This window comes from Artemia sp. Qi Xiang Cuo, chromosome 6 (genome assembly GCF_049724085.1).
Source record: "Artemia sp. Qi Xiang Cuo chromosome 6, ASM4972408v1, whole genome shotgun sequence".
Taxonomy (NCBI): domain Eukaryota; kingdom Metazoa; phylum Arthropoda; class Branchiopoda; order Anostraca; family Artemiidae; genus Artemia; species Artemia sp. Qi Xiang Cuo.
The window spans coordinates 83,200,463-83,259,166 of NC_142799.1; the positions used below are offsets into that span (position 1 = coordinate 83,200,463).

At 36.3% G+C, this 58,704-nt stretch overlaps 1 protein-coding gene across 2 annotated transcripts; it reads left to right on the forward strand.

Moving 5' to 3' along the window:
- Positions 1–9,897: 9,897 nt before the first annotated feature.
- On the forward strand, positions 9,898–49,359 carry zetaCOP (COPI coat complex subunit zeta). 2 transcript variants are annotated; one of them, XM_089090423.1, is made up of 5 exons: positions 9,898–9,977; positions 31,689–31,934; positions 32,800–32,933; positions 44,384–44,474; positions 49,209–49,359. In XM_089090423.1, exons 1-5 carry the CDS (start codon positions 9,975–9,977, stop codon positions 49,254–49,256), a joined length of 522 nt encoding a protein of 173 aa, XP_088946549.1. In that variant the 5' UTR covers positions 9,898–9,974; the 3' UTR covers positions 49,257–49,359. The 2 variants fall into 2 exon arrangements, with proteins under 2 accessions (XP_088946549.1, XP_088946550.1); XM_089090424.1 differs by having other exon boundaries at positions 9,932–9,987.
- Positions 49,360–58,704: the final 9,345 nt, after the last annotated feature.

The following is a 58,704-nucleotide window of genomic DNA, read 5'->3' on the forward strand; positions in this document are numbered from 1 at the left end:
CCCTAAAACGAAGCTAAAGCAAATTTGTTTCCCAGATTTTCTTACCGAAATTCCAGTTCGTCGGTTTCCTCAAAAATGTTCGAAGTTTGAATACTTGTTCCCGAATTTTTAAAGTCGAGAATAGAACCGCTACAATGCCCTGTGTTGCCACTTATATTGCATTTTGCAGCATAATACCGCAATTTTGAGAGAAATGACGCACTTTTTCCTAATCATACAGTATACCACAACAATACGGCGAAATGAATTTGATCAGCGTATTTATTCCGCGAAATGACTCATCACTTAATTTATACTAAGTAATGTCACCGTAAGGGATCAGGGACAAATGTTTGCTCTCCACTTTCTAATGATATATGGCTGGACAGGTTACTGTGAAACTCGCGAGAATTCTAACAAGTAATTAACGTGCTTCCAAGAGCAAATATCTTACATATCAGTTAGGTGGCTGAATGAAAGTAATTTTCAACCATTAATATGGTAAAGGTGTACAGACACTGCAAAGCAGAGCGAATATTTTACTAGAATTGAGTAAATAAGTAGTCCTGGGCTATCCTATCTTGCTTCTTTTGGGCATTACCTTTCCACTTTTACCGCCGAATAGACTGAATAGTGTACAGTAAAAGAAGCTCATGTAAATATGTGTGAAATTCAGAAAGCAGAACAATGGTTAAGAAATAAAAATGCTATTTCGTTTAGAACTTAATACTGTGTTCACATATAGGCTAGCACTCATTTCCTGTAGAACATGCATTCCAAAATGTAGAAAATTATCTATTGTTTAATTTCTTCCTGATTTCTTATTACATATTGTTCATTCAAATCAAATGTGAATGCAAAGTTGCAGAGGTGCTGTCCAGAGGAAGCAGGTTATAAACCACTTATTATTCTTTTAGCCTAGGCTGTTTTATGGTTCCATTGGGCAGCCCATCTGTAACCTTTATTGTCAGAGGTTAATGAAAATACATGGATCGCTTCGTTTTCTCAGACTCTGCCACTTGTTCCTCGCTTTTTCCAACAACGAAAAGGAGACTATTATTGAAGCAAGGCACGTCTCATTTATTTTTTAACATGATATACACAGTATTGATCACAGTTCAAAGAGACAACACCTAGTTAGCTAAGAGGATTATACATTGAAATCTAGTTTGCTTTGAACTTGACCCAGTTTTCATCAGCATTCATTCCGCTAACATCTAAATACACAGGCAGTGAAATAACTTGAAAACTACTACTACTAACAACTCACCGCAGCACCAAGCCGCCTGAGGCCAACACAGCTACGCACGATCCTCCTCCACCCCAGTCTATTCAAAGACTCCATTTTTACACCCTCCCACAAAGTTTCCAGTTCCTTTAAATCTTTCTTTATGACGTCCTACCACCCCAGACGGGGATGACCTGCTTTCCTTTTAGCCCTAGATGGTTGGCCGAAAAGAACAATCTTCGGCAATCTGTCATCCTTCATCCGCACAACGTCCCCTAACCACCTCAACCTTTCTGTCATTATAGCCCTAGAGAGCGGTATTGAACCACATTTTTTGTATAGCCTATTGTTTGAAATACGGTCAGTTAGCCGAGTACTTTGAAGAATCCTTAAACAATTTCTCTGGAAAACATCAAGGAAATCTTCATCCACTTCTCAGAGCGTCCATGCTTCAGAGGCACATTTGACCACTGTCATCACTATAGCTTCTAATATTCTAATCTTGGTTTGTAGACTTATCTTCCGGATTAATTATGACTTCTGTTAATTTATCTGAAACTCTACAAGAAATTAATTGAAAACTGAGCGGAATAGAAATAGTTTCATCGCAGGTTCAAGAACTTAGAAACGACCTATCTGCTATTTTGTCGCGAATTGATTCGACAGTAGAGAAGTTCTTGGAGGATACGTCACAATTGAAGAAAGATTACCTAAGTTTGCAAGCTGAAATGTCGGCTACTAATGTAAAATTGCAAAGACTAGAAAATGAGTCTAAAAAGTGTAATTTGGTCCTGTATAATTTCGATCCTACAAACAGAGGTTCATTGTTACGAGAAGATGTAATGAAAGCACTCAACTTACATGTGCCAAATTTAGGGCTGAAAATGATGGACATTAGAGACATTTTTCGGCTAAACGCTAAACAAGACACGCGATCGGTGTTGGTTAAGTTTACAAGCGGTTACATTCGTGATACTATATTGCGTTGAAGTGTGCACCTGAAAAGGGTGATTCTTGGCGTTAGTCCCGATTATACAAAGCGTGAACTGTCTATCCATAACCGCCTAAAGCCTTTTCTTGAACGGGCTAGAGGAGAAAATCGAGAAGTAGGACTTAGAGGGATGAAGTTGTATATTGGTCAACAGTGTTTTACGTATAGCTTTGATAAGCAGTCTGTAGTTGAGGCTACGAATGCCCCTAATATAGAGTCATCAGCGAGTACCATGACCCATTTTAAGGAAAATTTTGTACAAAAGTTTCACCGTGAACCTGGGTCTTTATCAGTGCCACAAAAACGTTTAGTAAAGAGTTTGGCTTCTGAAAATAATTGGTTTAACCTGGAAGAACCTTGCAATTCAAGATCGCGTTCTTGATCTTCATCCTCAATTCAATCTTTCTTTAGTGTAGTGGAGGAGCTTAGTCGTGATAACGAAATAAATGGGGTGAACAGTGAAACTCCTGTTATTAAAAAAGGCTCCATATCAACTTTTGTCGGGCCTGTGGTGGCTCCCAAACGTAACAGCCAACAAATTATTAGCCCAGATGACCACCTAAGACAGAAGAGCAAGTCGGTTAGAGCTGACGACCCTAATAACATGGAGCCTAGGCGGCTATTTAATCCGTCACAATTCATTGGCTCATTAGTAGAAACGTGGCTGGAAAAACAGGAGAGAATAGAAGGTTTTTCTTATTTTGGATCACAAAGAAAGCGATCGCAGAATGGTAGAACTTATGGAGGAGTGGCATTATTGATAACGAATAGATGGCGAAATGTATCTCGGTTGAAAAGTGTTTCATGTAATCTAGTATGGGTGCGAGTATCTTTAGGTAGTAACTCGTTTATCTTTTGTTCAGTGTATTTACCACCGGAAACTAGCACTTTTAAGGATGAAGATACCTGGGAGATATCAGAAAATGATATGGATTGTTTTTCAGAACAGTTTCCGTCCGATTATTTTATTTTTCGAGGGGATTTTAACGGATGTACAGGGGAAAACGAAGGAGCCCGTGAGGAGGAGGTGAATCTCGAACTAAAAAAAATGAATGGATTTTATATGATTGAGCTGTCAGTTATGAGGAGGACGAGTAAGGACGGTCATCGGAGAAAGAATAATTGGGGTAAAAAATTATTGGATTATTGTGGTAAGCAGAATTTGGTTATTTTGAATGGGAGGACAGGGAAGGATAAAGGAGTTGGGTATTTTACATGTTTTTCGGGTGGATCTCCAAGTGTTATAGATCATGGGGTCGTTAGTCTGGGGCTTCTTTCTTGTTGTGTGGATTTTGAGGTAATGGCGCTTGCTGGGTCGGATCCCCTGCCTATTAGAGTTGAATTAGGAGGGGGAGGATGGGCTGAGAGCCGGAAAAGGAAGTTTGGGGTTAAGGGAAAGATGGGTAATGAGCTTGAATGGGGGGAAGGTTTAAGGTTTGATAATGATAGTGAGGAGAAGTTGAAAAAGGTACTAGTTGAAGTTAGAGGGCTGGATTCATTTATTCATAAGAGTGAGGATATGGCAAGGGAAGGGGATATAGCAGGTTCTGTTGATTTTTTGCCGAGGGTTTTGCACAAGATAGGAACTAAGGTGGCACGTAGGAGAAATAATGGTGGAATTACTGGTATGATGAGTTTTTTTATAAGGAATGTGAGGAAAAGAAGAAGGTGGTTTTAGTACCTTTTAGATTGCTTAAGGCTAGTAGTACAGTTGATCTGGAAAATAATTTGCAGGTTCTTAGGGACAAGCGAAGGGGATATAAAAGGCTACTTAAGTTGAAGAAGAGACGTTTTGAAGAGGAAGAGAGCCAAAAAAGACGGGAGAAATTTAGCGTGAATGATACAATGGAGTTCTGGAAGTTAACTAGTAAATCAACAGAAAATAGAAGGTTGACTGATTCAGTCCCTCACGCCGATACCTGGCCAGAATACTTAGAAAACAAAAACTAAAAGAGATATACACCGAAGAGGACGAAGAGAGAGCTGATGAGGAGATGAATAGCTAAGAAGAGACTGCCGATTTTGAGTTGGATTCAGAGGACGCTAAACTACTGGAGCCACTTGGACAGGAGGAAATATGGCACGCCTTGAAAAGCATGAGAGGGAACTCAGCACCGGGCATTGACGGAGTACCAACTAAGCTGTTGAAATGGTCAAGAGCATGGATACTGCCAGTGCTTGCATTGATATTCTCGGCAATTCTAAGTACACCTCTATGGCCGCAAAATTGGCAGATATCGATTATGATCCCATTATTTAAGAAAGGAGAAAGAAACCTGCACAAGAACTACAAGGGGATAAGTTTATGAAGTTCTATCACTAAGTTATTTTGTAGAGTTCTGTCTAATAGGATCGATAAATGGTTGCATTATAAAGGTATGTTAATTGAATGTCAGGCAGGGTTTAGGGAAAACTATAGTACAATTGATCAAATATTTTGTTTACAGGTTTAGTTAGTAAATATACGAGGCATAGAAAAAATAGGCTATATACTGCGTTTTTGGACATTAGGGGAGCATTTGATGAAGTTTCCAGGAGTATGTTGAAAGGGGTGTTGGTGAAATTAGGATTGTCAATTAGGTTAGTAGAAGTTATAATGAAAATGTATGAGGTGGTTAAAGTAGTAGTGAAGGTAGGTATTTCTTATTCTAGGCCAGTTTTCAGCAAGGTAGGCCTTAAACTGGGGTGCACTCTATCATAGCGTTTATTTTCTCTTTTTATTAATGATATTGAAGTGTATTTTAGAAATGGAAATGTCCCTATGTTGAAATTAATGTCGCTGGAGCTCTTTTGTTTATTATTTGCAAATGACATAGTATTGCTTGCGAAATCGGCTCCGGATTTGCAAAAGATGTTAGAGATTTTGGATAGTTATCTGGGGAGTAAAAATTAGTTTTAAATATCGATAAATCAGTTATATTAGTTTTTGGAAAAGAAAGAAGGGAAAAGAATAAGTTTTATTTTAAAGGGAAAGAGATGAAAGAAGTTAAGGATTTTATTTATTTGGAATGTAAATTCACATGTTCAGGGAGATGGAGTGATCAGGTTCAAATAGCTAGTTGGAAGGGTCAGAAGGCTTCATGGGCGTTATTGAAGAGTCCTCTTAGGCATCTAGGACCGGCAGATATTAAGCTACAGAAGAGAATTTTTGAGATAAAGGTAGGCCCAGTATTCAGTTACGGTGGGGAAGTTTAGGGGTTTGTAAAAGGGAACAAAACAGAAAGAATTTATTTAGGACATTTCAGGAAACTTTTAGGGATAAGTGGGAAATTTAATAATCTGGTGTTAAAGGGTGATCTAGGATTGTTTTCCTTGAGGGTAAAAAGATTGGTTAGAATGATAGGATACTGGGAAAAGGTGATTGGTTTACAGAATAAGAGGTTAGTAAATGCAGCGTATCTGGAGGTGTTGCATGATAGAGGGAAAAGTTCATGGGCTTCCCAGGTGAAATCAATCTTAAATAGTTGCGGGTTGTCAGGTGTTTGGAATGAAGGGAAGGGGATACGACTGGAAGTAGGAAATGTAGCAAAATTAGTAAAGAGTGTGCTTAAAGATCGGGAGATTCAGAAATGGCAGTGTGAAGTCGCAGCCTCGGTGTCCCCCGGCGTTTACCGGCAATGGAAGGAGGTCTGGGGATATGATATATATTTTAAAGTGAGTTTAAATAGTGAAGAAATTAAGTGGTATATATCAGGAAGTAGTAATTTTTCGGCACTAGGAGAAAGGAGAAAGTAATTAGGGAAGATAAGGGCAATTGATGGTCCTTGCTCATGCCCTCTGTATGGAGAAAATGTTGAGGATCTGCTTCACTTCATGGCACTTTGTCCCAAATTTCAGGATTCAAGGAAAAAAAATTATTTTTTGATAATGTGGGGACAAGTGAGTGGTTGGTTTCAGTAATAAGATCAAAAATTATGGAACAATAAGAATGATTGCAAAATATATAAAATTGGGTATGTCACATAGAGATAGGTTTTTGTAAAGGGGGTGGGGGGAGTGTTGAAATTATTGTTGTATGTGTGTAAGTTGTTTTCTTGTTTGTTATTTTTTGTAGTCATGGCCCTTGATAGATGTAACATACATCTATTTATGTATGTTAGTTTAATGGTATTGTGTGATTTATTATGTTGTGTATTTTTGCGTTGTTATATTTATGTAGGCTACTATGCTTTGCTATGAGTGTTATAATCATGTGCTATTATTTTGTGTGATTTTCCATTGTTTTGCCATGGCCCAAAGAGGCTTTTATTGCAATAAATATCTATCTATGTATGTTAGTTTAATGGTATTGTGTGATTTATTATGTTGTGCATTTTTGCGTTGTTATATTTATGTAGGCTACTATACTTTGCTATGAGTGTTATAATCATGTGCTATTATTTTGTGTGATTTTCCATTGTTTTGCCATGGCCCAAAGAGGCTTTTATTGCAATAAATATCTATCTATCTATCTATCTATACCTATTCGGCTACTGACAACTTGCTGAAGTCCGTGAAAATTATGGCATGGCCGGATTTACTGAGCGATGCTAGTCTGATTAGAATAAAAGCAACCGCCATTGCTAAACAGACTCAGGCATTTCGTTTTCAATCAAAGCTTCTTGTCAACCTAAAAACTAACTTTTTTTCAGTGGATATTGACTAGAAAATAAATAAGTCTATAGCCGAACAACTCTGTTTGTGTCAGTGTCTGTAAAATCATAATGTATTTACTGGTAAATTTACTCGCTCTGTTAGAGTTTAATCATGGATCAGTATCTGTTATTTTCAGTCAGCTAGTTGGAGGGACAGACTATGCTAAGAAGACGGGCGTTCCCATACAGAACTATAAAATAAAAGTTCAAAATAGGGATAAAATCCTTTGTAAAAGACAGTGTATAGAAAATTCACAAAAATACCAGATATTTCGGTCACATATACAGTGACCGATATGCATTTTAATAACTTAGCAGTTATTAAAATGCCCTGGCTGCAAGTCATGATTGTAAAAAACAAATCTAATAGTCCGGAAGATTTATGCAAAAAAACTTGCAATCACTTTTAACACAGTGCAAAATGACAAGATGTATATAGAAATGGATATATACGAGTTTTCACTCAGGTGGAACAATATATATTCCTTGCTTTGGCTCCCATCTGTTGGCTTTCCGTTGAAAACCCTACAAGGTGTATTCTCGGGTTGTTGGATAATCACACGTTGTATTGAGATTCTTTTGTTATTAAAGGTCCATCACATGTGAACATCAAACCAATTCTAGATCGTTTTCACTTCTCTGAAAAGATAAATGCCTTCCTCTATTTTTGTACCCGTCTAGTCACGAGCTAAGAGTTACTAGTCATCAGTAATTATTATTGTGCTATACCTTTGGCTTATGGAATAAGGCAAAGATGGACCAGCAATGGCAAATCATATCGAGTGTAACTTTGTCTAAAGGTTTGAATCTTGAAAATTTGAAAGACTCTGATATAGTAGTGTTTTGGTGCATATCCTTACGCTAAAATCTAACACTGGAGCAGCAATGTTACCAAACGTTTCAAAATTGATACAATACTTTTTTCATTGCCAGTATCAAATTTCATTGCTGAGCGCCTTTTTTGTTTTTTAGAGAAAGTCAAAACTGACATGCAAAGTCATCTTAGTTCAATAAAACATCAGGAAAATTATCTTAGTTCAATAAAACGTCAGCAAAATCATCTTAGCTCAATGAAACGTCAGCAGCTTCACTTGCTAACTCTTTCGTTGACTTTAAAAGCAGGACGTTGTCAGAACCGTCAGCAAAAAGGTAGGTCAAGCCATGACAACGGGGCGTTATAACTGGGACTTGTTAAACGTGTATTTCAAGTGAATGGTACAACAACCTCAAGTAACAAGTACTGCTGTGAATCAAAATGTTTTGTATAGTGTGGCCAATGTAGGTCTTGACAAGCATGACCATGCTATCTGATATCAAATAAGATTTGTCTTCCTATGTGAATGGTTCCTTTTATTGTTTTGCTATCCTTAATATGATAATTGGCGTTAAAATCTAGTCGTGATCATAGTAAAGCTATTTTCCCATCTCTATTTTCAGACAATGCCGCATCTCTGGGGTCATTATACATTATTTCTCCCATAAAATCTGCAAGAGTTACTTTTGGTATAAAGAATGACCTTGAAGTCACCACAAACCCATTAAGTGCACATGAAGCAAGATGCAATCTTTTCAAGCCTAGTTCTCATGTCTCCAAATACCTTAAACATTTGATTTCGATCAAACATTTTAACTAGGGCTTGTCCCGGTGATGGAGTCAAGCTTCAGTAAAAGAAGGAGGGGGGGGGTCAAGAATTAAATTTTCGAATATATGTCTTGGGTACTTATGTAAACAAGGGTTTCACTACCTTTTTTACTTTGAGACGAGGGAAAGAGTAAAAATATGTTGACAAATCAAAAGCCGAACCATGCTGAGGTTTTTTTTTAAGCAAGTAAATAATATGCTCTCACGAAAAGTTGAAAACTATAGAAAAGCATCTCTAAAAATTGTATTATTCTTTACATTATTTTTTTTAGATATATTTTAAGGAAGTAAGTTGTGTAATAACTGCTTTTGTAGCGCAAAGCATCTAAAATTAAAAGAGGAAAAAAATTAGCATTTGGTTCAAGAATGTCATTTTGCATATTTGCTGAGCCAGTAAAAACCTTTAAATCTAGAATTCTCTTCTTTTGGAGTGCGTCAAACTGTCTACTTTTTTTAACAAAAAAATGTGGCGGAGGACTCGAAGTGAAGACTGGCACACTTGTCTCTTTTTTTTCGTTTTCAAGGCCGGTATATCAGAGGGTCCAAAAATAGAAAATGAGACAAAATCACAGTATACACAGTATTTCTGGAGAAAGAGCCGAATATAAGACAAAAATTGACGAAACTTTTAACCTAGTTTCCTTCTTCTTCTTCTATTTGACAGCAGGCGGGCTTTTCAGTAATACTATTTAGCCCTTTTCCTTTTGCTTCACTCTGAGGGCTACAGAGCTACAGGCTTGATTGCTTCTTATGTTCTAGATATTTTCAGGTATCATTCAGTAGATCTTTCGACTCTAGGAGTTCAAATATAAGAGGATAGATGTCGATTTCTATGCTCTGTGTGCAGGTATAGTTGGCTAGGCTCTTGGCTGATAGTGAGATTTTGTGATGTTTGAAGCATTTTAACAGTTTACAAAGCAAGGTATGTTGTGCAGACGTTAGCATATTACATTCAAATAGGCAATAGTTTAAAACAGAAAACAATAGATTATCCTGCTTCCAATTTTCTAGAGCGGATGGTCTGGACGAGCTATTAGTGATGAAGAACGGTTGAGAGAGCTATAAAGTGGGGAAAAGATATGAATTTATCATTGGGGACTGTTTTTCACTTTTATGTATGGAGTGAGTATCTGGGGTATGCCTCTTTTCATTTTTATTCAATCTTTCTTATTCAAAGTTCATGGCAAAATCTACCAGTTAAAGAAATAATAAAGAATAGTATCTATTTGCTAGAAAAGTAGCAAGGAATTAATTGCTTCTAAAATGCAAATTTTTGTTGACAAAGTGGCAAAGTATTTGCAATACGGGTATCAAAATATACCATAAATAATGCCTTGTTTCGGTAGAGACGATACCGCAAAAACCCGCTTTTTTCGTCGACCGGCACTGATTTTTCGTATTCGTCGAGTGGCAACATTGTCATTGCCCCTCTGATCACATTTGCAAAAGAAACAAAAGCAGACTCAGGGATTTTAGGAATTTGCCCCATCAAAAATCTCAATGGTAATCTAGGGTAGGCTACTAACCGAACCTGCTTTCAATAGAGATAACAAAAACATTTCTTGTGCATTAGAAATCTCTGAGGATGAGCCAAAAATAAATTGGCTACAGTTGGGGCTATTGAAAAGGAAACATTTCTGAAAACAGCTCTAAAAAATCTTAAAATAGCCTATTTACTTACATCAGGTAAGGCTTAGGTAAAATTCTACTTTAGTTACTTTTGGCTATCTTGGAAAGGAGTTGGGTTAGGAAAATGAAACTTTCAGGGATGGATGTACATGCTAAGGTTTGTCCCGGGACGGTACTTTGAAGTACCTACCTCCACTCATCCCCCCCCTCTATATAATGGTAAATTACTGCACATTACTAGTTGTTTTTAAGTCATATTTCATCCTATATTACTATCATAAATATAAATCACTGCTTACCTCACACAACTTCTGCTTTTAACCTTGTTCATTAAAATATATTCCAAAATCCTATTTAAATCCTAAGCCATTTAATTTTCAAACCATGCGGACTTTCTTTATGGTATATGAAACCCAGTTAGTTGTGATGTCACACTTGCCTTATCAGACACCCTTACCCTTAAGGGTAGCAGGCACATGCCAAACAACTGTTGATAAGACCATTTAAACTGTATTAATTAGGGAAAGGATTTCACAAGAGAGATCAGTAAAAATAACCTAATCCTTTTTAGAGGACAAATTATGTCATAGGAAGATGTTTAGGAAGCATTAATAGATAGAGTGCTAAAAACATCAGAATCGACTTCAGAGGACACGTTATATCACGGTAAGAGGTTTTTAAAATCCCCCTTCCCCCCAAACTCAAAATTTACAAAATTTTACTTTAGAAGCTTTTAAATATTTCTAAAGCACTAATAGATAGAGCGCTACAAGTTTCAGAATTGACTTCAGAGGACACGTTATATCACGGGAAGAGGGTTTTAAAATCCCCCTTCCCCCCTAACTCAAAATTTTATTTTAAAAGCTTTTTAAATATTTCTAAAGCACTAATAGATAGAGTGCTAAAAACATCAGAATCGACTTCAGAGGACACGTTATATCACGGGAAGTGGGTTTGAAAATCCCCCTTCAACCCAAAATAAAAATTTTAAAAAATTATACTTAAGAAGCTTTTTAAATATTTCTAAAGCGCTAAGACATAGAGTGCTAAAATCATCAGAATCGACTTCAGAGGACACGTTATATCAAGGGAAGAGGTTTTGAAAATCCCCCTTCCTCCCAATCTCAAAATTTTCAAAAATTCTTATTTATTATGTTTTTTAAATATTTCTAAAGCACTAATAGATAGAGCGCTACAAGTTTCAGAATCAACTTCAGAGGACACGTTATATCACGGGAAGAGGGTTTTAAAATCCCCCTTCCCCCCAAACTCAAAATTTCCAAAATTTTAATTTAGAATCTTTTAAATATTTCTAAAGCACTAATAGATAGAGCACTAAAAGTTTCAGAATGGACTTCAGAGGACACGTTATATCAGGGGAAGAGGGTTTTAAAATCCCCCTTCCACCCTAACTCAAAATTTTCCAAAATTATACTTTATAAGCTTTTTAAATATTTCTAAAGCACTAATAGATAGAGAGCTAAAAACATCAGAATCGACTTCAGAGGACACGTTATATCACGGGAAGTTGTTTTGAAAATCCCCCTTCCTCCCAAACTCAAAATTTTCCAAAATTCTACTTTAGAAGCTTTTTAAATATTTCTAAAGATCTAAGACATTGATTGCTAAAAACATCAGAATTGACTTCAGAGGACACTTTATATCACGGGAAGAGGGTTTGAAAATCCCCCTTCCCCCCTAACTCAAAAATTTCAAAAATTATTCTTTATAAGCTTTTTTAATTATTTCTAAAGAACTATTCGATAGAGAGCTACAAGATTCAGAATCGACTTCAGAGGACACGTTATATCACGGGAAGAGGGTTTTAAAATCCCCCTTCCCCCCAAACTCAAAATTTTCAAAAATTCTATTTTATAATCTTTTTTAATTATGTATAAAGCTCTAATAGAGAGATCACTACAAAAATCAGAATCGACTTCAGAGGACACGGTCTCTCATAGGACAAGGTTTTTAAAACCCCCCTACGCCCCAAGCTCAAAATTTTCTAAAATTCTACTTTAGAAGCTTTTTATATATTTCTCCAGCGCTAAAACATAGAGTGCTACGGGAAGAGGGTTTGAACATCCTCCTTCAAGGAGGATTTTCAAAGCACTCTACGGGAAGAGGTTTTGAAAATCCTCCTTCCCCCCACACTCAAAATTTTCCAAAATTCTACTTTAGAAGGTTTTTTAAATATTTCTAAAGCGCTAAGACATAGAGCGCTAGAAATATCGGAATCGGCTTCAGAGGAAAAATTATGTTATGGGAAGATGTTTTTGAAATCCCCCTTCCCCCAAACTCAAAATTTTCCAAAACTTTACTTTCGAAGCTTTTTTCAATAGTTCTAAAGCGCTAAGACATAGAGTGCTAAAAACATCAGAATCGACTTCAGAGGACACGTTATATCACGGGAAGAGGGTTTGAAAATCCCCCTTCCACCCAATCTCAAAATTTTCCAAAATTCTACTTTAGAAGCTTTTTAAATATTTCTAAAGCGCTAAGACATAGAGTGCTAAAAACATCAGAATCGACTTCAGAGGACACGTTATATCACGGGAAGAGGTTTTTAAAATCCCCTTCCCCCCAAACTCAAAAATTTCCAAAATTTTACTTTAGAAGCATTTTTAAATATTTCTAAAGCACTAATAGATAGAGCGCTACAAGTTTCAGAATCAACTTCAGAGGACACGTTATATCACGGGAAGAGGTTTTTAAAATCCCCCTTCATCCCTAACTCAAAAATTTCAAAAATTATAATTTCTTAGCTTTTTAAATATTTATATAGCTCTAAGACATCTAGAGCTAAAAACATCAGACTCGACTTCAGAGGACACGTTATATCACGGGACGTGGTTTTTAAAAGCCCCCTTCCCCCCAAACTCAAAAATTTCCAAAATTTTACTTTAGAAGCTTTTTTAAATATTTCTAAAGCACTAATAGATAGAGCGCTACAAGTTTCAGAATCGACTTCAGAGGACACGTTATATCACGGGAAGAGGGTTTTAAAATCCCCCTTCCCCCAAACTCAAAATTTCAATAATTTTACTTTAGAAGCTTTTAAATTTTTCTAAAGCAATAATAGATAGAGCACTACAAGTTTCAGAATTGACTTCAGAGGACACGTTATATCACGGGAAGAGGGTTTTAAAATCCCCCTTCCCCCCTAACTCAAAATTTTCCAAAATTTTATTTTATAAGCTTTTTAAATATTTCTGAAGCATTAATAGATAGAGTGCTAAAAACATCAGAATCAACTTCAGAGGACACGTTATATCACAGGAAGTGGTTTTGAAAATCCCCTTCCCCCCGCCCTCAAAATTTTCTTCTCGACTACAGTAGAATATTTTAATACAATTCCAATTTGCTAAATGATAGTGGGCTAAACACATCGGTATTAACTTAAATGGACACGCTATATAACGGGAAATAGTTTTTAAAATACCACTTCACATCACACACAAAAATTTTTAAAATTATACTTTAGGAGCTTTTTAAATATTTCTAAAGCACTAAGACATTGAGTGCTAAAAACATCAGAATCGACTTCAGAGGACACGTTATATCACGGGAAGAGGTTTTGAAAATCCCCCTTCCCCCCTAACTCAAAATTTTCTAAAATTCTACTTTAGGAGCTTTTTAAATATTTCTAAAGCGCTAAGACATAGAGCGCTACAAACATCAGAATCAACTTTAGAGGACAATTTATGTTATGGGAAGATGTTTTTTATGTCATTGGAAGATGTTTTTGAAATACCCATTACCCATTGAAATTTTGACAAAACAACATTTTACCTTAATTTTCAGTTATCAGATATCTTTTTCTCTGGCTTTAGTTCTGAAAATACAATTTCAGTTATTTGAGTAGAATTTTAAGTCATATCAATGTTTTATTTCCAAAATTTAGGAAATGTATTTGCATATATTTAAAACCTTATAAGTTGGGATTGAGAAAAATTTTGAAGCTGAAAACAATTTTGTTGTACTTCATTTAAACAGAAGATCTATTTTGCAAGGTTCCGTTGCTATAACTCACAAACTTTTAAAGGTTACTCAAAGTTTTAGAAATCCCCCTTACCATTCATCCCATTACCCCTTCATACTCTAAAATCTGTTTGATAATTTGAAATTTGAAAAGCCTTATTTTCCACGGGGGTATTTTTTTGGGGGGAGGGGGATTTTCCGTGAGGGTATTTCTCGTGGGGAGGGGGGGTATTTTCTGCGGGGAGGTATTTTCCGGGGGGATTTTCTGGCGGGTATTCGCCAAGAACCACAAATTTGATGGTATGAGTTTTATTAGGGGTTGTTTCCCCTTTTACGAAACTCAGACAAATTTGTTACACAGGCAATTTATCAACCAGATTTTAGAGTATTATTCCGGTGCAACACGTTGCAACGAAATGGTCAGCTTAGATTAGTATAAGCAGGGGCACCGCGAGCAGGTCGCTGACCACCGCCCCCACCCACCCCCTCCCCCGCTATCAAATCTCCTTTCAACTAACCTTCGCACCCTCGAAAGAAAATTTTTATATAAGTTCCAACATTTTTTACATATTTTAAATCGCGGATGTAAAAAAAGAAAAGCAAAATTTTTCAACATTATAGGATTAAGCTATTTGAATATGTTTTATGTGGTTACCCAACTCAAAATGTTAAGGGGTTTCCAAAAAAAATAATAAAAACGAATATAGATTATTTGTTACTTGTGCATTATAAATAGCCCACCACTATAGACTGTACAAGGAAACCAGACAAACGGGTATTTGTTAGACAAATGGATCGCAAAGCGTGATTTCTTATTGCGTTTACAATATTTAAACTGTTGTTTTTTTGTGTTTAGGGAGGGAAAAGGGTACCTGTGTTAGGTTATATATTTAATATATGCTATGATTTACCCCCCACCCCCTAATGTGCACATAGAAATCACGAAGATGTGTCTAAACCATTATATTTTAATACTATTTTATTTTATTTCATTACAATTAACAAAAAATATATAAATTCGTGTATAGTTGAGGATTATTTATAATTAACATTTAACAAATAATCTATAGTCAAATATTTAATTCTGCCCCCTCTCCCTATTTACACTTTAATAATGTCTTTTAGCTTCAAGAATGAAGATTGCTACACTAAACTATTTGGACAAAAACATTTGAATTGCTTTAAGAACAAATGGGGTTAGATACTGTAAATTGCCAAATTTTCTGTTACAACGTTTTAAACATTAATTAGTAAATAATACCCATAAAAAACAAATTAGTTGGGGTTATAAAGCTCCGATACATATTTCATGAAATGGTGCATTCTCGAGGAGATTGAATATTTTTTTTGAAATAGTGCTCTGCCAGATATCCTTCCATATGTTCTTCTCTTCTGCTATATCTGGGTATATTGTCTCAAACGTCACGCCAGTGTCTTTCGATGTTTTGTGTGTGAGCACCTGTTGCAGGGTCAACAAAATTTATGCTGTGGTTGATACGTAAATGCTGATAGCCCTGGCTAGCCAGGCAATCGTAGGCCCTCCAACAGTCGCTGATAATTGTTGTCCCTGGCAGGATTCGGTTTTGGATAATTCCCAACAACGTGGCACTACTTCTATCCGCACAGAAACCATGAATGAATTACCAGTTCCTCGCTCTATTCCACCAAATACCCATTTACCCTTGACAATCCGACCACTATTATATTTACGCTTCCCAAAATGGGCTTCATCTATCTCAACAATGACTCCTTCTCCTCCCAAAGGAGCAAAGTTTGAATGACATATGTATATACAAACCTCTCTGCAGAACTGGCTCCAATCCACAAAGGTTTGTTTACAACAAGTAACATTGTTGATCATGAAATCCTTCCTTGGAGGCGGTATTTGAAGCCAAATCATCAAAAAACGGAAATTTTCTAGCTCAGAAACGTGTGAACGAGCCATCCATGTTTTGTCATAGATCGATTTTGAAAAATTACACTTTACCTGAGAATATTCACGGCCACCTCGGATAGGTATAATCCTAGACTTCTGGCAACGGAACAAATTTCTATATTTTACGCAAATCTGGCCACAAATATCGCAATTCCTGCTTCTCAATAACATGCCATGGTTATAATACAACTCTAAGACTGCCTCAATAGTAGAAAATTGAACGATACCACCACAGAAATTTATTTCACAAAAATTGCAAGACATATCTCAATAATTGTCATTTACAGACTGAAGCTGTAACTCATAATATCTATTGCGGCTTTAATTAATTCTTTCATTGTTAAACAGCGGGAATAGTTGAACAAAGATAACAGTGAATTGGGTTATGAATATATTGGAAAGATAGGTCAACTTAGTATGGGTTTTTCCTGCATTTGAAATAGTCGCTTCTTAACAGTTGTATATATCCTCGTCGATTCTGATGTTTTTAGCACTCTATCTATTAGTGCTTTAGAAATATTTAAAAAGCTTTTAAAATAAAATTTTGGAAAATTTTGAGTTAGGGGGGAAGGGGGATTTAAAAAACCTCTTCCCGTGATATAACGTGTCCTCTGAAGTCGATTCTGAACCTTGTAGCTCTCTATCTATTAGTGCTTGAGAAATATATAAAAGCTTCTAAAGTAAAATTTTGGAAATTTTTGAGTTTGGGTGGAAGGGGGATTTTAAAAACCTCTTCCCGTGATATAACGTGTCCTCTGAAGTCGATTCTGATGTTTTTAGCACTCTATGTCTTAGCGCTTTAGAACTATTTAAAAAAGCTTCGAAAGTAAATTTTTGGAAAATTTTGAGTTTGGGGGAAGGGGGATTTCATAAACAACTTCCCATAACAAAATTTTTCCTCTGAAGTCGATTCCGATATTTCTAGAGCTCTATGTCTTAGCGCTTTAGAAATATTTAAAAAACCTTCTAAAGTAGAATTTTGGAAAATTTTGAGTTTGGGGGGAAGGAGGATTTTCAAAACCTCTTTCTGTAGTGTGCTTTGAAAATCCTCCTTGATGGGGGATTTTCAAAACCCCTTCCCGTAGCACTCTATGTTTTAGCGCTTTAGAAATATTTAAAAAGCTCCTAAAGTAGAATTTTAGAAAATTTTGAGTTTGGGAAGAAGGGGGGTTTTAAAAACCTCTTCCCGTGATATAACGTGTCCTCTGAAGTCGATTCTGATGTTTTTAGTACTCTATGTCTTAGCGCTTTAGAAATATTTAAAAAAGCTTCTAAAGTAGAATTTTGGAAAATTTTGAGTTTGGGGGAAGGGGGATTTTAAAACCCTCTTCCCGTGATATAACGTGTCCTCTGAAGTCGATTCTGAAACTTGTAGCGCTCTATCTATTAGTGCTTTAGAAATATTTAAAAAGCGTCTAAAGTAGAATTTTGGAAAATTTTTAGTTTGGGGGGAAGGTGGATTTTAAAAACCTCTTCCCGTGATATAACGTGTCCTCTGAAGTCGATTCTGATGTTTTTAGCACTCTATGTCTTAGCGCTTTAGAAATATTTAAAAAGATTCTAAAGAATAATTTTGGAAAATTTTGAGTTTGGGAGGAAGGGGGATTTTCAAAACCACTTCCCGTGATATAACTTGTCCTCTGAAGTCTATTCTGATGTTTTTAGCACTCTATCTATTAGTGCTTTAGAAATATTTAAAAAGCTTTTAAAATAAAATTTTGGAAAATTTTGAGTTAGGGGGGAAGGGGGATTTTAAAACCCTCTTCCCCTGATATAATATGTCCTCTGAAGTCTATTCTGAAACTTGTAGTGCTCTATCTATTAGTGCTTTAGAAATATATAAAAGCTTCTAAAGTAAAATTTTGGAAATTTTGAGTTTGGGGGGAAGGGGGATTTTAAAAACCTCTTCCCGTGATATAACGTGTCCTCTGAAGTCGATTCTGATGTTTTTAGCACTCTATCTATTAATGCTTCCTAAGCATCTTCCTATGACATAATTTGTCCTCTAAAAAGGATTAGGTTATTTTTACTGATCTCTCTTGTGAAATCCTTTCCCTAATTAATACAGTTTAAATGGTCTTATCAACAGAGTCGTTTGGCATGTGCCTGCTACCCTTAAGGGTAAGGGTGTCTGATAAGGCAAGTGTGACATCACAACTAACTGGGTTTCATATACCATAAAGAAAGTCAGCATGGTTTGAAAATTAAATGGCTTAGGATTTAAATAGGATTTTGGAATATATTTTAATGAACAAGGTTAAAAGCAGAAGTTGTGTAAGGTAAGCAGTGATTTATATTTATGATAGTAATATAGGATGAAATATGAGTTAAAAACAACTAGTAATGTGCAGTAATTTACCATTATATAGAGGGGGGGGGATGAGTGGAGGTAGGTACTTCAAAGTACCTTCCCGGGACAAACCTTAGCATGTACATCCATCCCTGAGAGTTTCATTTTCCTAACCCAACTCCTTTCCAAGATAGCCAAAAGTAACTAAAGTAGAATTTTACCCCCCAAAATCTACTTTATTAGGGTAAAATTCTACTTTAGCTACTTTTGGCTATCTTGGAAAGGGGTTAGTTTAGGAAAATGAAACCTTCAGGGAGTACCTACCTCCACTCCTTCTTCCTACCTCCACTCCTTCAGGGAGTACCTTCAAGTACCTACCTCCACTCCTTCTTCCTTTAGAGGGTCCTGGCCTTTGATGACCTTTAAGAATCTGTGTGTTATAAAAGTGAAAACTTGCAAAATAGGTAAATTTTTGTTATTCAAATTATTGACTTATGAATAAAGTAAACATACCACTTGATACCTTATTTTGTGCTCTTTCCAAATATAATAATCATTTTTGTCAGAAATGAATCTTACCCCCACCCCCTGTCTATACCAATTCAGGGTATATATTTGCACATTAGGGGGTGGGGAGAAAGCTTAAACTTATATCTCATTTACATCAGAAATAAAATTTCTACTCAAATAACAGGAATTACATTTTCAGAGGAAAAGAAGCTGATAACTTAAAATTAAGTTAAAGGTTGTTTTGTGAAAATTTCAATAGATAGCCTATAGACCTTTCATGTAAGCAAATTTCAGGACCCTCTGGAGAGAGAAAGAGTGGAGGTAGGTACTTCAAAATACCTTCCCAGGACATACTTTAGCCTATAGACCCATCCCTGAAAGTTTCATTTTCCTAACCTAACCTGTTTAAGATAGCCAAAAGCAGCTAAAGTGGAATTTTACCCTTTACCCCACCCCTAGGCTCTAGGCTATATATACCAATTCAGGCTATATATTTGCACATTAGGGGCAAATATATAGCCTGACTTCTTTTTCTGTAGGGGTAAAGTTCAAACTTACTTCTATAGTCAGAATTACATCCTGAATCCAAATTTAACCTTCATTTGTAACAGAAATGAACTTCACTCCCACCTCCCAAATGTGCAAATATATAGGCTAGCTTACCCTCAATTGGTAGGCTATATATAGGGGTGGGATAAAGTTCATTTCTAACACAAATAAATGTTAAATTTAGATTCAGGATGCAATACTGACTATAGAGGTAAGTTTATTACTTAGCAACCTGAATAGTCTGTTAATACAAACCTTACCCTTTATATCATTTCTAAAAGTGCTTCATATTACCCCCCCCCCAATAAATTGTTATTGGGTCATATAACTTAACTAAGATGAAAGTGAAAACATCATTTGATATCTTTTTCATGCTCTTTTATAATTCAAGAATTGGTGGTGAATGTTTGTTTTATGAACCCAAGCTCTTGGTTTGCTTTAGAAACTTGAGCTTGTATGTGGCAGTAAAACTTTAACTCATTGTCACCAATGGCTCCCAGGTCCTTCTCCTCAGTGGCTGTTTCAAGCTGGCATATCCTATGTGATATACACATTTTAAATTGCTGCATCCAAGATAGGCATTGAATTGTAGACAACAGTAAAATGACCAAAGATGGTATCCTGTGGCACTCCACTTATGACACCTACTTACTTCATAATATGCAGAATAATTGTAGTTATCACATTTTGACTGCAATTCCACAATACTTATCCCCCCCCTAATGCACACATTTATTTCTAAGCCCAAACTTTATATTTCCTATGCATTTTGCAAAGGGTTACTCTTGTTTTAACCAGCATACCTGCAAATTGAATCAACTCTGAGAAAATCAAGACACTGAATAACACAGTGTAAATATGTAATTTGTGCTATATATTTGCACATTAGGTAGGGGCTTAGGGGTGAATTATAATGGAATGACAGTAAAAATGTGTTAACTAGGCTAGGCCTACAATTATTCTGCATCTTATGAAGCAAGAATTGTTTTATTAATATGTTTCATTCTCTACAGCCCCAGATCTAAACTTATACCATGATTCCTTCTCAATAGCCCAAAATATGTATTGATACCAAAAGTTTACTATTTATGAAGTTTTATTGGGTTGCAAGGCTAGGGTAATATCTCAAGGACTTGGATAGTGCCTAGTCATCTGCAGTTTTTTTGGTTAAACTGGATCTTATGCAATTTTTGATAGTAGACTCTTCAACTTTGGCCACCTATGATTTAGCTTTGACAATTTTTTATAGTTTTGTTTGGCTGAGGGTAGGCATTGAACTATTTAGGATTGGCTGATTACAGTCTAGAAAAACTGTTTTCTTAAACCTAAAAAGCAAAGCAATTATTCAGATCAAAGTTTGGGAATGGTAATTATTATTTTCCCTTAGTCTTAATAGTAAAATGCTATTTTGAAAAGAAATTTGTAGGAGTTTTCAAAAAGAGTCTGAAACCCCTTGAAAATGACATAACCTTAATGTGCATCTTCTAGCAACTAAGGTTAAAGAACCTGTAGATGTTGCCAGGTAACGCTGACTTTATAATCTTCATGTCAAAGTTCGTCGGTGGATCAATATTTACATATATACAGGACAGTTAACGCAGTTCATAACAACAGGACCGTTAACACAATTTCATATTGTAGTTCATAAGTGGATCATCATTATTTTCAAATATACAGGACAATTTGGTTTCTTTGTTGGGTGTCAACTAGGTGTATCTGGGGGCTAAATAAAGGCAGGCGGCACCTAATAGACCCTTCTCAATGATGCCAGTTCATCTCACTACATCTTAAATGACTTGCTGGTCCAATCAAAGTCAACACCAACCTGAACAATTTGAAAATAGTGCATCCATGGACATTTCCAGCAACCAGGACAACTTGGTTTCTTGTTGGGTGTCAACTAGGTGTATCTGGGGGCTAAATAAAGGCAGGCGGCACCTAATAGACCCTGCTCAATGATGCCAGTTCATCTCACTACATCTTAAATGACTTGCTGGTCCAATCAAAGTCAACACCAACCTGAACAATTTGAAAATAGTGCATCCATGGACATTTCCAGCAACCAGGACAATTTGGTTTCGTTGTTGGGTGTCAACTAGGTGTATCTGGGGGCTAAAGAAAGGCAGGCGGCACCTAATAGACCCTGCTCAATGATGCTGGTTCATCTCACTACATCTTAAATGACTTGCTGGTCCAATCAAAGTCAACACCAACCTGAACAATTTGAAAATAGTGCATCCATGGACATTTCCAGCAACCAGGACAGTTTGGTTTCTTTGTTGGGTGTCAATAGATTTATTGGCAGCCAGGTGTATTTGGGGGCTAAAGGGGGACAAGTGGCACCTAATAGACCCTGCTCAATGATGCTGGTTCATCTCACTACATCTTAAATGACTTGCTGCTCTGATCACAGTCAACACCAACCTTGAAGCTATCAACTAATCTGGCCAACATGGTAGATTTGCTGAGTGAATTCCGCAGTAGAACAACACAATTTGTGAAGAAGTTAAACTTCTCATGCTTTCTGCTAATTTTTTTATTCAGTTTTATAGGATTTCCTTGTGTTCTGGTATATTCACTGTGATCAAAAACAGGCTTGGTGGTGTCACTGGTCATCTTCTTAAAAGCAAGGATGATATCTCCTCTCTTTCTACAGTACAGTAGGGTAGGTAGGTCAAGCCTTTCTAGTTGTTGTTCATAGGAGATTTGATTTTTGGCAAAAAGGAGCTTGGTTGCTCTATGCTGGACCTTCTCATTTTGAGCCCATAGAAAAACTGATGTCATTTTTGAGGGATTTCTAGCTCATTTTAGAAGACTTCTGTAAACTTGTTTTCAAAATAACATTTTACTATTAAAACTAATGAAAATACTGTTTACTATTCCTAATAAGCTGAAAAAGACGTTTTCTTCCTGCTAACCAGTTTTTTTTTAATATGTTTTTAAACTTTTGTTTACTATGGGCTGTTTTGACCCCTTTAAGGGCTCAAAGGTAATTCCTGCCAGAAGCAATTATTGACTTATGGAAGAGCATGAAAAAGGCATCAAGTGATATATTCACTTTCAACCTAGCTAAATTATGTTGTAAATTGCATACCAGTTCTAGTTTAGGGGATTCTTGCCATCTTAAGAAGCAGTTGATTCAGGTGAATTAATAAAAAAAAAATGTTCAGAAAAAGAAGTTAACTGCACCAAAGTAGCCATTGATGTCAAGCCCCTTTGTACCTAATCCCTATGTCACTGTTCCAGCAGTAGCTCAACCTAGTAAAGAATAATTCCTGGAATATTTTCCAGGGTACAATTCCTGGGATAAATTTTAAAAATCATTTTTTAATAATTGGTTAAAAATACTGAACTATATGAAATCCAGGTGTGGTAGCTATTATTCATTTTTAGGTCAACAGTAATATGTTGTCTTCAAGTTTTTGTCTCAAAGTCCTTAAAACTTGAAATTTTAGTCTTGAAACAAACATAAATGATTGTTATTATACCCTTGCACTATACCAATGTTTAGTATTAACTATTAGCATTTTACTGAGCATAAACAAAAAAGCAAAAGCATAAATCTCCTTCTAGAAACTAGGATTTCAGCATGCACTGTGTAATTTTTTGTTTTGTTCTTCAGTTACATTTTATAGTTAAAGTTTTCATTTTAAGTGCAAGCTTTTTGTTCTGTTCTTTGTTGATTTTAATAAAAAGTAGTATAAAAGAATGGTGTAGAGCTGTTCCTGGTGATGACCATTTGTTTTACTAGTATTTGCTGTTCTTTGCTTGTTTATGAGATAGGCTTGTATGCTGTTTTAAAGCATGCCCAAACAGAGGAATGTTCAAACTGTATTGACCTGCTTAACTGACTTAAGGCTCCTGCTGAGGGTTTGGCATAGAGAACAGTGAGACCAGGCACCTCCAGGTTGACCTACTGCTTGCCAGGCTTGCAGCTTTTTCCACCAGGATGTGGGCTTGGGCAAGGAATTTATTGGCTTTGTCTTTCCACTTAGTGGGGGGGCATCCTCTGGGTTGCTTCCATCCATGTAGTGTGGGGTCGAAGTTGAATTTGACCCATGCTGGGGCGTCACATGACATGCAAAGGAGATGGCCGTACCACCAAACAGTATGCTGGGTAGGCTGCATCGAGAAAAGAGTTTGTGCTGTACATGGCAGGAGGGCCTGGTTGCTAACAAAGTCAGTCCAGTGAAGTCCCTTGATTCTTTGGAGATGTTTTGTCTGTGCAACATCAACAGTGCTGAGGATAGCTTTTGCAGCTGGCCATCCCTGCTCCATATAGAAGCACAGTGCTGACTGATTTTGATAAAGCTGCTAATGTTTGGCTTCTGCCAGATGCTGCTAAGCCTCCCAACAAGTGCTGATGCTTTGGCTATTCAAGATTTAAGCTCTTTTGTGGTCAAGCCATCCTTCAACAAAATGGATCCCAGGTAAGTGAGTTCTTCAACCACATCTACTTGGTTGCTTCTGATGTTGACTTCCTTTACAGTAGAATGGGATGTGGGGGGCTCAAGTAAACTGCAGCATCAAACCGCCTAAGGCCAACATAGCTACGCACGCTCCTCCTCCATCCTAATCTATTTAAGTCCTCCCTTTTTACACCCTCCCATGAAGTTCCCATTTCCTTTAAATCTTTCCTTATGACATCCTCCCTCCCCAGACAAAGACAACCTGCTTTCTGTTTAGTCCTAGATGGTTGGCCAAAAAGAACAATCTTTGGCAATCTGTCATCCTTCATCTGTGAAATGTGCCCTAGCCACCTCAACCTTTCTTTCATTATAGCCCTAGAGAGTTGTATTGAACCACATTTTTTGTACAGTCTATTGTTTGAAATAGGGTCAGTCAGCTGGGTACCAAGAACAATCCTTAAGCAGTTTCTCTGGAAAACATCTAGCAAATCTTCATCCGCTTTTTGAAACGCCCATGCTTCAGAGCCATATTTGACTACTGTCATCACTGTAGCTTCTAATATTAGAATCTTGGTTTGCAGATTTATCTTCCTATTCTTCCAAACTTTTTTTTTAACTGTGAAAAAGCACCCTGAGCCCTGGCTATTCTACTTTTAACAACTTCACTGCTCTCACCGTCTATACTAATAATACTACCAAGGTAAATGAAGCTGCCCACTTGATCAATCTTTCATTACCCAATGTCACCTTTTCATCTTCACTTCTTCCTAGCCTTAGTGACTTAGTCTTCTTAACATGAATTTTCAAACCTATTCTAGCACCCTGAACTTGCAAAACCTCTAAAAGTTCATTCATTTTGCTCACACTTTCATATGGGATGCTTAAATCATCAGCATAATCTAAGTCCAGGAGACTTTTCCCTCCCCATGTGATTCCATGGTCTCCTATTGCCTTTTCTGTGCTCCTTAAGACAAAGTCCATCCAAATAATCCGTATCAAATGGGATAGAACACAACCCTGCTTAACTCCTGATTTAATACAGAACCAGCTGCTAAACTCATTTCCTACCTTAACCGCAGCAGCATTATTTTCGTACATAGCCATAATCACTTTAATCTATTTGTCTGGTATACCATACAAGGATAAAACCTTTGCTAAAGCTCTTCTACCTTTTCTAAAACTGCATTGTTCTTCTCTTAAAACTTTGTCTATGGCATCTCTCAGTCTAAAAAGTATCATATTACTAAGTAATTCGCTACCTACAGAGACCAGACTAATGTCTCGATAATTACCACACTCACTTTTATCACCTTTCTTATAAAGTGGCTTAATTAAGGTTTTACTAAGATCCTTAGGTAGGGTGAATCAGGGAAAGTCCGACAGTGGGGTAAGTCCGATACCGACCTTCAATTTGTCTATGGTCCATTGTATCTATGGGAGGCTTTCATATTTTCTTCCATATTAGTAGTAGTAGGCAACAGTGCCATCAACTTCTGGCAGAGTTAGCACGTCTTCCAGTTCAGCGGTTTTTGAAGTTTTTTGGAGGGCGATTTTTTAGGAACACAGGTAACTAACTACTTTAACTTGTGCAGATTATAAAGTAAGAGAGATAGAGAATTGTTTTTTCATTTCTTAGAAACTAGAAGACCAGGAGCATCTTCCTGATTTTTTAAAACAAGCTAATGTTATTAGTTGAACAGATAAGAGGGGTGTCGGTCTTACCCCCGATAAAACCCATCTGGGGAAAGTCCGACATGTCGGTCTTACCCCCTACGGGGGAAGTTTGGCTGGGGTGTCGGACTTACCCCATGTTACCAAAGATGGATATTTTAAATGGTAGAACAGATTCTAAGCTTTAGATAATAAAGGTTGAAGCCAGTAACCATCCTTAGATGGCTTTACTAACTTAGTGGAATGTAGTGTTGTGTTGATCATTCATGTATTGCAGTTCTGTGCCTGCTTTCGTTTATCTTTCTCCCTTGTAATTTTTTTTCGTCTTAACCTTTACTTGTGACCTGCCGTGCAAAAAGTGTAGCAAAGTAGAAATTCTACTTGGCATGTATCAAATTTGTTGGCAGATTTTGTCTGAAAATACCCTTTTTACATATAAAATAATTTTTGCTCAAAGAAAAGGTGTCAAAACACAAGTCATGCTCCGCCGTGCAAAAAGTGGGATAGCATAGTAGCAATGCTAGTGGACAGTTTTCATGGCCTAGTAAAATTTGTTGGCATTTTTTTTTTCAAAAATACCAGTGCTTCCACTATCCCCAAATTTTTGGGGATTTCCCCCAAAATCTGTCTTCTCATAAACATTCTCAAAATCGGTTCCCCAAAAATCCCCTTTCTTTCAGGGTTGCCACCCCTAGTGATTTATCACTGACGACAATCCACCCCTAGTAACTATTACTTTCACTTGACTTGAAATAATTTTTTCACTATTTTCAAAAGTTTATGTCTCAATTATTTACTACACATCAAAACCAGACATAGATTACTGAATTCTTCCTATGCTAGTAAAAGTATACTGACCTTTTTATAGTTGTAGTACAGTGATCAATGAATATTAAGAATGCAGTTGGGTGTGTATTATTTTTATAATACCAATATCATTGGAGTGTACAACTCAATCCATAAACTACCAGCAGTAAGCTATATACTGCATACTTGAGACTTTGAATACTATACACCATTAGCAGTATTAGAGTAAATATGAGACAGTACTTTAATATGATTAAATATGATTAAGAAAACTATTGATATTTCTAACCGCAAGCTATACTAAGTTACATTTGTTACTTTTCTGAAAATTTTACCTATAGAAATACTTCTTGCTCAAAGAAAAGCTGTCAAATCACGGATTTTGCTGCTAAAGTGTTGGCAGCTTTTGGAATTCTGCTACTGGCTGTTTTGGATTTTTTTGCACACCTGCTTCTGACAGGTTTTCGAATACATTCATCAATTCATTCATAATTCCCCTTCGAATAAATTCATCCATTCATTCATAATTCCTTTGTCTTTTCTAGATGCCTAGAAATTATGTTCGGAAAACACAACGTGGGGTTGGAGGAACATATGATGCAACTCAGCTACAAAACGCGCTAGCAGAGATATCTTCAAAGAGAATGTCTATGCTACAGGGTTCGAAAGTATTTCAAATACCGCGCACTACCTTGCATGACCATCTTATGAAGAAGACAAAAGTAAAAAAGCAGTTTGTGGTGGAGGGAGGAGTCAAGAAAGTCCTGCTAAAATAGAAAAGGATATGGCTCAGGGTCTCTAAATACTTTGAAAAGTGGGGCATAGGTCTCAGCAAGCAGGAATTTTTTGACCAAGTCCAAGACTATCTCATCAAGAACAAAGTTCAAACAAGATTTAAGGACAACCGACCTGGTCATGACTGGTGGGTGGGGTTCAAGTGCCGAAACAAAATTTCACTAAAGAAACCAGAAAGGTTAGAAAACAAAAGACTTTTGCAGCAATCTGACCCCTTCATAATGTATGGTTTTTATGAGCTTTTATATGAAACTACCATAGCAATGGATATTCTTGACAAGCCTCAATGCTTGTTTAATTTGGATGGGATATCTTTCTGCAGGGATCCGAGCAGTACAAAAGTTGCTGGAGCCAAAGGCTCACCAGCCACTCATAGAACAGGTGGTAAAGGATGTGAAAATACAACTGCCTTGGTTTGTATCAGTACAAACGGAGAAAAATTCACACCTTTAATAGTTTTCTCTGCAAAGAATACCTGGACCTCATGGATACCTGTAGATGGAGCTTACCCTGGTGCATCTTACTCATCTACCAATAAAGGGTGCATGACGTCTGATCTCTTTATGAACTGGTTTGAATTCCAGTTTCTTCCTCATGTAAAGGGAAAAGCACTTCTAATCTTAGATGGACATGGCACACATGCTCTTGCAAAACTTGCAAAGCTTTCTCTTGCTCTTGCAAAACTTGCAAACGAAATTAACGTGACAATTCTAAAGCTACCTCCACATGCTTCAACCTCTCTATAAAGTGGTTTTCAAGGGAATGAAAGTGTCTTATGATCAGAATCTCTCGAAATGGCAGAGGGAGCACCCTGGTAACATTCTGTCAAAGAAGGATTTTGTATGTCTCTTATCAAAGGTATTTCACTCCTAGTCTGATTGAAAAGTCGTTCAAAGCAACTGGAATCTTTGATCTGAGTGTTCCAATGAGAGTAAACCCATCCGTAATTGACCAAACCAAGTTTGAACCTACCAAGTTAAGACGCTATGCACAAATGAAAATGGAGCAAGAGAAAAATTCAGGCACATCTAAAGTCACAACCACTGTCAACACTGAACTAGAAAAAATTACTTTTTCTGTTACCTTTAGTCCAAAGAAATTGCTTGGCAACCAATCAAAAACTTTTGAAAAGATTCTTTTTCACTCAATCAAGCAGCCCGACCTACCATCAGTTTCAGAACTAGAAAAACGGAAGAAACTTGCAAGAGAGGCAGAAGTGATAACATCAAAAGAACATCTAGAGGTGCTTAAGAGGGAAGAAAATCTGAAAGCAAAAGGCAAAGGGAAGAAGAAAAGTTCAGATGGGAAGGGTATAAAATCGAAAAAACAAATTTCCTAAGAGGGAAGCCAATAGAGATTCGGGTGATAGCGAATCAGACATCAGCCTTGAACTTGGCTCTGATGAGGATGATCAGAGTATTCAAGATACTATTCAAGAAAGTGACAGCGATGACAAGGAGACACCCAGTAAGCAAAAGATTGTTCCCAAGCTAAATGAGCACTATGCAGTTAGATACGATGCCAGGAATGATAAACAAGGTTACATAGGAAGGGTTCTAGACTTTCCTGATAATGGAAAAGTTAAGCTCAAGTTTCTTCATTGCTTGAGCCTTGCCACCTAATCCTTCAATTGGCCAAAGAAAGACAATATCGATACTGTGGATGACAAATACATTTTGCAGGACCAGTAAACTTAGTGGGAAAACCAGACCATTTGAAATACCCCAAATCCGTCAGGTTATTGTATCGTACAAGGCAGTTACTAGCAAGCGTCAGTAGATCTTTGTTTTATGCCCATACACGTGAGCTACAACATATATGAGTAACTTTTTGTATCTGGAGTCAAACCATATTTTGTGTGATATGTTTTTCTTTTTTAAAATACAAGCAATCATTTACATTCAGTGATTTGTGCACCTCGGCTATGATGCTTGTAATGTTTATCTGTTGGGTAAGTCCGACACTGTCGGAGTTACCCCACAGCAGCAGAAAAAAGTATGGTCTGGCCTTTTGATGCCAGTCAGTTTGACATAAAAATTGTTTGCTTATGGACTTATAGTGATTCCTTAATGCCCTTTAAGATGGTGAAGTCATATTATTTTTGATATATTGTTGAAAAAAGCTAGTAGGATATGTTGCACGTTCCCTAAAGCTGGTATAAGTCCAACATAGCAGGCTCCACCAACTTTCAGACCTGGTGATGGGCTACAATCACATTATATGGGAAAGTCAGACAGTGAATAATATGGGAAATTGTTGTAACAAATAGGTTGATAGAAGATGATATGATATACTCATAAAAAAAAAATCTTGAGAGTCAATTTAACAAAAAAAAACATGTTAAGGTGTCGGACTTTCCCCGATTCACCCTACTTCCCCTTTTTCAAAAATCATATTCATAATCTTCAGTAGGTTATTTCTAACCTCAGAGCCACAATATTTAAAAAACTCATTTACCACCCTATCAGTGCCTGGAGCCTTATTATTTTTTAATCCTTTTTGTACTGTTGCTTATTCTTCCTCACAGAACAAATCTTCCTTCACATCCAAGGTATCACAAACGTTTTCATTTTCCTCTATATCTTTTCCTGCAACTCTATCTTGGTTTAACAAAATCAAAAAGTTCTGCCCGTCTCTCTTTAACTCTTTCCTTATCGCTAATTGTGGCCCCATTCCTATCTTTAACTGGGCCAAGTCCGGATTGACTACTCCCTCTCAATTTATTAACATGCCAGTACAATATTTTATTATTATGCCGTCTAGCTGGATCTTCAGGATCCTCAGCAATTTTATCCATGACCTCCACTTCACACCTCCTTAGTTCATATTATAACACTCTATTTACTTTCTTTGCATTCATCTTGCTTTCATATGATCTATCACTAAGATAATTCTTGTAAAAGTCCTTTCTCCTTTCTATTAAACAAAAGCCGTTTCACTAATATTCTTATCTGTAGTCCTAGCTTTCTTCCCTATGACACTTTCAGCAACTTCACAAATTATTTTTCTAAATTTATTCCAACCATCTTCTACATTATCAAATTTTAAACTCTTAAGTTTAATATTCAACTGTTCCTGGAAAGTTTCTCTCAAATTCTCATCCTGGAGTCTACCAACATCTTAACTTCCCAGGAGGTAGTTACCCTTCCGAAATTTAAGCTTTAAATTTACCCTGACATTACTAGATGGTGATCTTTACTTTTAACATCAATAACAGTACTCCTATATACCCTAGTATCTTGCATTGATCCTGCCAGTCTTTGGTTTACTATAACAACCAATAAGGTTTGCTGTCTTACCATCTTGTGAATACCATGTTAACTTATGAGCCATTTTATGACCAAACACCATGGTGGTTATAACTAGATTGTTATATCTACAAAATTGCAAAAGTTTTTATCCATCACTGTTTTCTTTTCCTACACCAAATTTACCTAGGCTAGGATACCATCTATCCCTATTTCTACTGACTTGGGCGTTAAAATCTAGTAAAAATATCATATTTCTACCTGGGACCCTGTCTATTTGCTCCTGTAACTGTAAGTAAAATTTGTCTGAGTCACTAGTATCTCCGTCAGTTGGTTCTACAGGGGCATATACTACTATAACTGATACCCTGAACTTGAACTTTTCATTTATAAAATGAGCAATTAGTATTCTATTATTAATACCTTCCCAGCATAAACAAGACTTAGCATCTTCCTTATTCATCATGAGCCCTACTCCCTGGTTATGTACCCCATCCTTACTGCCTAAATAAATAAATTCTATAGCGCCTAATTGAGGTTACCTTCCCCTGGGATATGAATTTCTGAAACTCCTAATAAGTCCAGTTCGAATCGTCTGAATCCGTCAGTCAAAATGTCGATATGATGGTCATTTTTTAACGTTGTAACATTCCCAGTTCCAATTTTCGTGTTCTTTAAATCATTGAAATTATTTTTGCCTCAGGAAAAGCAATGATCCCGGATACCAGTGCAGGACGAAGATCACATACCTTCTCAAGTTTACACCGAAGTGCTTAAGCCGGCTTAGAACCAGACAGCAAGAAGTATTACTAATGTAAAGATTTAAGATATAGTGTAAAATATTTATAATTCATGTTTAAATGGTAGAAAACAAAAGAAGTTTTTTTATCTCTTGGTTTTGCTTATATGGCCTAATGATTTCAGGAGATTTTTTGGGAGCTTAGGATCTCTAAGATGATCTCTCACCCTTTTAGGTATAGATATTGTGACTTAGACAAAAAGCTAAGAAGTTGTTTTTTAATTTTTTAAAATTAATAGGCTTGAATTCATAAATAGTAATATGGATAAAAAATTTGCAAGGCGTACTAAGTATAAGAGTATTCAAAGGGTAAGACTCTAACTGTAGTATGCATAAAACCAAAAAGCTAGAGAGATCAAGGTCTTAAAGGCTGTACCAGACGGAGAGTGTGCTAAAATCGTGTTCAGGGGGAAGGGGTTCAATTTGGGTTCTTGTCTCTATGCAAGCTATTTTGGGCTTTTTCTTTTATCTTCAGGCCTCCATCCTCCCTCGCATGCTTTCAAAATCTTTTTGTTACTCTCGGTTTTGTGGAGGGGGGAGGGCGTCTCTTTTACTGGTATTATTTCCTATTCAGTCACTTTCCGTTTCAGGAGCCATCAATGTACACTGTCAAAGGAATAGCAATTCTTGATAATGATGGCAACCGACTACTCGCCAAGTACTATGATGCTGATGGACTCTCTACTTTTAAAGAACAAAAAAATTTTGAGAAGAAGTTATTTTCTAAAACAAGCAGAGCCAATTCGGAAATTATCATAATTGATGGATTTACTTGCTTGTACAAGAGCAATATTGATTTGTTTTTCTATGTACTAGGCAATGTAAACCAGAATGAGGTTAGTATTATTGTCTTTAAGTTACATTACGGTACGTAATTCTCAGTTCCTTGAGAGACACACAGAGAGTCAATTGAAGAGTCATCGGGTGTCATGGATGGTTGTTCTTGTTCATCATAGATGTATGCATGTTAGATATCTGTTTGTTCCTTCATCCTGTATTTCTCTACCTTCATTTTTTACATGACTGTCCTTTTTGCTTTTTAGGTAAATCGCCTTTTGTGGGTATCACTTGCGTCTTGCTTTTCTGTATGCGTTTTTTGGGTGTTTGAAGAAGAGTTCAAACAGTTCGTGTTAACTAACTGTAAGTAAGGAGCAACTCGGCCTAATAGTAACCAAAACTGTAAAAATAGGAATTTCGACATCAGTAGGTAGGCTACAACGAAAGAATTGGCTTTTTATCCTGATACTAAATATATAAGATTCATTAAGTTTAGTGCTACCTATCAAAAGCCACAAGCCTGAGAAAATTTGCCTAATTTTGGGAAAGAGGGAAACATCCCCAAAAAGTTATGGAATCTTAATGAAAATCACAGCATCATATTCGGCATATCACAGACCCCTTCTCTAAAGGTTTCAAGCTCCCATATTTTTTGCCCAAAGAAAAAAAATTGCATTAAATTTTGCAATTTTTGTAACAACCAACAAAATACAATCTTAGAAAATTGTTGTTTTCAGATATGAATAAAGCTAAGATGGCCTAAGATGGAGCACCAATGTTTTTATCTTGCTGTCCTTGGGGACTTTTTATGTTTTAATATTGTTCTGAATACAGTTGTGATTTTGAATTAGTATAATAAAGATATAGGCTACTTGATTCTTTCTATATTGTTTTGCCTTCCATTTGAAATTGCTTCTGTTTTAGCTTCTTCTGTCAAACGTTCTAAACTGTGTGTACGAATCCATCTGCCTAATTTTGCGCAAAAATGTGGAAAAGAGGAATCTCATAGACAACCTTGATGCTATTATGCTAGTTATAGACGAAATTGTTGATAAAGGGTGAGTCACGTCTTTTTTCTGTTTATATCGTTTGTTAAAGAGATAAGAAAAATATTTGTCTTATTTTATGCCCTTACTGTAAATGTTGAAGCTAAAATCCAAATTTTCTTGTCCAATGCAACTCTCAATCTAAGTCTCTCCTAGACCCCTGTGAGGCATCCCTTTGGTGCTTCATACAGTTATATAACTATAAAGTTTTTTTTATGCAAAAGGTAAATCAAAATTCCTTTAGGAGCAGCAATAAAAATGGATAAGAATGTAATATGGCCTTAGCAAATTGGCTGTATCTTTCCCAGGGTGTCCGCCTAATACCCCTCCCCCGAGGGGAAAGTCCCCCCCCCCCCCCGCAGACAATTGCCCCCTGGAAAATTTTCCCAAATCGAGCGGGCAAAGGGAAAATAAGACAAAAAAAGAATGAAGAAAAGAAGGGATTCCAGAATCTTCTACCTATATTCCAAAATACAGGCAGAATATATGCTGTAGAATCCATATATTAAATATCCTACAAAATATCCTGTAGGATTTAAATTTATGTTTTTATTTTATTTAATTCTGTTTTTTCGTGTTTTTTTTTGTGGGGGGGGGGTTGAGTTGTCAGCAGCGTAAGATAAAGGTTAAAGAAAATTATTTACTTGCTGATTTAAAGCAAGGAGTTCTGTCCGTCTTAAATTTTCTTGGCTCTGCTTGGAGTTGTACTTATATTATTAAAATTAAGCTTTTAAAAAATTCCCCTTAAAGGTACTTCAGGTGGGAAAACCTTCTGATGTATGCCTAGTGGACGCGTTCTTGATCGCAAGGAGTGGACTGGTATAACGTCCTATATTTGCCGTTAGCAGACCAAGTCCACGGGAAGTAATTACTCATAATTCTTAGTCCCAGCCTGTTGTTTCTGTATGCTTTCATCATGGGGTAACCCTTCTACAGTTGTCAATAATTTTATATTTTCAAATTATTTTCTTAAACGTTTATCTTACCCTGCTATGATAGCTCAACCCCAAAGGCACAAACAAAAACATTAAAAGAAATAAAATATAAATTGATCTTTAGTGAATAATTGTTGTGCCTAAATTACTCGTGCACCCTTTTTTGAAAGGATAAAAGACATTATCAAAGGTAATTGATGCCTATATTGAACCCCTTTGCTCTGAGTTCCATCTTAAATCTCAAGTTAACTGCCTCTAAGTACTGAGATTTCTATATCCTCTACTAGAGGTATCTGGAAGTACCATCTACTAGATGGCCATGAATATCTACTGCAATTTTGTGAGTTAATTATTATTTTTTACAATATTCTCTGCAATATGACCGAGAAGCTTGTTTCAAGACCAGTTTTAAGTTTTTTCAAGAGGCTCGATGACTGATGGTGTGAAAATTGAATTAATAGTAAAAACAGCGGTTACTTACTATAATCAAGACAATGCTGCAAGCTAAGTTTTTTAACTATTAAATAAATTAGCTACTAAATGCTCAACTGAATGTTTCAAGCCGCCTGATAACACACTTGATAGATAACACACGTTTTGCATTTACATCTGCAAAACTCTTTCCACAGCTGTGAAGCAAAATTTTCCTATACCTAAATTTCTTAGAGTGAGCCCATGCGAAGTTCCGACCAGAGGGAGGCAGTGCAGGCTACAGTTGTATCCAAAGTGAATGAACTGTCGCGAAAGCAGGACAGCTTTATTGAAAATTATATTTCTGCTCTTAAATGGCCTCAAGATGAACCGCAAGAATAGTCAAATCAATCGAATTCTGCCTCACAAGTCCCTTATGTGGTGAATTGAATTGAATTTATTGAAAAAAAACAAGAAATATATAATTGTTTAAGAAGTTCACCACGTTTTACATAAAACAGCAACATGAACAACAAACACTTCAACTTAGTCCCCCCCTGTAAGGCTCCATGGCTGCTCAGTTATACCTTTGGGGGTAAATTTCCGCAAGGGTTGGGGGAGGAGAGAATGAGCTTAGAACCTACATACAAGAAAGCTCTCCAGTGCTTTATTTATCTGCCTGTCAATGTATGACATACCAGTGACGACCCTTAACGTAAAATCAATCCAACTGTTAGTAGTTATTTTCCCTAGAACCTAACAATTGTTATTTGAGATGTACATTGGGAGGTTTACTTGAAAGTTATAAGATAAACTAGAATTCCTCTAGTAGCTGCAATCAAAATGCATCCTGAAAATAGTTTTTGGCCTTTATTTTTCCCTCAGTTTTTTGGAGCTGCGGGCGTGCTCGAGAACTTATTTTATAGGCTAAGTTCCATGGGTCCAGGGGCTTACGGTTGTAATTTTCAAACTGGTCTTGGACGAAAAATTTCTGATCGATTTCTACCACTAGCCAAAGACTCGGCTTCACCGGCTCTTTGCCTAGCATTTTCCTTTGCCTGTATGCACATACATGTACTTCTCTTTTTTTGCTGAGAGATTTCTGTTCAGCTCTGCTTTGAATCTTCGTTTTTCCTTAAAATATTTGTTTTTTCTATTTTTCGAAATAATAGTTTAAAATAAAGTATATTTATGCGAAAAAACTATTTTCAAAGTAGCTTATTTCGAAAATGAGTCAAAATTTCTAGTTTTACTTTTCGCAATTTATTCCTAAGTGACTTAGCTACGATTTTCACTTGCTCATGTTTATTGGCTTGCTCAAGTTCTTTTGATTTTTAAGAATTTGTCAATTCAAGTGTAGATTATGCAAAATTAATTTTTTGACGCCCCATGACGTCTGACCCATGATGAGGTCGTATATCTTTTTGTAGATTTGCCTCTCAATCACTCGAACTATCAGTCCTGTCTTTTTGAACTCGGACTTGGCTCGGTCAACGGTCTCGTTCGTTTTGAATTAAAATCAAGTATTTTGCAGGCATCAAGACATGGCTAATTGTTGAAAAAGCAAAGACAGATAGTCTGAGTGATTGAGAGTCAAATCTGGGATAAGCCCTTTTTAGGATTGTATAAAAATGATGTCATTTCATTTGTTGATAGATAAGTCTATCTATCATCCATCCATATCTCCTTCCTAGGGCAAAACTAAGGTAAGATAGTCATAGAAATAAGGGATAAAAGATTGGATTGACTTTGGGTTGACGCGTGACTGACAATGTCCAATGGACTTGTATGCAAAATCTGGGACTGAGTTTGCTTGGACTCACAGGCGGTGAACAAGTGAAACCTAAGCCTGATAGGCTTGGCCGCTTGTCGTCTAAAGGGGGAACACTGTGTCATAGAATTGACAGATGACCAACAAGTCCCCTGAACTTGCCGGCGAACGGTGAAACCTATAGTTTCCCAAGTGTTTGGTTAAATGGCACGGGTAAACGGCGGGAGTAAGTATGACTCTCTGATTGGATAAATACTTGTGTGTTGACAATTACAACCCTAGGATTGACTTTTCTTGTGTTAGTATGGTGTCATGACGTTATGTATAGGTTAAATTATAAAAAACAAGTTTTTTTTCAACTGGAAGCAAGTACATATACTTACTTTCATGTGCATGTACGTTACAATGTTATGTAAGGAATCCATTTGACTTAGGCGGATATTTTGATTAAAACCAAAAAAAGTATTCGAGTCAACTTGCAATAAAACAGGGTGACGCAAAACAAAATGCAAATTTTAGTTATAGTAGCACTGTTCTACTTCCGGAGCTACAAAAGCGAGGTCACTTTTTAACTGACTCCCACCCCCTGCATATTTCCATGATAAGAGGCACCAGTTTAAGTTTATATTTTTGGGTTTTAAACGACAGAGCACCGTCATCCAGAGATAAAGGTTTAGATTTTGGTTTTAATGCCCCAATAAAAAATCGAGGATCGAAATATTTTTTTTTTATATTTTGATGTCCCTAGAGCGCACTCATTTATTTTGGACGCTTGTTTAAGCTGCCTAGAAACCGGAAACATTGTAGGTTGCCCTTCCTGGCAAGTGTTGCAGGTGCAACACGTTGTTTTTTTTTTCCATCCCTTTGGATTAAATCCTTTGTTGTCTACCCCTTGAAACTTTGAAAATTATGAAGAATTATTTCTTCACGAAAAATAGTGACATTTTCCTCTAAAATTGTCTCTAAATCCGCTGTTTCTTCATGACACCAATTTTTTCTCTTATTTCCTGAAACAAAATTAGTTGCGGTACCTTTAAAAATACACCACATATATAAGCTAATTGCATATTGCTTTGTCGCAGAGCATAGGGAAAATATGATTTGTTTGTGATTTATTTCATAGCAATAAACACTTGGTTCCAGAAATTAAATTCCTTAGCCTCAGGCGCTCATCAGAATTTAGTAATGTGTGATTAGCACAAATACTGCATATGGCCCCTCCCCCTTGCTTTTGAATCAAAATATAATTCTTCCATGATCTCTCCTCACATCCTCCATGTTTGGATTCAATTGACATATTCAAAGGACCGAGCTGTAGAGTTCCAAAGACAAAGTCAGAGGCAACGCTGTAGCTTTGCCTATAGTAAAGGCCATACGGCTCAAATGTTTTATTATCTATTATTTATTATTATTATTTTGTTTCCAGAGGCACTTTATGTGGAAGGGGTAGTCGTATAAACTTGAAAGGGGCCTCATTCGATTGGAAATCGAGAGTTCTAGTGCCCTTTTTAATAGTCGAAAGTGATTGGAGGGTAACTAGCCCCCCCCCCCCCACGCCCAACAATACCCCCAACAAAAACCATACAAATTTTGATATAACCATTTTTTTCAGAGGAGTTGATTTCCAGATAGAAAATATTTTTTTTATGAGGACAATCCCCCACAACCCTCAGGGTAAGGTTTTTTTTTTTTTTTTTTTTTTTTTTTTTTTTTTTTCTTAAGGGTAAGGGTTTTAAGTTATGCCCTGGGTGCATATAAGGTTTTTATAGAAGGCGTTGTCGTAGAAACTTCAAAACAGATTCAATCGATTGGAAATTAATGAGCTTTGGCCCTCTTTATTAAGCGACAGGGACTGGTGCTTACAGAGCCCCCCCCCCCCCCCCCCACGCCCATCATTAACACCAAACCAATCAAAATATAATTTGAGAGATCCAATTTGTTGAGCGTATTTTATTTAAAGACAGAAAATACGTTTTTGAGGATGACACTCCCCCACAACCCTTACGGGAAGGGTTTTAAGTTATGCCCTTGGGGCATATGATGATTTTATTGAAGGCGTTGTCATAGAAACTTCAAAAAAGGCTCATTCAATTGGAAATTCTAAAAGGCTAGTGCCCTTTTTAATAGTCGAAAGTGATTGGAGGGTAACTAGCCTCCGCCCCCACGCCCATTATTCCCCCAAACACATCCAATCAAAACTTTGAGATACCCATTTTGTTCAGTGTACTTGATTTCCACATAGATAAAATGTTTTTGAGGAGGACACTCCCCCACAGCCTTCAGGGCAAGGATTGTAAGTTATGCCCTGGGGGCATATAAGGTTTTTATAGAAGGAATTGTCATAGAAACTTCAAAACAGGCTCATTCGATTGGAAATCGAGAGTTCTAGTGCCATTGTTAATAGTCAAAAATGATTGGAGGGCAACTAGACCTTCCCACGCCCATCATTCCCCCAAACGCATCCAATCAAAATTTTGAGATAGCCATTTTGTTCAGCGTAGTTGATTTCCAGATAGAAAATTATTTTTGTGGAGGATACTCCCCCACAACCCTCAGGGCAAGGGTTTTAAGTTATGCCCTGGGGGCATATAAGGTTTTTATAGAAGGTGTTGTCGTAGAAACTTCAAAACAGGCTCATTCGATTGGGAATTAAAGAGCTAGTGCCCTTTTTAATAGTCGAAAGTGATTGGAGAGTACCTAGCTCCCCCTCCCCCCCCCCCACGCCCATCATTTCCCCAAACACATCCAATCAAAATTTTCAGATAGCCATTTTGTTCAGCGTGGTTGATTTTCAGATAGAAAGTGTATTTTTGACGTGGTGACTCCCCCACAACCCTTGGGGCAAGCGTTTTAAGTTATGCCCTGGGGGTATGTAGGGTTTTTTATAGAAGGCGTTGTTGTAGAAACTTAAAAAAAGTCTAATTCGATCGGAAATTTAAGGGCTAGTGCCCTTTTTAATAGTCGAACTTTATTGGAGGGCAACTCCCCCCCCCACTCCCATCATTCCTCCTAAAGCAACGAAAAAAAAGTTAGTGTTGAAAATTATTTTACGCGCATTCGATTTCCAGATAGAAATTATATTTTGACGATGGCGCACACTCGCAACCCATCGGACCCGGTTGATCTGTTATGCCTTGGGGGCAGATAATGTTTTTATAGAAGGCGTTGTCGTAGAACCTTCAAAACAGACTCATTCGATTGGAAACTAAAGAGCTAGTGCTCTTTTTAATAGTCGAAAGTGATTGGAGTGTAACTATCCCCCCCCCCCCCCACGCCCATCATTTCCCCAAACACATCCAATCAAAATTTTCAGATAGCCATTTTGTTCAGCGTAGTTGATTTCCAGATAGAAAATATATTTTTGAGGAGGACACTCCCCCACAACCCTCAGAGCAAGGGTTTTAAGTTTTGCCCTGGGGGCATATAAGGTTTTTACAGAAGGCGTTGTCGTAGAAACTTCAAAACAGGCTCATTTGATGCGAAATTAAAGGGTTAGTGCCCGTTTTTAATAGTCGAAAATGATTGGAGGGCAACTAGCCCCCCCCCCCTCAAGCCAATCATTTTTCCAAAAACATTCCACTCATAACTTTGAGGTAGCTATTTTGTTCAGTATAGCTGGTTTCCAGATAGATCAAATATTTTTGAGGAGGCCAAACATAGCCGACCCCCAGGGCACTGGGTTCAGGTCTTGCTCTGGGGGCATATACGGTTTTTATAGTAGGCGTTGTTATCGAAACGTCAAAGCATTCTTATTCGAGTCTACATTATAGAACCCGTGTCCTTTTTTATAGTTGAAAGTAATTGGAGTGTAACTAGCCCCCCTCCCCCCCCCCTCCACGCTAATCATTTCCCCAAACACATCCAATAAAAATTTTGTTCAGCATAGTTGATTTCCAGATAGAAAATATATTTTTGAGGAGGACACTCCCCCAAAGACCTCAGAGCATGGGCTGTATCTTTTAGCATTGGTGCATATAAGGTTATTATAGAATGCATTGTTATATAAACTTCAAAAAAGGCTCATTCGATTGGAAATTAAAGGGCTAGTGCCCTTTTTAATAGTCGAAAGTGATTGGAGTGCAACTAGCCCCCTCCCCCCGACGCCCACCATTTCCCCAAACACATCCAATCAAACTTTTGAGATAGTCATTTTGTTCAGTGTAGTTGATTTCCAGATAGAAAATATGTTTTTGAGGAGGACAATCCCCCACAACCCTCAGGGCAAGGGTTTTAAGTTATGCTCTGAGGGCAACTAAGGTTTTTATAGAAGGTTTTGTCGTAGAAACTTCAAAAAAGGCTCAATCAATTGGAAATTCAAAGGGCTAGTGCCCTTTTAATAGTGGAAAGTGTTTGGAGGGCAACTAGCCCCCCCCCCACGCCCATCATTTCCCTAAACACATCCAATCAAAATTTTGAGATAGCCATTTTTTTCAGCGTAGTTGATTTCCAGATAGAAAATATGTTTTTGAGGACGACAATCCCCCACAACCCTCAGGGCAAGGGTTTTAAGTTATGCCCTGGGGGCATATAAGGCTTTTACAGAAGGCAGTGTCGAAGAAACTTTAAAAAAGGCTCATTCGATTGGAAATTCCGAAGGCTAGTGCCCTTTGTAATAGTCGAAAGTGATCTGAGGGCAACTAACCCTCCTCTCACGCCCACCTTTTCCCCAAACAAATCCAATCAAAATTTTAGGACAGTCATTTTATTAAACGTAGTTTTAAGTTCTGGAAATTAGGTCTTTGAGGATTACAACTCCCCCAAAGCCCTCAGGGCAAGGGTTGTAATTTAAGGATTCTCCGAATCTTTCATATTATTTCTTATGGAAGGGACGCTCGTATAAACTTTAGAGAGGGCTTATTTGATTGAAAATTGAAACTTCTAGTTCACTTTTTAAGAGTCAAAAGAGATTGAAGGGCAACCAGCCCCTCTCCCTCCTCCACGCCCTAAATGCATCAGATAAAAATTTTGAGATAGACATTTTGTTAAAATAGTTCAAAGTTCTGATAACAAAAAACTCCGGTGTCGACACAGCCCACCAGGGCCCAGGGGTAGGCGTTGTAAGTTATACCCTGGGGCATAACTTATTAAGGGGTGCTTATAACTTATGGGAATGGGATTTGTATGGGAAGAACACATAGGAAATCTATTATAATTATCCAATTATAAGGTTAAAATACCATACTCTGTGATAGATGCAAAATTGCTTTGGCACACAAATTCCTATTAAGGTCTATTCCAAACAGTCGTGATCCCTTTGTGTCAGCAAGTGAAATGGTCTAAACTCTCTTATTGGAGCTATTTTTTCAATCCATTCATTGTTGTCAATCGCTGTCTACAAGTTATGCAAGCTGTCTATTGTTCATATATAAGGTTTTTATCAAAGAGATAATCGTATAGACTTTGAAAAAAGCCTCATTCGATTTAAATTGAAAGTTTTTAGATCCGTTTTTTAAATTCAATAATACTCGGACAGTAAGCACCTCCCCCCCCCCCCTATGCCATAAAAACTTGACACTTTTTGCAATCAAAAACGAACAAAATTAATTAAAAAAAAAACTTTCCGAAAAATAGGTTTTTCAAAGAAAAGTAAAGGCCATTTTAAACTTAAGCTGAGCAGATACAAATACCTGTTAAAATTCAAACTCAAAACGACCAGAAATTACTATTAAAGAATAAATGAAACCCAAAACGAACAGAAATTAAATAAACAATCATAGAAAAAAACATACAACAAGCAATAATATAAATGAATAAATAGATCTTATATTTTTCGGAAAGTTTTTTTTTTAATTAATAATTTAAAAGATCCGAGTCTACAGCACAAAGAATAAAGACAGAAGTCACTGTGACATTTCACTTCACATTGTAAGGTTAAATCCTTGCAATATAGAGCCATTTATCAAGGGGAACCTTACGCCCTTTTCCTCCAACTAGAGGAAACGTATAACGTCTACATTTTATGGCATAAAAATGGTGTGAGGGAATATTCGCCCAAGAGATTACAATTTAGGAAAATACTACAAAACCAATTTCAAAGGTTATTCGCGCGCATGGGGCATTCACCCCCTCAGAAATATATATAAGACGTCATACCGACCTGATGGTTCATTTAGTATGGACACTACCTCTGTCTACTTTCCCTCTCGCTAAATGAGTGGGACAGACTAGCCATTTTCTAGATATATGAGTTGCACTTTCTTCTTGAAAAAAGAGCATTACCGTCAATTTCAACTATTTTTAGATTTTGGACAACTTGTTACAGTATTATGAAGCTTTTCAGCACGGTCATCAGTCATTTAAGCCATTTATTTTTCTTTCTTCTTTTTTTGTAAGAAATGACAAGGAATCAGATCCAGACAATGCAGTAAACGCATGAATGTTTGATCAACCATTTTTTCCATCGAACCTCTCTACCAACGTACAGCGCCCTCGATACTTACGTTTTGCCTCAAAATTGGATGCTGCTGCGAAGAATTCTGCCTAAGAATCGTGGCCACTCACAATAATTACCTTCTCTAGTTCCATTCCAGATAAAATAAAACTAGCTAAAATATTAAACTAAGTTGAAACTATATTTCTCCACGGATCTCTCTTGGAAAATTCACCTGGGGATCACCCTTCGCTGCAAAAACCTTATACCGCTTAGCGTAATCGTCCAACTTTACAAGTCTTGCATCAGACCCATCGGCAAGTATGGACAACCACTGTATGCTGGTGCTCCGAAAACGTTAATGGGACCACTCCAAAAATCAAAAATAAGGCTAACAGGGCAGGTTTAGTCGTTCCCCAAGACTCTCCAGTCGACTAGTGGGAGGTTTGATGTAGTGTCGATGAATGTTTTCTACAAGTACATAGATTCACCTCCTGTAGAGCTTTCACGTATTGTGCCTTTTTTGTTCCACTGACAAGACAGACACGAAGGCAAACACACACAGCTCGGTCCTATTTCTTTGAGGTTGGCACGGCCAGAACAGAGTATTTAAAGAACAGCTTCATTTGACATTGCAGTTCGATCTAGAATGATCTTAGATTCGATCCCGAATGATCTTATCCCTAAAAGTTTCTCTGTTGACTCTTTCAAAAGAATGTTTAGGCAGTCATCTAAAACCTCGATAAAAGACTAGCGGCAAATCAGATATTTGATTATATCTGGGGCCGCGAATTTAGCAATAAAAAAAATGAGTAAAATTAAACTCAAATTATGGCTAAAAATTAAATTAAATAAAAACTAAATACGATAAAAATAAAATGAAGCAAAAATGATAAGACGTTGAACTAATTAAAATAAATCCAGTAAATTAAAAATTAGTTGAAATTAAAATTAATTTTTCAGTTTTTACAGTGATAGCTTGCAAAAAGACTAATCCTTCATAAAATCTCATCCTAGCAGAACAAGGATGTTTTTAATGAGGGAAACAAATTGAATAAATCATTTTTATTAAAAGGAGATAAAAAAAAGGCCTTAAAATCTTTCAGGATTTTGTCTTTATAATACATATTCTTTAAGGCTACTAGATGTCTTTTATATTGAAGACCTTATCCAGCACAATAGGTAGATGAATATAAGTACACTGCCACAAAAGGTGGCACTGGCTGTGCTTTAACTAGAGGTTGCCTTCTCGACGCTATTGGTATTTTCGCTTGAAACAGGAAAATAAAGAAATATTTTATTATAAAAGTACATTAAACCACTGGATTAAAATACAAGTGCGTAGTTTATTCCAAAATCTTCTACGCTAAGATTGTAAATTTGCTAAATGCAGTATAAAATATCGGTAGGATGATGCGTGATTTTTTTTTCTTCTTAGGAGTGGTCCATCTTCCTGGTTCTTCACTTAGTCACAATACCGGACCTAAAATTAACACTTACCAAAATATTGTCTTAGTAGACTATATTGGTATTTTGACAAATCGTTTTTAATGTTCATTCTTATTAGTCTTTCCAAGGACCAGGATTGTACAGGGGCATCCCTGGGGTGGGGGGGGCTTTGAGGCCCCCCCCCCCCCGTTTTTTGGCATTCGGTAAATTTTCGCCAAAGGCGGATTTTTCGGCAGAATTTTTCCAAAATCAGCCGAAATTTAGCAAAGTTCTTGATTTCTGCAGAAAATTCGGCATAAAACACGTAGGGATTCGGTAAAATCTGCGAATATCGCCCCCTTCCCCCAATAAAATGAGCCTCAGGACGCCCCTGGGAGTGTTTACCTTTTTCTTAGTTATAGCTCCAACATCTCTTCCCTTTCTCTTTCTTGTTTCCTCCCCTCTCTGTTTTCGCTTTTTCACTGAGAATTTACTGAGGTAGATAGTTTTTGCTTCCATTGTGACCCCACACGGTTTTCTTTTCTAGAATAATTCTTGAAGCCGACCCAGAAGCTATTGCCTATAAGGTATCAATAAGGAGTGAAGATATTCCAATAGGAGAGCAGTCTGTATCTCAGGTAAGCTTATTAACAGTATAAAAGCTAATAGCTTAAGATACACAATAAAAGGAGAAAAAATCATATATCTTTTAATCATACATTCTTTTAATTAGTCAAACAGTTCGTAGTAACGAACTGTAAGTAAGGTGTTACGCGGATCAATAATAACCGAAACTCTAAAAAAAAATGGAATTTTGATATCGATATATACATCAAATGAATTGACTTATTATGGTGATTCCAAATATGTAAAATTCAGTAATTTTAGTTTTACCCATTAAAGGCTACAACCCTGAGAAAATTTGTCTGATTTTCGAAAAGTGAGGGATAAACCCCCTAAAAGTCAAGCAATCTTCATGAAAACCACATCATCGGATTCATCATATCAGAGAACTCGGATGTAGAGGTTTCAAACTCCCATCTTCAAAAATGTGGAATTTTGTATTTTTGGCCAAAAGAAAGATCACAGATGCGTGTTTATCTGTTGTTGTTTTTTTCTACCTAGGGGTGATTGTAACGAACCAACGGTCCTAGAATATCTGGAAATGGCTCATTCAAACGGGAATTAAAAGTTCTAGTGCCCTTCTTAAGTGACCAAAAAGTTTTGAGGGTATCGAGCCCCCCTCCCACCGCCTTTTTTTTACCAAAGTCGTTCGATCACAGTTTTGCGACAGCCATATTGTTCAACATAGTTGAAAGGCCCAATATCTGTATCTTTGGTGATAACATGATCCCCCACAGCCCCTGGGAATGGTTTTTTAAGTTATGTAATTTGTCCATTGTTTACGTAGGCTATAGTGTTGGTTATTGGGAAATATGCATACATTGTTTGGTTGAGGGAGGTAAGGGTGAATTTTCTGCTGAGGGGATTTTGCATGGGGAGAATTTTTCATGGGCAAAGAAGTTTCTGGGAGGTAAACTTTTCAGGCGAAATTTTACACTGAGGGAATTTGCCAGAATTCCTATACGAAATTCTTTTATTTATCTTACTATCCCTTTGCGAACTCAATTTTACATGTGGAGGGTTTAATGGTAATGTCCGGGGTAAATTTTCACGGGGACTGAAATGTCTAGAGAATCTTTCCGTGGAGGGGGAGCCGGATTTCCCAGCATTATTTAAAAAACGACCAGAAAGAAAAAGAAACTTTCAACTGAAATTAATGAGCAACATTAAAACTTAAAATGAACCGAAACTATTAAGTGTATGAGGGGGCTTGCCCCCTTCTTAATACCTCGCTCTTTAGGCTAAAGTTTGACATTATGTCCCAATTCTTTAAGAACGACTCCTGGAACACAAGGGTGATTTAATTAGGACAATAAGAAGATTTTTTAAAAGTACTCAAAACTTTAGCGTGAAGAACGAAGTATTAAGAAGGGGTCAAACCCCCCTCATGTACGTTATAATTTCTGTTCCTTTTAAGTTTTAATGTTGCTCCTTACTTTTAGTTGAAAAAAACTTGTTTTTTTTTGTTTTTTATTTAATCTCACTAAGAAGGAGCTTTCTGTCTGTCAATTTTGTTAAATCATCCATTTCCACTATTACACTTCATGTGAACGTTGACAAATGTGATTTTTCTCTTTCAGTGCTAAGACTTCTTCCAGATAGCCATTTAACTCTCGTAATTTTTTCAATGTCTCTGGTTGAATCTGTCAGTTGGTTGGGAATTTACGGTCATTTTGTTCACACGTCATTTTTGACTCTAGACATGCTCCAGCTTAGTTATTCAAAGATCGTTGCTAATTGGAGTATATAGAACCGTATGGCACTTTTGAAACTGTATTCGTCCTACTGAAACCAGTCCTTAGGTACTTGTATGATATACCCCCTACCTAATGTTCTTCTAATATGTTTCTCTGACGCTCAATCCAAATGAAATATACCAAAGTAAGATACAAATATAATACTTTAGAAACAAACCTGGGCTATATATTTGCACATTAAGGGGTGGGGATTAAGTATAGTGGGTCTACTTGCCTAAAATGCTAGGTACAATTATTCTGCATATTATGTAGTAAGAATTGTTTTCTAACTTCACATTGTCCAAATAATTTACAACCACCCCACCCCCTAATTTGCAAATATATAGCCTAGATTATATATTTTCTATCTATTCTGTCACTTCTCTTTGTCTTGTCTGACGCTAAGCTGAAAGAAATTAATAAAAAAAAAAACGGTTCTATAATGCGTCAATGAATAAACAACTTGAGTGGTCGGTACTATAACAGACAAGTATATCACAGTAGGGCGTATATCACACAAGTACCCAGTCTTTGTTTTTATCTGGTTTGTTTAATATCCATCTCTAAAAAGGTATTCTAGCTTTTTGATTTTCAGTCTATATGTTTGTATCTGCCACCGTGGTATAAAAAATAGCAAAATTGGACATGCTACATGGGTGGCTGTTTGAATTTATATTTTCAAAGTTTGTACCGTTTCACAGTCCCATCTCATGTCTTTCTTATACTTTAGTTTTGGTTTTAATATTGTTTTTCTTCTTAATAGTATTATGTTTAAGAGGTAATTACTTGGCAAAAAAAAAAAAAAAAAAAAAAAACTGTCGTCCAAAACCAGCAATTTAGAAAAATTTGCACTTGAACGAGGTTTTTACCTTACTCATCTATCCAACTACCTAGGACCAAACAGTATAACCGAACCATCAACCAAATAGAAATGTCCAAATCCATGCAAAGTCGTCATCAATAAATGTAAGTCGTTGTAAATTTACAAGCAAAAGCACCTTAAATCAAGCGAAATATTTCCAAGTAGAACCTTCCACTAGGGCTCATCAGAAGAAATACCACCTGCCTTAACGGGTTTTGAGGCTTTACTTTCTTTACCCGGCACAGTGGAGCCTCTACCAAAAGATCTATATGGTATCCCTATCTCAGGTAAAACTTGTGAAATACATGCATACTTGTCAAGCTATTAAAAATTACATACAAAAAGTGTTTCAAAATTCCAACAAAGAAAAGCGAAAGAGAATTTATATTAAAATATCATTCAGTATTTCTTTACAATTTTTTGTATATTTACTTAAAAGTTCATGATACATAAAACTAAATTTTTTGAATTGCCAACTAATTTTTTTGGCAGAAAAACCTCTTGAGATCAGTTTTTCTCTCAGCTTTTTACATCTATTTTTAAAATCTGTGTAATTACTGCATATTTTTTTTATACCTAAATAATTGGGAATAATAAGCTGAATAAGTAATATTTGAATGTATATTATTTTCAAGGAATGGAAAATTAATTACTTCAAAATTAAAATCATCCGTTTTATTATATATTTTAAAGACTAATTTATTATTATCTGAAATATTAATATTTAAATCTAAGAAATGGTCCGAGTGCCCCATCCCATAGCTAGGCTCCAGAATTAACTCTTGTGGATAAATATTTTTTGAAATCTCAATAAATTCTGCAAAATTTATTACTAAGAGATCGTCCAGATATCTTTTATTATTTGAAAGGTTATATTTTACATTGCTTGGGCTATTTTGATTTATCATATATTCGTATTCTAATTGACTTAAAAACAGGTCCGCTATGAATGGACTCGCATTCCCACCCATAGTAATACCTACAGTTTGTTTATATAAATTCCCATTAAATTTTATAAAAGTATTAAATAGAACAAATTCCAATAAATCACATACCATATCCAAGCTATAACATCTTGAATTAATAGTACTTCTAAAGAAATTCGTCCATCGGGCTTTTTTATTAAAAGTATCAATTTTCAAAAATCCGATATTAGACAAAAGAAAAGATTTATTTATGACAATTTTAATTTTTTGTAATAATAAATTATGTGACAAATTTGTATACAGAGTATTAAAATAAAATGAATTGACTCTTTTAGCTGAAACGTTCACCAAAGAATCTATCACTTGTAACGAGTTATTAACACTCCATCATGGGTTAAAGTTAGAAAATTTTTTAATTCCGGTGCAATATGCTTTAAATTTATTTCTAATTTTTCCTAAAATTAAAGATAGGTCAGTAGCCGCAATTCTGGTTGGACACCTTGCTGCCCCAGCAATAAAACGTGGTTTTGGTGGATATTTATGAAATTTTATTGTCCAATGTAAGATAGGAAAATTTTTATCATTATCATTTATTTTAATATTTAATTTTTTCAAAATTCTTTCATATAGATATTCAATTAAACTATTCTCCTCCATATGAGCTTTTTTGAATGTATTTTTTGCTATTAACTCTTTTGATAAAATAACACGATAGAGTTTCTGACAAATTATGACGAAAGTATTGCTAGCTTTATCAACTGATACAATTACAAATTCACTCTTTATATTAGCAATTGCTTGTTTCATATTGACATTATAAAATATTGAATTTTTCACAGAATCTGTTGGAGAAAGTATGTTCTCACTTATTATCATTCTAGCTGGTGTTTTTAGAAGAAAGCTTTGGTCGTAACGTAAAATCTGATTATGACACTCATCTAATTATAGCATCGAACGTAAAGGAAAAGATTTTATTCCAGAAAGGTGTCAAGTTTTTTTTATCGCAGTGTCATAGAAATTCGTGTTTTTTATGTTTTTTTCTCCAAATTATGGGGGGGACAATTCGTGTTTTTTAGTTTTGTTGTTGATGGCGGGGTGTCGGAGGGCAAATGCAGAAATTGTAACATTTTCCTTCTTTTTTCAACATGATTTGGCTCTTTTTAGGCTCTGGTAAATTCTGGATTTTCAATTTTTTCCAATTTATACCAAAATTATTTTTTACAGGTTCTTCAAACAGCGAAAGAACAGCTTAAATGGTCCCTGCTTAAGTGATTGCGAAGGTTTACATTCCATTGTTTGTTTGGGTTTAATATTTCCAAATATTTTTTTTTCCTTTCTGTTGCATGCTGTATGAATAAAATTCATGTTATTGGAACTTTAGGATGAGTTTGGGTTTCATTGGAACTTCATTACTTGGGATTAATTGTTTTATTATTATTTATTAATGAATGTAAATAAAACTGTGTATTTACTAATCCTTGGGAGCATAAGTTTGCATCTGACATTGCATCGCAACTACGGTTTAAGCTTCATGTTTATGTGTCTTTTTGTGTATGCAGCATTTGGAATATCTATGCCATGGAATATTGAAGGTTACGTAGTAGCGGTTTATAGGCATATAGATAGAAAAAGCTAAAATCTGCTAAATTTGACGGTCAGATTTTGCCGTCAACCTTGAGTCATACTAACTTTTAAAATGAAATCTGAAATGGAAGAACGGGATAAATAATAGAAACTACGGAAAATGTAGTCTTGATCCTTTTTTTTATATCACGTTTTCATTGAGGAAATATTGAGATCGAAAATAAAAATGTGTAACTAAGGTAATGCACTAGCTAAAACGGCTAAAACGTAGTTTTAATTGGAGAGTACTACAACTTAAGAGGGACAAATATTGTGAAGCGTTTGCACTTGAGATTTTGAAAATTTCATTACCATACAGTTTTACTTGTCCGGAAGTAGTTGTCGTCCGTGAATCGCCTACCGGCAACCCCAAAAAACTGTTGAAAACATAATGTTTGACTCAGAAAACTGTTAACACAGTTAATCTTTCGGCCATTGGTCTAATTCAGATATTCCTGAGCTGGAGTGCTGGACCCCCAGGGGTCTACGATGTCGTGACAAAAAGAGAGAAGTTCACAATTCTTAAATGGTGGTCCGCTAAAATTTATCGTGTTTAGATAGTGAAAAACAAAGATGTTGCTTGACTTATGTGTAGATTGACATACCAATGTAGACAGGTAATATTTTAAGAAGCTCAGCGACTGTTATTCGTAAAGATGATAACCGTAATTTGCTGTTTTATCCATCAACAACTAGTACTAGTGAAAAATTTGAGTGATAGATTGTACCAATCGCTTCCGTTTGTTATTAATGCAGTCAACAAAATACGAAGCAATACGTTGAATACGCGTCTATTTGCACAATTGTGCGATGAAATGATGAAGACGCAACGACTGGCTGTACATACTATAGCACACTGGTTGTCGAAAGGTGCAAGTTTTAAAATATTTTATTCAATTTATGAAACGGTTTTAGAGTTTCTGGGAAGTAAAGATTCAGATTTGATAGAAAACCTGATCAATTTAAAAGTAGACATCGCGTTTTTGACAGATTTGTTCAGAAAAGGCATTAACTTACAATTACCAGTGGGCAGCCTCAATTTAAAGAAAAAGGGTGTAATTTCAGCATTTCTTGGAAAATTGAAGTTTATGAAGCAGAAAATTACTCAGCATGGATTTTCCCAGTTTTCAAACTTGTCACAGGCATTGATGGGGATATTCAGACATATATGCAACATTTAATTGCCCCGCATGAGGATTTCAAAATCAGGTTCGAAGATATTCTGGCGATGGAAATACCACCATGGATCATACACTTGATGTAACGGAATGTGATACTGCAAGAGGAGAAAGGTCGTATACAAGGGGGAAAAGGCTATGGGGTTTGAACCCCCCCCCCCCCGAAATTTTTTTCAGGCTCTTAAAAATGTAACGATAATGCATATAAAGAAAATTTTATGTGTTTTTGTGTCCCCCCCCCCCCCGCCAAAAAAAATATTCCTCACTAATGAAGTGCTGAAGGTGAAATTTAAAGTAGGGTATAAAATATTTTTAAATATCAAATCATCAGCTAATGTCAAGTCTAGATGAGTTTTACTACCCCATTGGATTGCCTGCTCTCCGATAGCCTTTGCTATGCTTCTTACGACAAATTTAAACAAAAAGAACCACACAAATGGGGATAGAACTCAACCCTGCTTAACTCCTGATCCAATGCGAAACCAGCTACTAGCGTTATTCCCTACCATAACCGCAGCAATGTTATTCTCGTACATAGCACTATTCACTTTAATGTATTTATTTGGTGTACCATGCAAGGATAGGGCCTTAGCTAAAGCTCAATCATTAGTCTAAGAGTAAGAATTTGGTCGACGCATACTCTCCCCTTCATAATGGAACACTGTTCTTCACTTAAAATCTTATATATTGCATCTCTGAGTATAAGAAGTATCATCATGCTAAGTAATTTGTTTCCTACAGAAACCAAGCTAATTCCCCTATAATTACAACACTTACTTTTTTCCCCTTTCTTGTAGAGGGGTTTAGTTGAAGCTTTGTAATTTTTCTATATTATTTTTATTTTACCACATCGAATAGAGTGTTTTCTAAATAAGGTAAGTACGAATTGATTTCTTTTGAATTTGGTTTCTTTAGCTGTGAGTAGATATAAAAAAAAGTAAGGTCGGATGGAATCACCCATTTGACTGGCCAATTTTAGTTTTTTGGCATACATACTCATCACAATCAATATACTAATTAAGCAATAAGTTCTCACTTTCTTTTTTGAAGACTGTTAATCTGTGGTAAGCGTAACAAGCATTGTAGGCGTAACAAAATTTCCATAGATAGATATAATCTTCACATCAGGGGGAATCTGGCGATAAATTTAGGCGGGAGATCGACTGTGGGGTGGTAGTACTGGTTAAAAAGGAAAAATAAAGTTTTTAGAATGTAAGGTACATTCTCTATTGAGACAACACTGTAAATATGTAATTATAAAATCAAGCCATCTTTCTTTGTTATAGGCTAGTTTATCCAAAACGTCTTCTGCATTAACTGGAACATCGCTGTGTATGGATAATAAGACCAATCCATTAAGCCGTTCTTGACCTGGAGCACTCCTGTCCTGGCATAAGATTTTAGTCTTCTGACGGTAGAAAAAGAACGCTTGCGCGTAGCCGTAGTGCTGGGAATCGTTGCACCAATGTCCAAAAATCGATGTAGAGAGGGGAAAATGTTCTTATCACATTCTTTTAAGCAGGTTATGAAATATTTTGGTGCTGCATTTCTCGAATGTATCCAAATTCTCCCTCACAGAGCTGACTCAGCTTGTAAGCTTCTCCTATAGCTATCTGCATCAAGATATCAAAGATTAATCAGAGTATCCAATATATCCTTTGTTTTTTCTTCGTCAGGGGAAATACAGTGCTGAGGAAGTTGGTATTGCAGTAACTCCAGCAGCTTTCTGTGGCTAAGGAATAGCTTATGCAGCTGCAGCACAAAGTAGTCCATGAATGAGATAAACACACAAAGTCGATAATACATTTCAGGATTCCTCTTACACTGTTTCGTAACTATCCCTATGCGTTTGTTTTGGAGCACTCTAATGCTGATTTGTGCATCTTGACACAGTTACTACAGTAAAAATTGGATGAAGCGTAGCCTCACTCGTCTCTCTCATGTCTCTAACTTCGCTCTTAAGATCGTCAGCGTGTTTGAGAAAGTATACGAAATCTATAGTTTCTGACTGCAAAGATATCGACAAATTGTGAGACAGACTAAAAACTTTGCTAACAGTAATCGTAGTTCCAACAAAGTTACATCTCTTAATAGCAGTTAACAAGGAATAAGCTTTGCTTGAAGATTCTTAATATGAATCAGGATGTTCTTGAATGTCCCTCATAGCCTGAAAGATAATAATGAACATCCTTTAAACAACATCATTGCTTGTAAGTGCTCCACCCATCGAGTCTCGCAAAGTTTGTTCAATTTTGTTCTTTTTGTCCCTGTGATAGGATTACTTTCTTGAACTATTTGTTTGAAAATTGCAAAGTGTTTAGGTGAAATTCTAAAGAGATTAGTGATTTCTTTCAAAGTTCCCAGACAATTTTTTATAACAGGTAAGTTGTACGAATGACACAGGGCTAACTTTAAGGAGTGTCTTGAACAGTGAACATAGACTGCATGGGGAAAACATTCATGGACTATAACAGCATAACCTTGAAACTGGCCGCTCATAGATGAAGCTTCATAATAGCCTTAACCTTTTAAGCATTGAATTGATTTCCATTTCACCTAAGGTTTGTATCAACCAACTGTTTCTTTCTTTCCTTCTTTTTCCATTTTTTCAGGGGACCAGTGGTCGGGGAAGGATTGAAATCTGCAAAATTGGCCTTCCTTTCACTGTATGTCGACTTTTACTGGATTTGTCACTCATAAAATGTTTTATCAAATGACTAAAATCTTTTGTATGTGAAGATTGTAGGGAATGTGTGGAACTAGTACGACCGTAGAAAATCACTAGTCTGAATTTTCTAAACTGGATATCTGGTGTCTCGGTGTATTAGTTTACGGAATTAACTCAAATTGGACTGCTTCAAAATAAATCTTACAGTCAATTTGAAAAGAGAACCATTGGTCGGCTATATAATTCATTTTTTGCACCACATGTGTTATTTTTGACACGTTTTTGGAAAAAATTTTCTCTACCTCTAATAAAAGGCAAACCCGATCGCTGTTCTTTAGGTTCTCCAAATATTTTCTTAGTATTCCCATTTGGACGCATAATAGTTACATTTCCCGATGGTACGGTGTTTTTGAGCTTTGTCAAAAAGTGGATGAACTATCCCGTGGATTTGCTGATCGCTGCAACAGAATTATCGTTCTTCGATCTTCTCGATCTTCGATATGTCGATCTTCTATCAAGTGCCTAGCGTCGCTAGTTGTGAAATCTTATAATGTTTGACCCATTTACTAAAGCGTGAAGAAGACAATAGAAAAGGAGTTGATTTGATTCAGTAATAGTTTTGGAATGTGCAGAAGAGAGCGGGAATGAGTGGGAAGAGCCGTACAGGTACCAGCCAGCCTATAGGCCTTAAACAGCTTGGGACAGGCAGCTGAAGTACCCGTACTTCCCACGACACATCGTTAGATTTAAGCAATTTTATAGGAGAACCCGTTGTTAGCTGATTGGAGGATATTTGTATTTCTATCTGAAGATAATTTCATTGAATCAAAGAGGTGATAGGACTAATTTGGTATTCCATATACCCATATAAAAGTTTTGGAACTGGAACTGGATGCTGAATGAGTGTTTAAAAGTTAGAGTTGTCAAGAACTGTGCGTAATTTTTGTCTGTGTATAGAGGGTAATAGTAAATTATTATTATAACGCAGTTTAATTAAGTGAAGCGCGACCGGACAACACTAGAAAATCTACCAGTTATTAACCATAGCCATTAATGAACTGGTTATTTGCTGGAAACTATATTGCGGTCGATGTGATGCTTATCAAACAGTTCGTGGTAACGAACTGTAAGTAGGAGCGACCCGGTTCAATAGTAACCAAAACTCTAAAAAATGGAATTTCGATACCAATAGATACATCAAAATAATCAAATTTTTATGCTGATTTCAAATATATAAGTTTCATCAAGGTTAGTCTTGCCCATCAAAAGTCACGCAAGAAACTTTGCTTTATTTTCAAAAAAAAGGGAAAACACCCTCTAAAAGTCATAGAACCCTAATGAAAATCATACCATTAGATTCAGCGTATCAGTGAACCCTATTGTAGAGGTTTCAAGCTCCTATCTGCAAAAATGTGGAATTTTGTATTTTTTGCCATAACAAAGATAACGGATGCGTGTTTATGTGTTGTTGTTTTTTCCAGGGGTGATCGCATCGACCCAGTGGTCCTAGAATATTGTTGGAAGGGTTCATTCCAACGGAAATTAAAAGTTCTAGGCCCTTTTAAGTGATAAAAAATGGAGGGCAACTAGGCCCCCACCCACGCTAATTTTTTTCCCAAACTCACCCAATCAAAATTTTGAGATAGCCATTTTGTTCAGTATGGTCAAAAATATAATAACTATGTCTTTTAGCATGACTAATCCCCTATAGTCCTCGAGGGAAGTGCTGAAAGTTATGAACTTTACCCAATGTTTATACTTTTTACCCAATTTTTACATACATACTTTAATTACCCAATGTTTACAGGATCTTTTCATGGGGGAAGGGACATTGGTATGAAGGGGCCGCCGGATTTCCCAGCATTATTTAAAAAAACGACCAGAAATTAAATAGAAAAAAAACAAGTTTTTCAACTGAAAGTAAGGAGCAACATCAAAACTTAAAACGAACAGAAATTATCACGTATAGGATTCGGTTCGCCCCCTAGTCAATGCCTCACTCTTTACGCTAAAGTTTTTTTTTAGTAGTTTCATAAGAGCTATTTATTCTATTTAAGGAACTTTGTGATTAAGGGGTCATCCTTAAAGAATTGGAACAAAATTTAAACTTCAGCATACAGAGCGAGTTATTGACTAGGGGGTGTACCCCCTAATATGCGTAATAAAAATATACGAATATAGAAGTTCGTTACGTAAGTTAATTTGTAAGTTACGTATATTTATTACTAATAAAAACGTTCGTAAATAAAATTAAACAACATTCGAGAAAGCAATTTAACCAAAAAAAAGTAAAATTAATATGAAATTTTTTTTTAATTATTCGTGTACGGTTAGCCAAATTCAAAACCTCCATGAATTCAACAACGTTCAGAAATGAAATAAAAAAAAACAAGTTTTTTTAATTAAAAGTAAGGAGCGACATTAAAACTTAAAACAAACAGAAATTTAAGGGCTGTCCCCTCCTCAATGCCTTGCTCTTTACGCTAAAATTTGACCCTGTCTCACAACTTTATTTTATAAAACAATAAAAAACTTTAGCGTAAAGAGCGAGGCGTTGAGGAAAGGACAGTCCCTTTCATATACAGAATAATTTCTGTTCGTTATAAGTTTTAATGTCGCTGTTTACTTTCAGTTAAAAAAAAACTTGTTTGTTTTTTTTTATTTAGAAAATTGTTATAATGGAGTGTAAATGATTAATAGGACATTCAATAAAGGACAAGCCAAAACCAGGTACCACTGTATCAACAAACAGTCAACATCCGTTGCCATGCACATTGGTTTTATTTTGTCCTGATCCAAACAATCAAGGAAAATCAGCATATTATTGAATTTTTTCGCAGGATGCAGTCCCTTTGTGTTACACGATGCGAGTTATTTATTAGACCTAACAAAGAACTTTAACATGAGGCTCTTGCGCTAGAAAAGCTGGTAGAGACTAGATTGGGCTACTGACACTACTTCGAATGAAACCAAAGCTCGATCAAAACCAAGTCTCGATTTGATTTTTGAGCCGTCAGCCAGTTCTGAAATGGCAGCTAAGGCCAAAGGTTTCAGATCAAAAGAATCAGTTTTAACCATAATATATCTGCATTGCTTGATTGGGGTGAAGAAAACCACCATGCCAAATGACTTCAGCATCAACTTGAACCGCAGAATCCGATTAGTTACATCAAATTTTTTCACGTGATCCGAGGAACTGAGAAAAGTTAGCGAGACTACTGAACAGACAAATTCTGGGTCATGTGTGTCAGCAAACCGATATCTCCTTCAATGGGAATACCAACCGAGGAAAACAGCGACAGAGGCGAGATAGGTTTTTTCAAAGCCTTTTTTACTACTTTGTTCTCTTGCACAGGAGGAAGGCCCGTCGGCGGTGGTACTGATAATCAGAGTGACAAAGCAAGTCTACTCTATTCTACACTGACTGAAATCGGAAAGATTGACGCGTGCTTGACGGAAAGAAATACTTTTTTCGGAAAATTGTCTGCACCTAACCCGAAACCACCTGCTTTTCTTTCTGAAAAAAATGTGCAAAGTTTATGTAGTTAATATCCAACCTTTGGAATCGCTTAATCGGAAGCAAGGGTACATTCAGTCGATGCTGGTTCGCCTGTCCGATATTTCGAAGTCCTTTCCGAGATTGCCCAGCTACCAAGTGCATTCAGTGGACTAATCAAGATCATCGAAGCACTCCTATTCTCCTGACAAGTTTGGTGATGAAGAAACCATTGTTCAGCATTATGAAGCATTTGAAAACATATTCCTGTACGGCCTGTGCTGACTCGATCAATTTTGGGAAGAGGTTATCGACCCATATGCTGCATAGAGAACAGATACGTCCCCCTTGCTCAGTTCTTTTGTTTTTAATTTTGCATCACATTGTTTTGCACAAGTTCTTAGAGATACAGTTTTGAGATAGTAACAAAAACTGAACTTTATCTGTGAGAAAAGTATAATACACGTATATCTCTGAAAAGTCGGCTAGAATTCTGACCTCTACAGCAGCTTCTTTTATGAAATGACAGACCTGATATCTGACTCTACTTCGATAAGACATCTTAGATAAGACATCTTGCAAGATGCTATATCTTTCAATGGTATATATATATATATATATATATATATATATATATATATATATATATATATATATATATATATATATATATATATATATATATATATATATATATATATATATATATATATATATATATATATATATATATATATATAGCCCTCACTAAGGTCACAACTTTCTTGTTGGTAGTAATTTATACCTATTTAAATACTTTTTCGTTAAATTGAAGTTTAATTTTATGTAGAAGCAATTTCTTTCTGAATTTTTTTTTTTTTTGGGCATAGTTTGAATAGGGCTAACTGCAATTAATACGTTGTATAGAACTAAGCCAAATGTTGCCTAAAGATTTTTACCTTTCTACCTTCTGTCTTTCATTTTAGCAGGTTTGACAAACATAAGTAATACCATTAGTATAATTCCCCGCGTTTTTAGAGACGCCAGGTAGGTTTTTCAGCGTTTAGGGAAAATTCAGTTTCTGGCCCGTTCCTACTAACAACATAAAGGGGGGTATAACAACTTAGAATATGATATCTAAATGGCACCCCAACAGATACTGCGCCTACGGGCGAGTATACACGCTTGCCGTCCCGAAAGCTACGCTACTGTACGCCTTTATATAAATTTTTTATTAATTTCCATTTTACACATTCAGTAGAAAATGCGTATTCAGCAATGTGAAGAGAGAGCCCACTGAATTTTCATTTTTACTAGTATTTCAGAGGAAATCAATGCGGCTCAATTATGTTTGGTATGGATGCCGGTTCTTCTCGATATCTCGAGATTTATACGGTTCCCAATAAATATTTTTTAATAATTCGTCTATTCTTTGCGTTCTTTTATTTTAAAAACCTATTTATCCCTAATTTAAGTTAGGCTAAATTTATTTCTTTCATAACTTATTTTATTTAAGGAACTTAGACAAATGGACTTTACCAATAAATTCACATTGAAATTGTAACCTAGAAAATAGTTATTACCCGATTTACCATTTTTAGCAAAATTTCTTCTTATTTCATGAATTTATCCCTGTATAATCTACCTATTCAAGACCGGAAAAATGGATTTGCAGTTAGGTCAACTCAATTGTCTTCATAGGAAATCAAAATTTGTCTGCCTTATAAACACAGTGCTATTCACAGAAGGGCGGATGGGTTGATTTACCCTATCCCC

What these genes read in the sequence shown, in the direction of transcription:
- zetaCOP (XM_089090423.1), top strand. An exon ending in GCAATGTAAACCAGAATGAG is followed by an intron (nt 31,935 to 32,799) that starts GTTAGTATTATT and finishes CTTCTGTTTTAG; the next exon opens with CTTCTTCTGTCAAACGTTCT. An exon ending in GAGAGCAGTCTGTATCTCAG is followed by an intron (nt 44,475 to 49,208) that starts GTAAGCTTATTA and finishes TATTTTTTACAG; the next exon opens with GTTCTTCAAACAGCGAAAGA.